The sequence below is a fragment of the Lytechinus pictus genome, chromosome 4 (genome assembly GCF_037042905.1).
Source record: "Lytechinus pictus isolate F3 Inbred chromosome 4, Lp3.0, whole genome shotgun sequence".
Classification (NCBI taxonomy): domain Eukaryota; kingdom Metazoa; phylum Echinodermata; class Echinoidea; order Temnopleuroida; family Toxopneustidae; genus Lytechinus; species Lytechinus pictus.
The window spans coordinates 23714764-23777609 of record NC_087248.1 but is presented as its reverse complement, the minus strand read 5'-3'; the positions used below and the strand labels follow the sequence as shown (position 1 = coordinate 23777609).

The following is a 62846-nucleotide window of genomic DNA, read 5'->3' as shown; positions in this document are numbered from 1 at the left end:
TCGACATGGCGAGATAAAGTATCTCGCCAAGTCAAGTCGATGGCACTTTAAAGGCTGCGTACCACACCGATATCACATAACTAATATGCAATTTTCTCGGAGAGAAAATGACAAAATTTATGACAAAAGTTATGACAGTGTTCCAGAATACCACCCCTGGATCGCAGACACAATGTGTCCAATTTATTCGTGCAGCCATCTTTAATTCCAAGATGGCTGCCTATCTAACGTATCTCGCCATGTCGACTTACTTTTTATAAGTCGACATGGCGAGATAAAGTATCTCGCCATGTCAAGTCGATGGCACTTTAAAGGCTGCGTACCACACCGATATCACATAACTAATATGCAATTGCATAACCCTTGCACGCGGTTGGCTCACAAATATATCAGACATTGTCATGATCCAGATGTTTGGTATTCTTTATCGAATCTATTATCAGTGCGTTCCTTCAAAAGTGCGGTTAAACGCTATGCGTTCACACCAAGGTATGATCGCTGAGTACGGTCGGAGAGGTACTTCAGTGACCGGTCGCGACCGATGCAAGCTTGATGTGAAAGCACAATGGGTGATTTCAAGTACAATGTTCGGTGTTGGTGTTGAGAGCGTGAAAAGGCTGCTGAACCGAGCCCCAACACCGAGCTGGTTTCAGGGGAGCGATACCGATCACGTTATCGATATCCTATGACGTCACGCCTCTCAACTTTACGCGAGAAATTCTCCACGACGAAAGTGAAATCGGGAAGAAATTGCAGTAAAATCTTATTGTACAGAATGCACAGGTTAAAATCACTGCAATAATCAGAAAGTATAAATATTATTTTTCATTAAAATGTGTAAAACTCTAATGATTTGCGCTCATCTTAACTGTAATAGATAATTTTAGGGGCGTGTTTCATCGTGTTCGCCTCCTGTTCGTGAACTACAGCTCATCAACACCAAAACCGAACTTGAAATCAAGATTTTCCCAATCCCCCGGGGGGCACTCGACCAAAAAAGTGGTAGGGGTGTGCCGCGGGCGAGACAAAAAACGGGGGCCTTGGAGCGGGCTTATTGTAAAAAGGAGGGTCCTCGGAACGGGCTTCGGAACTACAAATGTTTGTGAAAACGGGGGTCCTTGGAACGGGTCGCCTGCGTGTGCATCCAAATGGAACGAGCATACGTGCATGCAGCTAGCACGGCGCACGGGCGCCGGCTGGGCCAGCGCGCAGAGGCGATGGTCGGAAAGCGCTCTCCGGCCGCTTTTCACCAAAATTGCGGCTCATCGTAGCAGATCAATGCGACCGGAACGGCGTAACGGAAAATCTGCGAAGCTTTGGAGCGGATTTCTTTCTTCTTTTTTTCTCGATAAGAAGAAAATGCTATGCCTTGGAGCGGCTTTCTTTATTCTTTTTCTCAATAAGACAAAAGTGCTATGCATTGGAACGGAAATTTGAGTGTAAAAATGGGGGTCCCCTCCGCGGCACATACCCACTGGGTGATTTCAAGTACGGTGTTGAAATCTGGTGTTGGTGTTGTGACAACACCAACACCAGCCACAACACCGTACTTGAAATCAGGCTGGTGTTGGGATTGACCTCGGAAAATATGACGTATTTCCGGCAGTTCGTGTTGAATGCTGGTGTTGAATGTCGTCTGCTGAACCCAGCACTGCGGCTGGTGTTGACGATCTACGTGCAATTTCCCCATTCACCAACACCAACCCCCAGGGATTGGGAAAATCATGATTTCAAGTTCGGTGTTGGTGTTGGTGTTGGCAATCTCAAGCTCGTGAACGGGCGGCGAACACGATGAAACACCTCGAAAAATTAGCTTTTACAGTTAAGATGAGCACAAATCATTTGAGCTGTATATATTTTGATGAAGAATAATGTTCAGTCTTTCGAATTCTTGAATTAATTAAAACATTGGTATTCCGTACGATGAGAATTTAATGCATTTCTCACCGATTTCATTTTCGTCGTCGAGACTTCTCGCGTGAAGTTGAGATGATTTAGCAGCGCAGCGCAGAGGCGTGACGTCATGTGTTATCGATATAGCAATCGGTATCATTCCTCTGAACCCAGCTCGGTGTTGGAGCTCGGTTCAGCGGCCTGTTTACGCTCTCAACACCAACACCAACCCCGAACACCGAACTTGAAATCACCCAATATGCATTATATACTGAGTGCCCCCCCCCCCCCGGGGGTTGGTGTTGGTGAATAGGGAAATTGCACGTAGATCGTCAACACCAGCTGTAATGCTCGGTTCAGCAGACGACATTCAACACCAGAGCTCAACACAAACTGCCGGAAATACGTCATATTTTCCGAGGTCAATCCCAACACCAGCGTGATTTCAAGTCCGGTGTTGTAGCTGGTGTTGGGGTTGTCCCAACACCAACACCAGATTTCAACACCGTACTTAAAATCACCCATTGTACTCAGCGATCGATCGAAATGCCATATTCATCCATTGTGACGTCACAAGCGAGTTGGTCGCTGAGTACGGTCGCTGCGACCATTATCAGCGATCTGGGGGCGTTCCATGAAAGGACTTGTCAGACGTTTTATCCGACAGTTACTATAGAAACAGTACCTGTCAGCCAATCAACATCAGAGAAAGATGTCAGATCTGACAACTTGTCGGATGAAAATGTTGATGAAACACTCCCCGGACCTCGGGTGTGAAAGCAGTAATAAATACGTAATTCTCTCCCATAACCGTAATAGTTGTTGTACTGTATGTTTTAAGCTAAAAGATTGATATGATTTCAATTATCTGCCTCACATACATGTATTTTCTACATATTTGTAATTACAACTGTGGAACACAATGATTTGTTTGTTTGTTTTTTCTATACTGTCATTAGCTCGTGTGATTTTCTAGGCAGTTTCTTATTTGTTTTATATTTTTGAAAGTGTGACATCTTCTCAAGCCTATAGTGTCATACCGCTGCTTGTTTGTTTCTTATACCATTGATGGTAAATTATAATACGTCTTTTCATGTAAAATTGATTGCTTTTACTTTTCTGATGGCCATATACTGTGTATATTGTTATGTCATGCAGGAACGGAAAATGAATTAGATTTCGCATATTTTCCAATAAATGCATAAAGCGCATTAATACATATATTACATTGTTGAAAAAATCATGTTGAGCTTGAATCGCTGCGCTTAGTATAAGTACTTATCTATAGAATGTTAAAACATGTATCAATTCATCGCATATGGGATAACATTTTTTGCAGTAGAATTATTTGTAGTGTTCTGATTATAGTATTTGTTGTGTAGTTGCTTATATTACGTTTATAGTGTCCTATGTTATATTTCGTAATTTATAATTATGTAACTTGAACGATATTATGAAATAAAAGGTTATAGGTTATAAAACTATTTCGTCTCAAGATCCTTTTTCGGCACTTTCTGTTATATATCATTACATTGACAGAAAATGTAGATATATAGAGATCCAATACAAACCGGATAAAAATAAATTCCTGTATGCAAACCTCAGTAAGATATATTATTTAATTGCGAATACATCATGTGGCTGGTTTAGATCTTCAAAAAGCATTTGATACAATTAATCATGGCATCTTATTGAAAAAAATAAATAATGGGTTTTAACCAGGCTACTGTAATATGGTTTAAACCCACTTGTCGAATCGACATCAAGTAGTGGCTCTTCGCGATATTCGTTCCCAAATGATGCCTATAACGTGTGGAGTTCCACATGGATGTATTTTAGGCCCAATTCTATTTTCAACTTATATCAATGACATGTCTATTTGTATAAAAGCTGACTGTCAATTATTATTGTATGCAGATGATAGCGTACTACTTTGTTCATGATTTGAAAGCATTTCAACGTAATCAGTGACCGATCGAAATGCCATATTCATCCATTGTGACGTCACAAGCGAGTTGGTCGCTGCGACCATACTCAGCGATCGTACCTCGGTGTGAAAGCAGTAATAAATGCATGCATGTATGTTTCTTATACCATTGATGGTAAATTATAATACGCCTTTTCATGTAAAATTGATTACCTTTACTTTTCTGATGGTCATACTGTGTATATTGTTATGTCATGCAGGAACGGAAAAATGAATTCGATTTTTTCGCATATTTTCCAATAAATGCATAAAGCACATTAATATTCCACTGTTGAAAAATATCATGTTGAGCTTGAATCACTGCGCTTAGTATAAGTACTTATCTAGAATGTTAAAAACATGTATCGATTGATAGCATATGGGATAACATTATTTTGCAGTATAATTATTTGTAGTGTTCTGATTATAGTATTTGTTGTGTAATTGCTTATATCACGTTTATAGTGTTCTATGTTATATTTCAGCATTATAATTATGTAACTTGAACGATATTATGAAATAAAAGGTGATAGGTTATAAAACTATTTTGTCTCAAGATCCTTTTTCGGCACTTTCTGTTATATATCATTACATTGACAGAAAATGTAGATATATATAGATCCAATACAAACCGGATAAAAATTAAATTCCTGTATGCAAACCTCACTAATATATATTATTTAATTGCAAATACATCATGTGGCTGGTTTAGATCTTCAAAAAGCATTTGATAGAATTAATCATGGCATCTTATTGAAAAAAGATAAATAATGGGTTTTAACCAGGCTACTGTAGTATGGTTCAAATCCACTTGTCGAATCGACATCAAGTAGTGGCTCTTCGCGATATTCGTTCCCAAATGATGCCTATAACGTGTGGAGTTCCATAGGGATGTATTTTAGGCCCAATTCTATTTTCAACTTATATCAATGACATGTCTATTTGTATAAAAGCTGACTGTCAATTATTATTGTATGCAGATGATAGCGTACTACTTCGTTCATGATTTGAAAGCATTTCAACGTAATCAGTGACCGATCGAAATGCCATATTCATTCATTGTAACGTCACAAGCGAGTTGGTCGCTGGGTACGGTCGCTGCGACCATACTCGGCGATCGTACCTCGGTGTGAAAGCAATAATAAATGCATGCATGTATGTTTCTTATACCATTGATGGTAAATTATAATACGTCTTTCATATCAAATTGATTACCTTTACTTTTCTGATGGTCATACTGTGTATATTGTTATGTCATGCAGGAACGGAAAAATGAATTCGATTTTTTCGCATATTTTCCAATAAATGCATAAAGCACATGAATATTCCACTGTTGAAAAATATCATGTTGAGCTTGAATCGCTGCGCTTAGTATAAGTACTTATCTAGAATGTTAAAAACATGTATCGATTGATAGCAAATGGGATAACATTATTTTGCAGTATAATTATTTGTAGTGTTCTGATTATAGTATTTGTTGTGTAATTGCTTATATCACGTTTATAGTGTCCTATGTTATATTTCAGCATTATAATTATGTAACTTGAACGATATTATGAAATAAAAGGTGATAGGTTATAAAAACTATTTTGCCTCAAGTTCCTTTTTCGGTGCTCCCAGTTATCATTACATGAATAGGAAATATAGATATATGGAGATCCAATACAAACCGGATAAGAATTAAAATTCCTGTATGCAAACCTCACAAATATATATTTTTAATTGCGAATATGTGGCTGGTTTAATTGTCATGTGGTTTGTAAGACAGTAAAGATTACAAATCAGCTTCATAATAATATTTCAATATGTCGTTATATTTGAAATGTATATAAATATATGATTATAAAACAAATAGGAAATGTCCAATTAATGTAAAGGGATGACCATTGAATAAAAAGTTGCATGTTAAGCTATCTTTTGGGAATTAATGAAACTATTCACATGCAGGTCTAATTTGCCAAATGGCGTTCCCTAATGATGGGTACTCTTGGATTTTTTTTACTGTTAATCCTCTTTTCTGTCTTTCTTTATTTTTTATAGCGTTCTATTTTCTTTTATTTCATGTCAGCATGTCGACATGACGCCCAAACCCCCTTTATCGTATTTTGGAATGTACTGCAATTTTGGATTCCCCATTGGAGACAGGGCATTTCTGGTACATCAAAAAGCTGCTTCCATTTTTTTTTTACCTCTTGGACATGTCACAACAGATAGAGGAGACGTTTAATACTTCTATTAACATGTCGATTCTTTTGGAGCCCCCATTTTACTCCAGTAATTCTAACTTTTTGTTCTTTTGGAACAAATTGCAACAGAATTCATATCACTGAAGAACATTTCTTTCAGTGAAGCTAGTCCACTGAAGATCATACTAAAGGTTCCCCATTCTGAATAAGGGGAAAGTATTCTAATTTGCATAAATCTGCCGCCAAAACATGTTCGAGAGTTTAAAATAGCTTATTTGTCTAATTTGAACTTCAACGGCAGGATAAATATGGGGCATTATAAAGCTTACAGTTTTATTAAAGGTTCTTTTCGATATTAATTAGCATATTTTTAAAAAGGTCGCCAAATACTAATTTGACCGTTTTCTTTCTGGTTTTCACGCACACATTCTTTTTTTTTACTTTCAAATAGAAGGATTTTTCAATTTACTTTTTTGCAAGACCTTTGCAGTGCAATACATTACTTTCAGATCTCTATAAAACAATATGTAAAGTCCTAAAATATCAAAACTTGCGTAAGACCAAAAGCTTATTTGAATCGTTTAAAGTTCAGATCGAGTTTGGTAAATCACTGTGAGATATCATTCGGTAAAAAATAATAATACATATAATTTGGATATCGCACTTTCCAGTTTGATGCACAAGGTGCATAAAAGGTAATGATTCCAATGTAGATTGTTTGCATAGGAGATTCATTTGCATATTAATTAGCATATTTTTTAGGACAATGTTAAAGTTATAAGTTTTTGTTATATAAAACTTATTACAATGATTAACAGATGCCAGAAAGTAGATGAGCATAATTTCAAATTACCGAGTCGAGGTCAAAGGTCACTTAAGATGAATTATCTTGGTTTGAAAAGAATTGATATTTTGTTGGGTTTTTTTTTTCCTTTTGAAAATATTTATTCAGCCTAAATAAAACATTTTAGATTGTTATTTGATATCAGAATTAATATAAATGAAAAAAGGTATCTTTATCAGGGTAAAAAATCATCAACAAATTTAGTATTATTATTATTAACAAATGAATATGAATCTTCTCCCCTTGTGAATGATAATTGTTTTTAAAGACGGAACTGAGGATATATTGAATCACATTCATGATATGGAGACCAATATGCAGAAACCACTTAGCAATTAGAAAAATGCATGCTATGAGATGTGTATTTGATATTCTTAACACATAAATCCAAACGGATTTAAAGGTATATTCCGGGCTGAAGATATTCATATCTAGATGAATTGAGTAAAATTCACAGAGCAAAATGCTGATAATTTTATCAAAATCAGATAACAAATAACGAAGTTAATACATTTTAAAGTTCAGCAATAATTTGTGAAAACAGTTATATACACGTCGTCGAAAATATCCATTAGGTGTGCTGTTTATGTCACATCCCGACTTTCCTTTTCCTTATGTTATTTCTAATAACATGAAATCATAATTGTTTCATTTTTTTCATATTGTGTTAATGATGTGTCTCTATTATGATGAAATAAGTTGCAGCAATTATAACTAATTGCACTTAATATCATCAGTTGTTAATCTAATTGTTGAGTTCTTGGTAGAAATTTTTTGACTAACCCTATATAATTTCATATAATAAAATACAAAAGAACAAGTGGGATATGACATCATCAGCCTACCTAATGAATATTCATGAAGACATGCCTATTTCACCGGAATAATCCAAATCTTTAAAAATTCGGTTACACTCCGTAATTCCAAAGATTCGTAATTCCGAGGGTTCTTTATTCCGAAGGTTCGTAATTCCGAAACACGCAAATTGCCTATACCTCGATGTTCGTTAATCCGAAAACGTAAAAGGGTTCGTTAATCCGAACATTTGTGGCGTTATTCCGAAGGTTTGTTATTCCGAAGTTTCGATAATCCGAAAACGAAATACGGTTCGTTAATCCGAAAACGAACCTAGGTTCGTTGTTCCGAAGGTTCGTTATAGTCCGAAAACGAAATAAGGTTGATTAATCATTTAGTTTTCGGACTAACGAACCTTCGGAATTACGAACCTCATTTCGTTTTCGGACTAACGAACCTTCGGAATTACGAACCTTCGGAAATACGAACCTTCGGAATAACGAACCTTCGGAATATCCGAACCTTCGGAATAACGAAGCTTCGGAATTACGAATGTATGCGAAAAATTCAATGACTATTTTATTTATTATCCGATTTTGATCAAATTTTCAGGATTTTACTTTGTGAATTTTACCCTATTCCTTAGATATAAATATAATCAGCCTGGAAAATCCCTTCAAAACCATGCTGGATTAACAAGTGCAGTATTCAAAATTTATCTTTTGAATATACCACATGGTCTAATATTCTGAACCGCCTCCCTAAAAGTAAGATTATAATTAGGTAAAGGCATGCATACTTTTAACGAGTCTCCTAATTATATTTATTCCAGAGAATACACAGTGCTAAAACATTCTGCCCCCCCCCCGCTTATTCATTACTGATGAAAGGCAGATACATAAATCTGCTATCCTTCATGTTCTTCTCCTTTCTTTCCTTCTTTCTTTCATTCTGTATAGTTCTTCTTTTCTACCGTTATTTTCCCCTTCTATCCTCATTCTTCCTTTCCTTCTCCATCTTCTACTTTCTACTTTTCTTTTTCTTCCTTCCTCCTCTTCTTCTTCTTCTTCTTCCTCTTCTTCTTCCTCTTCTTCTTCCTCTTCTTCTTCCTCTTCTTCTTCCTCTTCTTCTTCCTCTTCTTCTTCCTCTTCTTCTTCCTCTTCTTCTTCCTCTTCTTCTTCCTCTTCTTCTTCCTCTTCCATGCACTATCCCAATTTATCATAGTAAATTATTTTTAAAAAAAAGTGAGTAAAAAAAACGTGACAATTTTTTATTGACAAAAACCCATTTCAAGGGAAAAAATGTCATGAACATATCATTATAGATGGCTGGAAAGAGTATCTACTCCCAATATGATACCATATTTACCTGGAATGTCGTCACGCTTGGATAATCAGTAGGTACATTCTTTGCAGTGATGTAAATTTTGACTTGCGCCGAATTAAGAGGATGACTGCAATGTATATATATACAGTGCGTCCCACAAAAAACGAAACCGAGATTTAGCGATGATTTATCATAACTTAATCATAAATAAAATAGACAAATGACCTACCAATGTAAAGCTTAGAATCTCCTCTTTCACCTGGTATTACTTAGATTATTCCTCATTCACGCATGATTGAGCAAAAACAATTCGAAGAAAGGATCCCAAAAACTCATTTGGCGGGGGGTATCTGAATTTCAAAAAGAAAATCACATGACTAAAAAGTTGAATATCTTCTCTTTTCTTTGATACCTAAATCACGGAAAATGGTCAAGTAGTAAAAAAGTTATGATCCCTCGAAACAATGCTTGTATTTCCATAATTTCATTAAATAAACGTGTTTTCACCGGTTTCCCACAGAAGCTCTCGCACGGTAACAAAAGACTTAATGCATGGCTGATCGTCAACAAAACGGAGTGTCGAGTGAGTTTGAACGCTAGCCTGTAAAACCTCTTCATTTTATGAAATTATTGAAATTCAAGCCTTATTTCAAATAACCAGAACTTTGTTATTTCTTGACCATTTTCTGTAATTGAGGTATCAAATTAAAGAGCAGATATTGAACTTTTTAAAAATATGGTTTTCTTTTTAAAACCCAGATACGGCCCGCCAAGTGACGTTTTGGTATCCCCTTTTCAAATTGTTTTTGCTCAATCATGCGTGAATGAGAAATAATCTGAGTAATTTCAGATGAAAGAAGAGATTCTAAGCTTTACAATGGTAGGTCATTTGTCTATTGTATTTGCAATTAAGTTATGATAAATCATCGATAAATCTCGGTTTCGCTTTTTGTGGGACGCACTGTATATATGAATCCAGATGCCATTGACGTCTTAATCCTACGATAGCGTGGTATCAATTTGGAATCTTAACCAAAGTTACATTTTTGAAATGCATAACTGCATGGGCGCGTCGAGGTTATGTGGTTCTGACTCTCGCCTTTCAAACAGAGGGTCGTAGGTTCGAATCCCAGCCATGGTGTGTTTTCCTTCAGCAAAAAAAAAATTCACACTTTGCTGCACTCGACCCAGGTGAGGTAAATGGGTACCGGCAGGAAGAAATTCATCCAAAAGCTGTGCGCACCAGAATCGTTAGACTAGCTTAGCCATGATAAAGTTATATAGAAGCGCCTTGAGCTCCTACCAAGGTGGATACGTGCGCTATACAAATCCTATATCGTTATTTATAACTAAAAAAGGTAGGATCTTCAGATCAATGTCATGAAACTTTGATATAAGAATAATCATTTATCATTTTGCATGAGTTTCAGGTATTATGATCAAATATCAATTAGGCTCGATAACATTTGTCCGTGCTGTATTGAAGTATTTATTGCATTGAAATAAAAAAAAAAAAGTAATTGAAGGTTGAGTTTTTTAAACATGAAAAAATACGGACTTAAATCATGAAACTTGGACAGAATCAATGATCATAGTATAAAAGGTCGTATAGGTCAATGAACTTTGACCATGCTGGGTAATTACATTGAAATCTTAAAAGGATGAGTTTTTTAAATATATCATATACCTTTATAAGTATACAGATCTATATCATGAAAGATGGACACAAGGAAATTCAGGTATCACTGATGAGCCCTGTATGTGTGTCAGGTAACGTGGTCGTGGCCAAAGGTCACCTTGGGTCAATGAACTTTGACCACCTCGTGGTATCAATATTGAAAAGTCGGCTTTACCATAATTACCAATGTTAAGTTTTTTGACTTATCATAACTTTACAAGTACTAGGCTATATTTTCCCAGCATGTTTGTCCCATTGAAGACTCCGTTAGAAAAAAAATCGCACCGAACTAAAAAAAAAATCGCCAAACATCCAAAACGCGAGTGATTATGAACGCGACGCGAACGCGAGTGTTTATAAACTGCCATATGAAACCCGGATCATAATTATGTTAGGGTAATCAAGAATTACTGATCAGAAGTCACAAGATCAAGGTCAAAGGTGTTTGTGGTCAAAAGAGTCTGACTATGCTGCGGTATCAACATTTAACTCTTAGCCGAGGTTAGGATATTCAAACATAAAAACTTAAAAGTAAAAGAAAGTATTTCATGATCGAAACTTATACATTAGTATCACTGGCCATTTGAAATGAGTTTCAGTTATCATGCTCACGGTCAAAGGTCATTAAGGCTCCCGGGCTAAGGCTCAATGAACTTTATTGTGGTATCAACATTGAAAAATCTTAATCAAGTTTAAGTTTTTGAAATATCATCATTACACAGCAAAAACTGTGGTGTTAACCGGTGTACATAGAGGACCACACCAGTTATACACCGGTGTTAAATTGGTGGTGTTAGTTTTACACCTATAGGTGTTATTACAACACCTTTGGTTGTTACATTTACACTCTTTGGTGTTATGTTCAATCTCTAGGGTGTAATTTTAACACCTCAGGGTGCGGTCCTCTATTAACACCAATTTGTGTCAGTTTTAACACCACAGTTTTTATACAAAGTATACTTTGCAATTTATTTTAGTAACGGAACGGTGTTGTTGCAGGAAAGTATGCAACGGAGGATAATATGTGTGTATAAGCTGTGGACAAATCATAATATTGCATCAATATTTTGATCAAGCACCTTAACTTTGATTTTCTCTGAGTCATTGCAGGCTGCATGAGCGAATGGATTAAGAATTTTGGGACTGTGCGTTGGTCACATGACTGAATAACCTCCAGATAAGGGGGTTTTTTAGGGTGAAGGAGTGCAATTTTTAACAGCCTCTGCTGGGCATGAAAATAGCAATGATACTAAGGATGATCATTACAAAGATGTATATAAAGAATATGAATATAAATGGCATTAGGCCTAATGATTATAGCAATGTTCATATTTCCGATAGGCACTGTGAGAAATGATTGAAACAAAAATGAGTCATCTGCTCATATACAAACTGAATATAATTGCTCTGCTGAGCAAATAATATCAGGCTTATGTATTGTTTAACATCTGGTATAATCCTGCAGTCATTTAGCATTTGACAGGTTGGAAATATTTATATCTCAATAAATAGAGTAAAATTGATAAAGAAAAATGCTGAAATTTGATCAAAATTGCATATAACTGTTTTCACAAAATATTGATAAATTTTAAAATTCAATAACTTCGTTATTTATTTCCGATTTTTATGAAATTCCAGCATTTTGCTTTGTGAATTTTACTCTATTTATTTAGATATAAATATTTTCAGCCCGGACCATCCCTTTAAGTCGTGAATACCCTTTTTAATTATGACTATAAAATGCTCTTTAACATTATCTGAATATGTAACTCAACAAATTGTCCGTTCTTATTACACATAAATCATTGAGAGGACATTGCTGGAGAAAAGAAAATGACAAACTATACATTAAACATTTAAGTCGTGAATATCCTTTCATTGTGTTCTTGAACAATAATTAATCAGAAATCACATAAAAAAGGCTTTGCTCAAGTTAATTAATACAAAACACACAGCGATTTCACGCAGAAGATATATTTCACGCACCAAAATACCAATTTTGACATATAAGTGCCCTTTTCTTTGTGCTTTGTCCCCCCCCCCCAAAAAAAAAAAAAAAAACGAAAATGCATTCCACCGCACCCCTGCTTTCCCATCCTCATTGAACAGCAAAGGTGTTTCTACCGCCCCCCCCCCCCCCACCCCTCCCCCGCGCTTGCCTAATTCTGGTTTTCCCGGCTTCGCTAGAGATTATTTCATTTTCCAGATTAACTAACCTTCGGAATAACGAACCTTATTTCATTTTCGGATTAAGGAACCTTATTTCGTTTTCGGATTAATGAATCTTCGGAATAACGCCACAAAATAATTTTCGGATCAATGGACCCGTTTTCGTTTTCGGATCACGAACACCAAGGTATATCACTCTACGTGTTTCGGAATGACGAACCTTCGGAATTAAGAAGTGTAACCGCTTGGAATACGGCTTGGAGCCCTTTTAAAACGCTTTAGCTTTCGCGCTTCGCGCTGGTTAATTATAAAGGCCTACTATTTTAATTTCTCCTTTTCGGCCTTTTTTGTGCGCTCATTACTTTTTTGTGTGTTTTAGATTAATTGTTCTTTAGGCCTGATGTTGAAAATGATCCATGACTGCCACATAGTAAACCATAATTAGATAATGTGACAATCGTGATCATATGGAATGGCCGGCAGACAACCCAAACCAAATAGAGCCATTTATGTATTTTGAGAACAAGTTTCAAATCACAATAAAGTCAACTGAATTGGAGCTAATATGGGTACTACAGACAAGAGAGACAGCTCCTTTTCATTTTAATCATGAGATATGAAACATTGAACGCTTCGCAATTAGGGAGGTGAAAAATCCCCCTCCCTGCAGCCACCCCTATGGAGCGCGCTCTACAGGCTTCGCTTGCATTTGGTAACAGCCCCCTCCAAAATGAAATTATGAAAGAATTCATCCCTTTTTCCACCTTCATTACAATCTTATGTGATAGAATTTGACATGTTATTCAGAAAATAACATTATATCTAAAACTTTCTCTCTTTTTTTTTTTTTTTCATAGAACTTTTTGGGCCAAGCCCCAAAGCCTTCCATTTGTGGGTGGGAGTCCAGGGGGCGGGGCCCCCGAAACCTAACGAGATTCCATTTTAAACCTGGAAAATGGTTATTTTCAATCAAACCGTCACTGATGTGTTTTACAGAACACACTCAACAACAACAAAAAAACATTTTGAGCCGGGGGCACAACGTTCATTGGTATTTCAGGATGAATTAGATTATCATGCTTTTCTTAGAATTTATTCTTTTCACAACCCTAAATCAAATAGGGGGAGAAAAAAGAGGGGGGGGGAAAAATGAGAGGGAAAATGGGACGAGAGCAAAGAAAGTGCTCCGCGGCGGGATCGGGTCTTATTCTTCAATTGAGAAAAACAAAGTGACATCACCCGACGTCCTCTAAAATCCACCGAATTTCTCTATGATTAACAATGCATCATATAATGTGCAAGAAGGCGCGCGTTTGAACCCTTTAATTTGACCTTTAGATCAGGCACTGATTATTAATAATTTGTCATAAACATGTTGATGTATTCATATACATGTTTTTCAAAATTTGTATTGTATTATTTATTACTAATTCTTTTTTTAGCTTTTGATTTAAAAAATCACAATTTGAAAAGATTGGTAAAACCGTGAAACTGAAACACGGATCAAATTAAAAAAAATTGAATTAGATGGAGAGCAAGGCTACAATCTGACCTTATTTTGCAATCCGTCGTGATAAAAGCAAGTTTTGACTCGACGCCGGCCGCTACAGTAGTCGAATGTGCTTACATTTTTTTAGATCTATCGTAATACAGTACAAATTAGGACTGAATTGATGATATAAACGAATGTACATCATGGCTTCAGGTCGTGTTTCTTCTTTACTGAATCGTTTCAAATTCGAACAGCGGTCAAGCAAAAAGTTAACCGCTTCAAGTTCTGGGGATCCAGCTTTAGAAAAAACATCTTCCTCCGCAAAACACAAGAGAATGAATGGGGATGCAACACAGTATTCGGCTTCTTCGCTGCAATCCCGCTCATCAACGCCAGATTCTGATGGTAATTATTTTAATGGTATCTACATGTAGGCAAGACTTCCATATGTCCCCTCCACTAAAATTGAAAACAAAAATATGGAGAAGGTTTATCAAGAATTATCTAACATAGAGGTCTATATAAGAGATTTCAGAAGGAAAAGTTGGACATGGTTGGATACAGATTACAGTACCGGTAAAAAGGCGGTAAGGCGGTATGGTAGTGTTTAGTGGATCGTATTACCGAACACTTTTCATGAATTCAATCATATCAAACACATTATTTTCATAAAATTCACCAAATTTTCGCCATAAATACACAATTACCTACAAAATATAAATATGTAACAATTTTGCCGAAATCGTTTTTCATTTTTACGATATCAGCTTCCAATCGGACCCCTCTTCGCATGTGAATTATTTTGGTCACTTGAAAAAGGTATCGTATTACCGAACGTGTGTTTTCTATGGGAAAAGTTGAGAAAACAACAAAATGACTGATGGGCTATTTTGACCATATTTTATTATTTTTAGAATATGAAGACTTTGAAAATGTGTTTTTGACCATTTTTCATCATCTTTCTATTCAAGTTCTCTTTTTTGGAAGGATGTTGCAAAATTTTGAGCGTATGAAATTAGTTTCTGATACGTATGATGCGCGCGTTCGGTAATACAAGGCCGGTTGGTAATACAATCACTCACTATACAACCCAAAGTGGGTTTATTCCATCAAAATTTCGAGTGTGTGTATTAATTCCCAATGGCATCGGTTTATTTAGTCAGAAAAATAAATACCCAATACTCTTGGAGAGTAGACTAGTAATATCGGTAGATAATCCACTACGAAACCCATGCCATGGCTTCCAAATCCAACAATTCCTGCTACTGCTACAGTGCTAGCTCAGTGAGTAAGTATAAGGCTCCCGGGGCGGGGGGGCCAATTACATTGACGAGTGGATAGTGGATACCGTCCATGCACGACCAAAAAAACATGTAAAAAGGATGTCTTTTTCAAGATGGGGCACATTACATATGTAATAATGGTGTCAAAAACACTAAAATAATGAAAAAAGGTATCTATTTTCACTAGGAAAGCTACGTGTTTAGGGTCAAATTTGCGAGGGTGTAAAAAGTTAAGACTAAAATGTTTTATAAAGGATGTAATTTTTGCCCCAAGAGTCAACACTGCGTGTTTAGATTTTGCGCGCGATGTGGGAAGTGGTGCTGTACTAAACCCAATCAGGTAAAGGTAAAACCGACGACAGTGACATAACAATAAAAATATTGCACTTGTTTAGGGGGTCAATTCAGGCAATACTTGCCAAGAGTGTTTTAGTTTCCAATACTTGTTAACCCTCAATCTCCCGGGGTATTTTGATTCTTGTCAATCCCGGGGGGGGGCCATTATGGCCCCCCCTTAAGATCTCGGCCGCCGATTGCGCGAGCGACGCAAAAATTTGCACACTGGTAGTGTGCGATGTAATCTACAAGGCTGTATGGTAAAATTTTCCAAAATAATGAGATTTTATTTTATATGAATTAATTATGCTAATTTATGCATAAATCATACTTTTTGCTATAATTCACTAAATAAAGCTCCTAGAATGCTAATTTTTGGTTAAAAAATTCTTTGTAGCAATCTTAACATTCGCAATTAAAAAAACTTCGGTTCGGAAATCAATTTCTTATGTATTTTATTGTTTTATGAATTTCTTATGTATTTCTTTGTTTTTTTACTTTTTGTTTTTTATTGTTTTTTCAATGGAAATCATTCCAGACTTAGTTCTGATCATAAACAAGGCAAAATTAATTCAGTTTAATCAGTAAAAGTAGAAATAATGATACATTTATGAATTTGGGCTAAATACACAATTTGCATTGGGTTTGTACATGAAATCACGTTTATGAGCAATTTTGGGTCTGACATGCACTTACATAATGTTGCGTAATGTCGTAACCGTGTACCCGGGCGTCACAAATTTGGTCTCAAAATTTGCGCGAGACTTGAAAGTAAAAAGTCAGTGAGCGGCGAGGTCAAAAAAATTTGCGCAGCAGATATATCGCGAAAATTGTCAAGGGGGGGGCCATTATGGCCCCCCCCCCCCCCCCGGGAGAATTAGGGTTAAGGGTAGGGTTTCACATGCCAATACTTGTAAAGGGGCCGTGCATTTGCAGAATATGGAAAATACGTGTTTAGGGTGCTTTTCGAGACCCCATGGTCGCGCATGGTATCCACTCGTCAATGGAACTGGAGATGCCTCGTTCTGCAGCGAGAGGTTCGAACCGGAAGTAAGAAGAATAAAAGAAGAAAAAAGAACGAAAGAAGGGGGTTTTGGAGAAGTATTTGTTAGCGGAGGGGACATAAGGAAGTCTTTCCACAGAGGTCTAACTTACCACTTGTTCATTGCAAGTGCAATTGTAACTACCCTGTTTGTAGCTATTTATAGGGAATGTAGATTAGCCAGGAGGCTCCTAGAGAGTAAAGTCATTCCACTGACGTGCTAAATCTGCACGGAGCCATGGACGGCATGCCATTGCACTACATGTACCATCATTTTCCCACGATTAAAGTTCCTCAAAATCACACATTTTCTTTAGGGTTTTTAGCCCAAACTTACGTAGGCTTAAATGGGCTATAATATTTCTTTAACCCTTTTGGCCAAAAATTGTCATTTTTAGAAATAAAATTACATGTTAAAATTCATTTATTTAGCTTAAATAAATGAAAATATTAAAAGTAGACATGGTAGAGGAGCATTTAGTCACAGATGTTATTGTCGCCATCTTTACCTTTACCCTAGATTCTGGAAGAGTATCTTGCCGTCTTTGTTATCGTAGCCTAGCTACAAGACTCTGAGGGCGACAGCATCTTCAGCAGTGCTAGAAAATACTTGTATCAGCCGATAAACATGAATCTTACCTCAATGCTAAATCCTGCTTCGACTGGTCTAGTGTGTGGGATATTTTAGCATCGAGGTGAGATTGATGATATTTATCAGCCGATGAGCTATCTAGCACTGCTCATGATGTTGTCGCCCTGTATACGCGTCTTGTAGCTAGGCTACGATGACAAAGACGGCAAGATGGCGACAAAAACAATTCATTCCTTAAATTGTTGGTGAACGGAGCAGCAAGCAGGAGGGCACTAGGCCCTGTCAGGATTAGCCAGGAGGCTCCTAGATATTAAAGTCATCTTGAATCTTGAATCTTGAATCTTGAAGAAGTACTCTCCCAAAAGCGTACACGCTGTCCTGGAGAGGGTTGTGCTGTGTCAGGTGCTGCCAGTGCTTCAGGTGATGTGGTGATCCTGTGGTGGTATTCTTGGTGCACTATATACAGTGTGCTAGGTGCAGTGTGCAGGTGGTGCGTGTGTGTCCCTCTTACAGCATCTTAAGGGGAGGGGGAGGCAACATTTGCTGAATGATAGGCAATGTTGCTCCCCGGAAGCCAGCTATAGAGGTAAAAGTTACAGCAGCGTTTGGGAGAGTATTCCAAATACGGATGGTTCTTGGGAACATACTGTACATGTAGCAGTTCACTCTACAAAAAGGCTGGGTGTACTTGAGCTGATGTCCAGTGTGTTGTGAACGTTGTGGACGAGAACTGCTGCTTAACTTAATCTGATGTGGCATGTTGATGTAAACATAATTGTGATGAATTTTGTAGAACATCTCACATTGGCAAAGAAGGCATCTGTGTTGGAGAGTATCTCAGTGAAGAGTTGACAACATCGATGTTACACTGGATTCTCTGCTATAGTCATGAAGGACAAACCGAGCACCCTGACGCTGAATGTTCTCAATAATGTTAACATCTTTCTGTATGTGAGGATTCCATGCACATGAAGCATACTCAAGTTGAGGTCTGACAAGTTGCTTGTACGCAATGTCTCTCACTTTCAGGTCACATTTACCCAATGCTCGACGTATGATTCCAAGAGTACGAGCAGCTTTGGAGGATATCTTCTGTGCATGGGAGTTCCAACTCAGGTTGTCTGTGATGGTCACACCGAGGTATTTACAGGAGGTTGCCGTTGGAACAGGTTGGTCACTGATGGTAAAGTTGCAAGCCAAGGGTTGTCGTTTCAATGAGATACACATGTGGGCACACTTCTTGACATTGAAGGACATATCCCACAGTTTTGCCCAATCTGATAATGTTGAATTTCATACCATGCACTCACATGCATAATCTCCACAGAGCCAGGGACGGGATGCCATTGCACTACACGCACCGTCTATTTTCCCACGAATAAACTTAGCCAAAATCATAACTTTTTTTTAGGGTTTTGAGCCCAAACTTATGTAAATGGGCTACAAGTATATTTACTCCTTGCATGCACTAATGGTGCGTGTATTTTGAAATAAAGTGTAAAAATAATGAAAAATGATGAAGAGCATGAGCGTTTCTCACATTCTGTTATTGGTGCCATCTTGTCTTCTTTTTTATGTAGCCTAGCTATCAGACGCGTATAGAGGGCGGCAAAATCATGAGCGATGCTTGATGAAAATATGAGCATTTGCCAATAAATATCTCACCTCGATGCTAAAAGTACCCCGCACGCTAGACCAGTTGAAGCGGGATTTAGTGTCGAGGTGAGATTCATGTAAGCTTGTAACCGATTTTGCAATCGGCAACCGATTCCATTCGATTTCACCACAATCGGCAATCACTTGCCGATCTTCGATCATGCCCCTTGAAGGAAAAAATCGAAAATAAAAAATCGGCGTAGATCTGGTTACAGTGCGTGATCGCTCAGAACATATTTCAAGATTGTTTTTGAGGTGCTAGCTATTTAGAGGTCGCATTATTCAGGGAGAAAGTCGCGGTATTATCTATGGCAATGTTTAAGGGGATAGATATCTTCTCTTCCAACTCATGGTGATAGCGGATGCCGCCGTGAACTTTGAAAGGTCGTATTACCGACGGAGCTCACTGCGTTACTCTCTTACATCGTTTATGATTATATACATTTTATTTTCAACCTCGTGGTGATAGCGGATGCCGTCGTGAACTTTGAAAGGTCGTATTACCGACGGAGCTCACTGCGCTACTCTCTTACCCCCTTTATAATGATATAAATCTTCTCTTCAACCTCGTGGTGATAGCGGACCCCGCCATTAACTTTTAAAGACTGTACTATTGACGGAGCTTATTGCGTTGCTCTCTTACATCGTTTATGATGATATTCATTTTATTTTCAACCTCGTGGTGATAGCGGAAGCTGCCGTGAACTTTGAAAGGTCGTATTACCGACGGAGCTCACTGCGCTACTCTCTTACATCGTTTATAATGATATAAATCTTCTCTTCAACCTCGTGGTGATAGCGGACCCCGCCAGAAAATTTTAACAACTGTACTATTGACGGAGCTTATTGCGTTACTCTCTTACATCATTTATGATGATATTCATTTTATTTTCAACCTCGTGGTGATAGCGGAAGCTGCCGTGAACTTTGAAAGGTCGTATTACCGACGGAGCTCACTGCGCTACTCTCTTACATCGTTTATAATGATATAAATCTTCTCTTCAACCTCGTGGTGATAGCGGACCCCGCCAGAAACTTTTAAAGACTGTACTATTGACGGAGCTTAATGCGTTACTCTCTTACATCGTTTATGATGATATACATTTTATTTTCAACCTCGTGGTGATAGCGGATGCCGCCGTGAACTTTGAAAGGTCGTACTATTGACGGAGCTCATTGCGTTACTCTCTTACATCGTTTATGATGATTTACATTTTATTTTCAACCTCGTGGTGATAGCGGACCCCGCCGTGAACTTTTAAAGATCGTGCTATACTGACGGAGCTCACTGCGCTACTCTCTTACCCCCTTTATGATGATAGACATCTTCTCTTCAACCTCGTGGTGATAGCGGACCCCGCCGTGAACTTCAAATTGATTTGAAAACGCTAGCTACCCAAAACATTTTAATAACATATTTCAAATCATCGTGTGTGCTTGCGTCGTCTACTTCATTTTAATTGCACTTGCGACTTTAAGATGATGCGTCGTAAGAGATCATTCCAATAATTCTAAATCGCTAGCACCTAAAAATACTTCTAAAAGATGTCCCGCCGATCGTTCATTAACCTGTGATCTATGAGAAATATTTTCATTTTATTTTCCTTTGCGCCTTTGCTCGGAAGATGCGTCTTTCGTTTATCTTTCTAATAAAAATCACTCGGTTTATTTTAAAGCAATAACACCTCAAAACCCCTGGCTTTAAAACATTCCAATGAATTCGTCTTTGTGACTTTGTCAGGAAGATGCGCGCGACCGCGAACAACATTTTGATGTATTCCTTTGTTTTTAAACATCGCCGATTCGATTTTCGATTCGATTTCTATTTTAGAAGCTTAACTGCCGATCCGATTTTCGATCTGATTTTTGATCCGATTTACAACATTAGATTCATGATATTTATCGGCAAATGCAAGCAATTTTTTATCTTGCACCGCTTATGATTTCGCCGCCCTCTGTATGCGTCTGTTAGCTAGGCTACGGTGTGTGTAGTGCAAAAGAATGGCATGCCGTTCCTGGCTCTGTGGAGATAAAATTGTTACTGTAGTTGAATGACTTTAATCTCTAGGAGCCTCCTGGCTAGTCGGGATGTGGCGATGTATTCCGTAGTGCAAAGCTTTGTAGAGGGATGTGCGTGTAGATGTACTTCTTAGTCACAAAGCCACTGGAGTAAACCTTCTCCTTCAGACTTCAAACATGTGACTCAGGCCGAGGCCGGCAATACGTGACTTTGAGACCGGCCTCGACTCCATCTCTCCTAGCTACATGTAGATGTTTGAACCATATTCATCGTGCAATTTAAGGTTTATTTGTAGGATATTTATTATATTTATAGTTTTTATATGAAAACTGTTGCTGAGCTACATGTACCACTGTGAGCTTCTTTGGACAGTGTATATATGCGTTCTATAAAATAGTGTCATTACCATTCTACTGTTATGAATTTCAACATACCAAAGTAAAATTTTGTGAATGTGCAATACTTTGTAATCGGTTTCTAATTTCTGGTTCTATTTTCAATACGACGCTGTAGCTATCTTGTGTATACCCGAGACACCGACGTCAGATTTACCAGAGTCCATAGAATCCGGGAGTCCAGTGTTCCCATCTGCCAAGAAGCGACTTGCAGAGAACAGCCAGCGGTCCCTGGTCACTTCAGCCATCTCAAGCCTCCTCTCACCTTCAACAAGTATGACACCCATAACCCTGACTGACCTGACAATCTTTAATATGACATTTCCAAGAATGTGGCCTAAAAAATAGTTGATGTAATTAATAAGAAGGGAAATGAAAGTACATTTTTAGATTTTGAAAGAATCCATCGTTTTCAGGGACATTCGCTTTTTTTTCCATACATGTACGTCTTTCTATCCCTGCAAATTTCAAAATAATATCCCCTACTTTGTTGGCTTTAAATCTTAATGAGCATCGGTTACCCCCAAAATAGAGAATACAGAATACGAAAGAGAAAGGTACACTATCTGCACATTTTGGTAAATGGAGGTCTGATTTGTTTATATTTCCATCTATAAACCTTTATGCACTGTAAAAAAATTAGTGTGTAGAGTCATAATTCTATTGATTTATGTCTAATTTCACTGATTGTGTTATATTTTTGATAAATACTTGATTATGAAATAGGGCTTGATTGTAAAATATGGAAAACAGTTCTCAGTCAATTTTTCTGACATAGAGGAAATATTGATATCAAATATTTATATCTTGTACTTTAATTTACATCATCAAAAGGTTCTGTTTTTCTCCCATATTCTAATGCTGAATAGACAATTAAAACTTTACACATCAATGGGCATTGAGAGTTTGAAATTTCAATGTCAGAATCAAGTTGCGCAAAAAAAATTGATCAATGTTTATTAGGGATATGATGATTTCGCATTATAAAGTCATGGCTCATTCTTTCTTTTTATGATTTTTGCGATTTTTCTTTCAAGTGAAACAAGAGCAGATTCAGATATGAATTAATTCGGTGATCATTTTTGTCGTGCATGATTGATTTTCATTGGTCAGAACTGTCACTGATGTATCCATCACAAATTTAGTCTAAAATTTTATTAGTGTCAAATTAGAAAAAAAATAATGTGACGATTGATTGGGATATCTATCCCTAGTAATGGATTTTCTTTTTTTCTGGGCATACTCTAAAGGTTAACAGTTCTTGCATTGCAATGCATCTTGGGAAGGAATTATATTGCATGGACATTATCAACTGATCAATCCTATGACCACCTTGTTAATCAACACATTTTTTTTTCTTGATCAGTTTAATACCAACTGTTGTTTTCATCTGATTCACCAATTAATTCTACTGTTAGGATATTTTTGCTTTACCTCTATAGATTTACAATTGATTAAAGGGGAATCCAGCCTTGGCCATAAAATGTGTTGGGAAGGAGAAAAATAAATTAAACAGAATGGTGAAAGTTTGAAAGAAATCGGACAAACAATAAGAAAGTTATAGCTGCTTTAAAATTGAGATCACTAATACTATGTAGATTTCAAATTGGCAACTGAGTAAATAAATTATGACAAGGGGCAAGGACAAATTTCCCATAGGCCATGTACTTTATTATCAGGGATTTGTGGTTTTCTCCTTAGTACCCATTCCCCTGGGGCAGTAATCTAAATATAACCCAGGTAGTACATTGTTTTATGTCCTCATGAAAGAAATATATAATTTGAAATAAAACTTTTGGGAAAAATGACATTTTAGCCATAATATGTATTGGAGTACATGGAAGAGTAGTCCTTGCCTTACATCACTATGACATCCCATATGCGGCCAATTTGAAGTCTCCATGGGTATAGTGATAACAAATATTTACAAGTTTTAAAAATTCATAACTTTCTTGTTGTTTGTCCAATATTGTTCAAACTTTCGCCTATCAGCTTGTCTGATTTTTCTTTTCCTTATAAAAACAAGTTTTTATTAGGGTTGGATTCACCCCAACAAAAAGTTAACACTGAAAATTTCATCAAAATCGGATGTAAAATAAGAAAGTTATGACATTTCAAAGTTTCGCTTAATTTCACAAAACAGTTATATTCACATCCTAGTCGGTATGCAAATGAGGAGACTGATGACATCACTCACTCACTATTTCTTTTGTATTTTATTGTATGAAATATAAAGTACCGTATTCATATTTTCTCCCTGTTGTCATGTGAAACAAAGATTAATTCCTCCCTGAACATGTGCAATTAGCATTGTTTAATTTTATATGGTTCAATCAAGTGGGTCCTGATTGTCAAATCTGTAAAAAATGAAATATTGTATAATTCAAACAATAAAAAAACAAACGAAATAGTGAGTGAGGGACATCATCGACTTTCTCATTTGCATGTCACTGGGTTGTGCATATCACTGTTTTGTGAAAAATAAGCAAAACTTTAAAATGTCTTAACTTTCTTATTTTACATCCGATTTTGATGAAATTTTCAGTGTTGTGCTTGTTTGAATTTTCTCTAATTATTCAAATCAATATATATCTGGGGTGGACTTGTCCTTGAAAGATAAGAATATGAGCAAATCGTTGGACTTATTGAAGTGGGACCATACATTAACAAACATGTTTTAATTGTTGCACTTGCGTCGCAATGTACTAAAAATGTTAGTTCCATTATGCTTTATAGCGATTAAGAATTGTGAAGGGGCATGTCTGTGGCAGTCGGCATGGCAATTGAATCTTCAAAATTATTGTTTTTGCTGCAGATTAAACCTTTAATGACTTAATGTGTCAATCAATATTTCTAATTTGTGTATGTATATATGAACATAAATATCGGGCAATTATTGAATAAAAATACTTTAATTATGTTGACAATTTTAATTAAAAAAGATGATCAAACAAGGCTTCCTCTTGTCAAGCTATAACTAGATAGAACACCAAAATAAATAAAGTAGGCAGAAGGTGAGGAAAAAATTCTACTCGTGAAAGCTATCTTCCTTGAGCTGCAGATGGAAATAAGAATATCCTTGTCTGTTTTGTTTCTCTCATATATTTGACCAAACCAATATTTTTCACTTATTCTTCAGGTGTTGCCAAGAGCCCTACCTTTGGCAAGCAAAGCCACGCAGCAAACGGGAAGCAGTCCAGTCCGTCATCCTCCTCTCGCAGCACAAAAAACAAACAGCTCCGTTTTGTTGATGAATCGGAGAGCGAATCGGACAGCGAGCCCATCTCGCATCGGGGAGAATCTAGTTCTCATTCTCCAAACAGTCGTCGGGACATGAAATCTAACGCAGGATGCGAGACAGAGTCGGACTCTACCCATATAGACACGCAGAGCAGCTTGGAGACCGTGTTGTACAGTTATGAAGAGCAGGGTTCCCTGCGGCCGGGCGGTTTGAAGCGGAAGCTGTCGGAGATGTCGAGCGGTGGAGAGGTCGGGGGTGGTGATGAGGATGAGAAGGATGATAAGATGAAGAAAGACATCATGGAACAGCTCAAGGTCTGCTTTCCACGTAAAGATCAAAAGGTGAGTAGTCTCCAACCGCAGACTCCAATCAAATTTGAACCTATACCATTAGGGACAGGGGTTTTTTTTTATAGAAAAAATGGCATGAAACCCGTTATTCTGCTTCGAGCTTGATCGATAATGAAATTTATAGTTTTTGTCATGGAAAATGTACACAGCAAATAAATGGATATCGTAAAAAGTAAAGAGCCAATGAAAATGGATTTTCATTATTTACATTTTGATTTACATGTTCATGTTAACCTCGTTTCCCACTTCAGAGTGTATATTATACAAATAATGAATGTTTATGAGTGCAATGGACAGAATACTTCATACGGTGAAAAGTGAAATGATCCATTCAATGAGGCGTAGCCGAATTAAATGGATCATTATTTCATCTTTCACCAAATAAAGTATTCTGTCCATTGCACAAATGAAGAAACATTCATTATTTGGTTTCTATGACACCTAAAATTGATTTTTTTTTTTTTTCATCTGAAATGTATGAATTTCGATGCAAAACATGCTCATGCGGTGCGAGTTTGGTCTGTTGATTGTTACGTCATTACAATATGCGCACTGCTGGTGCCTGCAGCTGCAGTCTCTGTGTGCGCGTGCAATGAACAAAATCGTATGGATCAAAAATTGCATGATGAATGGATCCAAAATTGCACGGTTGATGACGTCATTGCAAAATGGGCTGAATGAACCATATCAAGCAACCAATCAAATCACAAGGATCTATCTAGGTGTCATATGATATACACTATTTAAAAAACCAAAGGATAGGTTGTAGACGAGAAGTTGATGATGATAACTGTAACCCAACCATCACCTGTAACATGCCTTGGCAAGCAAATCCCACCAGGGTTTGAGCAAGGAATGGTGTTTCTAATTTCTTCATCTCAAAAAAAATACTCATCATTTGGTGTAGTTTCTTTGAAAATTTACCTTTGATGTTTTTTTGCAAAGAAAACAAAAATCATACCAAGTAGCTCATGTATGCATATATGTGAGTGATGGGCTCAACCACAGATTGATAACTTAAGAACCTTTCATGGGTTCAATGTCAAACATGTAATCTGACTTTGGTTTTGGATCCTAAGGTTGTATTTTAGAAGTTAGTTGTGTAGTATTTTCTTCTCCTGGCAAAAGCGAAGGTATCAATATGGATTACATTTATATTATACTGTTATTGATCTTGGTTTTCTTCTTACAGGAGCTGAAAAGGGCTTTAAAAGCCACAGATTGGAACATCAACCAGGCAGCCAATGACCTCATGCAAGTGGGGAGTCCCCCAAGGCGCAAGCATTGCACCTCTCCAACGATAGAGCCGAAAAAACCTTCTTTTATCAAGAAATCAAATGGAGAGGCGAAAGATTTCCAGGTCAGTGGGCATTGGTCATCAAAATATGAAATAGGGGGAAAAAGAGAAAAATAGATAATTATTGTAAGAATTAAGTTTGTAGATTTCTATTTCTATATTGTTTATTCTATCAGAAGGGTAGGAATATATGTTTTTTTTTAGATTATGAAGGATTATACCAGGGAGTGCATTTTTCTTGATTCTTATATTTCGATTTAGCTTAAAAGCGATAAATAAGGTGATCATTTGCGTTTAAACACATCTTAAAATTTTATGGAAAGACCTATTTTCACACAGGCACGGTGTTGGAGTCATGCAAGTCATGTTTTATTTTTTTCTTTCGTTTTTTGTTGTTGTTGATAAATTGGTGTATCCAGGATGCCTTCAGTGGCTGGCTGCAGAAACCTTCTGCAGGTCAGCCCAAGAAGAACTGGCCACAACAGAAGAAGGTTCCCAGGAAGGTCATCAGCTCCTCAGATGATGACACTGACGATGACGTCGTGGAAGTCCCGCAGAAGAGCAAGGAAAGTAACCAGAAGAAGACTTTCAAGCGGATACGAACGTTCTCTTCCGACAGCATGGAGGATGCGTCTCCTGTCAAGAAGACAGAGGGGAAGCCTTTGGACACCAGGAAGAACAGGGACAACCAGAGTGATCAAGAATCAGTATCTTCGTCCAAGAAGGGTGAGGGGGATCAGGAAATCCTTACAGACTCTGATGAGAACGAGGATGATGACAAGAAGAGCAAAGGCAATGGCCGAGCTGGAAATACCTCAGGGAAGATCGCAAATGGGTTCTACAAAAAGGGGGCACCGACGCAAAATGGTGTCGCAGGAAAGAAACCGTTCCGGAAGGTCTGGGCCGGGTTTCTTTCCAGAGATAGCACTTCTGCAGCTAAGACAACTGGCAAGAAACAAAGGACCAAAACTGGTAAGGAAGCTAAGAAACAGTTCAATCCCTTTAATACCGTGTTTATTTTTTACTAACTTGTCAAAATTGAAATTGATAGGTTACCCTTTATTTCAAACCTACCGAGATAAATCCATATTTTCTGAGACAGAATCAAGGGAAAAAAGTCTCTCTGGGCCCTGTAACACAGAGGTTAGCAATTAAATGATTGCTTGATATTTACAATTCATTGTACATTGTAGTCAATGCAATCAATCATTCAAAAAATGTTCTAGGATGATTGCTAAGCTTTGTGTAACTGGCCCCTGGTCTGTTTGGCCCGAATTCACAAAGGTGGTTTTGAAAACCCACGGTTGAGTCCACGGTTTATGCAGATTTCCTGTATAAATTACGCTTAATTTAGCGCGTACTGGGCGCGTGTCTAAAACATGTCCAATGCTGATGCGCGCATTTGTCACAGTGGGCCAAGTTGACGCCTGTTACCATGGTTAGATACGCTATTTTATTCATGAGTCCACAGTTTGAAGAGTGGACTCATGAATAAAAACAGTGGACTCATGAATAAAATAGCGTATCTAACCATGGTAACAGGCGTCAATTTGGCGCACTGTGACAAAAGCATGCATCAGCATTGGACATTTTTTATACACGCGCCAGATACGCGCTCAATTAAGCGTAATTTATACAGGAAATCTGCATAAACCATGGACTCAACCGTGGGTTTTCAAAACCACCTTTGTGAATTCGGGCCTTTATGTTTTAAACATGTTTCTTTCTAATTCATACCTCTAAAGCCAGGCGCACACTACATGATGCGTAACGATCCGATTTTAAACGAGATAGGAATATTATTTGACATGGAACATTCCAACCTGTAACATCTTAAGCACTCAAGGTTCTGAATAGAATTATGAATGCTAGAATTGAAATTCCAATCTATTTTGAGCCTCCCTGTAGGAATGAAAGCAAATTAAAACATTAAATTCCAAATTGTAACGACTTCATCATCGGCTGCGCCTTCAAGCCGACTTGGACTTTCTGAGACCACAAGGCTTGCAGTTAATGCAGAATTCTGATTTTAATGTGCTATAAATTTTGTCAAACATCTATTACGATCATTTTACTTCCTGGAACTTTCATATTTAATCAAAATGCGATTTTCTCAAAAAATGTGTGTCCAGGTCGGATTGTGTAGTGTGCAATGGGTTTAATACAATGTAGGGAGGATTAAGCTGTTTTATGACATTTTACATTTGGCTTCAGTTAAACCTGTGTTTGACCTTATATTTAAGCTTCAAAGGCACCAAGCATCAAACCTATCAAACGACCACGGTCCCCGCGATACAGCGATGAGGAGGAGGATGACCTCCGCTATGGTGACAGCGGGTCAGAGTACGAACTCGAGGAGGAGGTCAGTCCAGAGTTCCAGGCCATGGCGGTCACTTTCTTCAACGACGCAACCCTTGAAGAGCTGATCAGCGTCGAAGGATGCTCCAAAGGAAAAGCCGAGAAGATCATTTCTATCAGGCCATTTGACGACTTCTCTGATCTGGTAAGGAACATTCTAGCCCCTGTAGCACAAAGTACGACGATTGATCATAGAGCCCTTTTTGCATCCTCGATTGCATTAATGAATGCTCGAAAGGGAAAGCTGAGAAAATCATTTCTACTAGGCCGTTCCAATCTTCTCTGATCTGGTATTAAAGCAGTGTTCTAGCCCCTGTAACACAAAGTGTGACGATGGATCATAGAGCACTTTTAGCATTGATTGCATTAATGAATGCTCGAAAAGGTAAGCTGAGAAGGTCACTTACATCAGGCCATTTGATGACTTCTCTCCAACCAATGTTCCAGCCCCTGTAACACAATGTATGATGATTGATCACAGGGCATTTCTTTTCCCCCTTCTTAGTTTAATTTCATACTTTTCTTCCTGTCTTCCTTTTGTCAGTTGGAAAAGTTTGATGGGGTGAAGCAACTGAATACTAATCTTGTCTGGAATTCAGAGGCCGTGTTCAAGGAACGCAAGGTGGTTGAGGATATCATGGCTAGGTGCGTCAAGATCTCTGAGCGCATACAAAGGAAGGTGACATCGGTTATCGAGAACCCCGATTCGGCTGTCAACGGCCAGCTTACGCGGCAACCAGCCCTACTTAATAGGAGGTATTAATGAGCATGCCTACAAAGTGGAATCTTTTACGATAAACAGAAATCAGTTCGAAATTGCACTTGTCGGGACATTGATTTTCGTTTACTTGTATTGAAAATGAAAAATTCATTTGGTTCTTTGCTTCTCGTGTGAAAAATTCATAGAATTTTCCTCTGAAAGATGCCATTCATGTTTTTGCCGCCTCTGTCACTATAATCATCATCATTGAAACCATCTTCTTCATCAGCATCACCATCACCATCGTTTTTATCACCATACCAACATCACCACCACCATGGTTAACATTTTCATGATGGTACCACCATTGGATCTAATCAATCTCATGATTATCATATCACCACCACTATTATCATCCTCAGCATCATCCTCATCACCATCATCATAATCCTCACCATAATCACCATCATCATCGCCATCATCATCACCATCATTATCATCACCATCATCATCACCATCATCATTACCATCATCATCATCATAATCATCAATAACCATCATTATTACCACCACCATCACCATCATTATCAACATCATAGCCATCATCTCCACCATGAAAGGGGAATCCAGCCTTGGCCATAAAATATTGTGTTGGGAAGGAGAAAAATAAATTAAACAGAATGGTGAAAGTTTGAAAGAAATCGGACAAGTAATAAGAAAGTTATAGCTGCTTTAAACTTGAGATCACTATTACTATGTAGATTTCAAATTGGCAACTGGGTAAGTAAATTATGACAAGGGGCAAGGACAACTTTCCCATAGGCCATGTACTTTATTATCAGGGATTTGTGGTTTTCTCCCAAGTTCCCATTCCCCTGGGGCAGTAATCTAAATATAACCCAGGTAGTATATTGTTTTATGTCCTCATGAAAGAAAAATATAATTTGAAATAAAACTTTTGGGAAAAATGAAATTTTAGCCATAATATGTATTGGAGTACATGGAAGAGTAGTCCTTGCCTTACATCACTATGACATCCCATATGCGGCCAATTTGAAGTCTCCATGGGTACAGTGATTACCAATATTGACAACTTTTAAAAATTCATAACTTTTTTGTTGTTTGTCCAATATTGTTCAAACTTTCACCTATCAACTTGTCTGATTTTTCTTTTCCTTATAAAAACAAGTTTTTATTTGGGTTGGATTCCCCTTTAATCATCATCATCAACATTATAACCATCATTACCACCACCACCATCATCATCAACATTATAACCATCATTACCACCACCATCATCAATATCATAACCATCATTACCACCACCACCATCATCATCAACATTATAACCATCATTACCACCACCATCATCAACATTATAACCATCATTACCACCATCATCACCATCATCACCATTACCTCCGTCATCATCCTGACCATCGTCATGATAACCTCCGCCACCTGAATCATTTCCATCGGATCATTATCATGATTTATGGTTATCAGACAATTGTTGTCCCTGTTAGACAACATATTATTTTTAAGCCACTTTTTGTATAAGAATCACTCTATAACCTAGCCCCAAAATACTTGTCTGATTGTTTAGAAAATTTGTGTCCCAGGTAGAAGAACTAGATCATCTGAAGACCCACTTAAATTAAAATATCCAACTAAAAGAAAACAGACCGTTGATAGAACATTCACCGTTGCATCCTCAATGGAATGGAACAAACTTCCTCTCACATTAAGACAATGCCCACCAATTGAGTCATTTAAGATGTCCATTAAAAAAATTGTTCTAGGCAACTGCCTTCACTTGATATGTCATTCTGATCTTTTTGTTTGTATAAATAAGTTTAACTGAAACTGTGAGCGTTTTGGGCCATGTGGGAAAAGCTTGTTTTAGATATTGAATATTATTATTATTCTTATCATCATCATCCTTATATATTTGTTGATTATTGTTACATGGCAACTGAGACTATATCATCCTTAAAAGAGATCATAATCCTGCATGTTATCCTTCATCATTACAGTATGCAGCTGAAGCCCTATCAGTTGGTAGGCTTGAATTGGTTGAAGTTGATGCACTCGGAACAAGTCAATGGCATCTTGGCAGATGAGATGGTAAGACCCTACCAGGCAATTTTTTTTTTTTTTCGGGGGGGGGGGGACTACTTTTTACAACTTACTGCCTAAATCTGCAGCATTGGGATAAGCTTTAACTTTGCAATGAAAGTGGATTTTCCAGTGCACTCGTTTGAAATTTCAGGGCCCTTTTGAGCATTTCAGGAGCGATATCAGTCCCCGTGTATTTTGTCCCTGGACCCTACAGTTATTAAGCCCAACTTGTGCATTTTTGGTCTAGTGGTTCAGACTTTCATCTTCCAATTTGAGGGTTGTTGGTTTGAATTCTTGCCATGGTGTGTTTTTCTTCAGTGAGAAATTTACCCACATACCCACATACCCACATAATAATAATAGCAGGGCCCGCTGGGAGAACAGTTTTCGGAACTGAAGCGGCTTCCCTGGGTAAATATACCTGTATTATTATTATTATTATTATTATACATTTGTGGGTAATTGCTTCCTCCAAGTCATGGTGACGTTGGAACAATCGTAAAATTGATGATATTTCATAAAACTAAATTTAGGTAATTGCATAAATGTAATTTCAGGTAGCTATCCTAAAGATATAAGGTACATGTAATTTGTGAGTCAATATTTCATAGTACAGTGTTGAGGATACTGAATACTGAATACTCATTCACAGAGGTTGGAAGGTCTGTTGTTGAAGGTCACATTGAGAATTTTTTTTTTTTTTTTTAATATGTTTCTTTTTTTCGACTCTCTTATTTGCATGTAATTGTTTTGTGAAAAATAAGCGAAATTTTAAAATGTGATAACTTTCTTATTTTACATCTGATTTTGATGAAATTTTCAGTGTTATGCTTGTATGATTTTTCTTTATTGATTCAAAACAACGTTTTTTTTTTACTGGACTTGATCTTTAAGCATCTCTCGGGTATTTTTCACAGGGTCTTGGGAAGACCATCCAGGTCATTGCCCTACTCAGTCATCTCCTGGAAGAAGGGACCAAGGGACCGCATCTCATCGTTGCCCCATCTTCTACGGTAGACAACTGGGTGCGAGAGCTCCAGACGTGGTGTCCCGCCCTCGAGGTCGTACTGTATCACGGATCGCAAGAGGATAGGCAGGAAATTCGGGAGGACCTTCTCTATGAAGACCTTCCCTGCAACGTTATCGTGACCTCGTGAGTGGTTCTATATTGTTTTTTGTTGTTAAGGCAGTTAAAGGAAGAGACAGAGACAAGGTAAGGAAGAAAGGTATAGTAATGACAACAGAAAAGAAGGAAGATATGAAGAAAGATAATAAATAAGAAAGAAATAAAGAAAGAAGGAAGAAAGAGGAAATAAGGAAGGCAGAGAGATAAATAGAAAGAAAGAGAGAGAAAGGTTGCAAGGAAAGAAAGAAAGAAAGAACGAAAGAAGGAAAGAAAGAAAGGAAGGAAGGAAGGGATAATGAAAGAAAGTTAGACAGGAGAAAGAAATGATAAAAAAGATGAAAGAAAACATGGAATAAAGAAACAAAATAGGGAAAGAACAAGATTTTAGTTTCTAATATGTAACATGGAAAAGTGCATCTTTCTGACTTTCCTACACATTTTTTGGATCATATCACCTCAATCTCATTGATGATCATAATACATGTAATTGAGTGCAATCGAAACAGCTTTTCTTGTTGTGTGAATGGTATCGACTGTTCTAAGAAGTGTGAACTCTCCTTCCCAGATACAATATATGTGCGAGTAGTGCTGAGGATCGAGGAGTCTTCAAGAAACTACCTCTACATTACGCCATCTTTGATGAAGGGCATATGCTGAAGAACATGAAATCACAGAGGTACAATCATCTCATGAAAATTAGGGTAAGTTCTTTCCAAATATCAAAGGTCAAGACCACCCGTAGAAAAATGTTGATTTGAATTAATAGAGAAAACCATACAAGCATAGTGCTGAAAATTTCATCAAAATCGGATGTAAAATAAAAAAAGTTATTACATTTTTAACTTTCGCTTATTTTTCACAAAACAGTTATATGCACAACTCAGTGCTATGTGAATGAGAGTTGATGATGTCCCTCACTATTTCTTTTGTCTTGTACTGTTTGAATTGTGCAATATTTCAATTTTACAGATTTGGAAGTAGGGATCAGCTTGACTGAACCACAAAATGTTTGAAAAATAGTATCCTACATGTTGAGGGATATTTAGCGAAACTTTAGAATAGCATAACTGTCTTATTTTACATCCGATTTTGATGAAATTTTCAGTGTTGTGCTTGTTTTATTTTTCCCTTTTTATTCATATCAAATTTTTGTTGAGGTGGATTTGTCCTTAATTATATTGTCCCATATTACATGTATCCACATGGTCTTCAACAACGCTGCCAACTATTAAGAAAAAAGTTGTAATTTCTGTGATTTCCATGCCAAACTACGCTTGTGACCATTATTATTATTCTATCGAGAGCTAATACAACTCTAGCTATGTACACATTTAGTACACGCATAATAAATTGCGCAATTTATTACGTGTGTACTAAAGGAAAAGATTACCATAGTATAGAGACGAGGGGAAAGAAGATCAACAGAGTAGGGGATGAGGTAGATATTATTACTGTATGTTTATAATTTTATACACCCTTCTTAAATTGACGAGCTATGTTTTTCGCTCTTCAGTTTCCCCCCTTTGGTGTAAATAAGAATTATTATCTGTTGTGTATTACTGTTCTTCCCCTCTATTATGTTCTTCTTATCTTCCTCATCCCCTACTCTGTAAAATCTTCTTTTCCCCTTGTCTCTATACTCTGGTCATCTTTTCCCTAGTCTGCAGGGTTAACCACTAGGTGATTTCAAGTTCAGTGTTGACCTTTTGGTGTTGGTGTAAGGTCAATTTTACGAGATTGTAACGCCAAACATAAAATGAAGATGGTCCCGAAAAGTCACTTACTAGTTGTTGAGATGTCAATAATGTGATCTGGATCAGTTTTACAAACTCTGAAAATCACTTGAAATCACCCAATGTGTTCGTCCTTTTATTTAAAAAAAAGGGCATTTATAGTTTTTGATTGTTATATCTTTCTATCATTGAATTGTTATATTATGTTAATCCAATGCAATTCAGCCTATTTATGTGGATGATTTTATAAACCAACCATAAATTAATTCTCAGATAGTGTAATAACACATTGCCTACCCATTTTGGTCTAACACCCGTTTCTGTGTTCAGAATGTGGTTTTAATCAATGTTTTATGCATGGGTAACTAGCAACCTTTGTTATATATTAGGCTGAAAAGAGGCTACTACTGAGTGGCACCCCTCTCTAAAACAACCATCAAAAAGAGATTGAAACTAACATATATCATTCTACTTCTATATTATTTATTAAGTTTCAAAGAGACTGTTTACCGGTGCTTCTCTTGTAAACAACCACCAAAACAACTTTTTCTAAAGAGAGAATGGAACTGACATTCTTAACTAAATATTAATCTGAAAAGAGGCTACTGCCGACAGGTTTCTCCAAAACAACCTTTAAGATTGAATTAAACTTTCTCCTTCTTTATTGTATTTTAGGCTGAAAAGAGGCTACTACTGACCGGAACCCCTCTACAAAACAATCTTCAAGAGCTCATCTCGGTATTAGCCTTCACCCTGCCAAAGTTGTTCAGTGGCAAGGCAAACGATCTCACGAGAGTTTTTAGTATGAAGGTAGGTGATGTCTGTGAGTAATCTTGATAAGGGATATCGTGGTCTTGTGGTTATGACTCTCGTCTTTCAATCTGAGGGATGTAGGTCCAATTCCAAGCCATGGCCTTTTTTCCTTCAGCAAGAGATTTACCCACATTGTGCTGCACTCAACCCTGGTGAGGTAAATGGGTAACTGGTAGAAAGAAATTCCTCAAATGCTCAAGCGTCCGATCATGGTAGCCGTCATTATTTATGATGAGATGCTTTCATCTGATATGAAATGCTCATATTTCACTCTGGTTTTATTTATTTTGAAAGGAAATCAAATATGAATCTAATGGCATTCCCACTCGCAAGAAATCCCCACAACAAAACGCAAGATAACAAATGAAATTTATGCAAAAATATTATAAATTCCAAACATTGTAACTTTCAAGACGCTAAGATCGCATGCTCGATCTGTAATGAAATTCATAAATCAGAAAAACACATAAGGAGTAATGCCGAAAGTTTACGAATTATAATTTCCTCCTATTAAAGCCTCTTTATTTACTATCTATTGTCCACGGCGAACAGGATTTGCATATTAATGAGTCAGAAAGAAGAGGATTGAGGGTATTTGAATTCCAGTTCATCGTGATTTAGCCGTGAACCGGAATAGCCTGGTGGTTAAGTCGCTGCCAGGAAAGCAGTAGATGGCAGGTTCGAATCCCACTGGTTCCAATTTTTTTTCTTCTGACTTATGATTTTCATTACAGATCGAGCATGCGATCTTAAACACATAGGAGTAATGCCAAAAATTTTGTTTACATGTTATAATTTCCTCCGATTAAAGCCTCTTTGTTTACTAACTTTCAAGGCACAACAATGACAGCCTCGATAGCAACCATGCATTATCCAGCTGGGTGTGTGTTGATGTGCATGTCATAAATGCTGTACTGGGACACTCGACGAGTCAGCTTGCTCGTTACCTGTGACCGCTGGTTGGGTCACATATATAGATCAACCGTTCTGTGTTTTGTGATTATTTAGGAATCTTCATTGTTCCGAACAGTTCCATTTTTTACCCGATTAAACAATCGAATGGCCAAATGGATATTTGTCCCAGGCATCATATGTGGCATAGTTCATCTTGTTCTTTTTTAATGTTATGTATGTAAAATGTTCGAATAATTCCTGTACGCTCTTGCCCAGTTTTACTTTTTAACTAAAATGTAAGAAAAAATGATAAATCATGGTAGTATGATTTTTCATTTCATTTATTTGATCATTTAAAATAAACATAGTTCATGAACATCGATATGATACGTCAAATGTTCTTCAGCATTCTAAACAGCACATTCTGTGTTCTTTGCTGTCATGTACAAAATATGGAGCAATTGTGAAAAGGGAAAATATTAGAAAAACTCAAGTTTTTCAACAGATAAAAGCTTGGCAAAGCCATTTCTAAGCCCCGTGAACAGGTTTAATGGGTAGATTTCTCAACAGTCACGGTTATTTTTTATCAGATTTTACTTTGATTTTATTTTCACTGCATTAATTGTAACTGAATTGTAGATTTGATTGTTCCTTTTATGTTCTTGATTTACCATGTCATATTGTATATTTTGTATATAAGGGGGTCACTGTTTAGCAAGCCATAGGCTTTTGTTACGATTCCCATACACATTTTATTGTATGTATCTGATTTGCATTTTATGAATTATTAACCCTTTCCACGCGTACTTCGCACCAATGCACACTCGGTGCCATGCGAACTTCGCATTTCACACTCAACAAACAATGCATTGTTTCCCTCCCTGAAAATAATTCAGTACAGATGGGTTCATGGTCCAGTGCACAAAGAGTTAATAAATTGGATTGAATTGAATAACGGTTTTCCATGAAAATGCGTGGAATTCCTTAATTCTGTGGATGCCCAATTTCTGTAAAAAAATTTACCATTAGCCAATCAGATTGAAGGATTTCAGTAGCTTTTAACCGCTATTGCAAACCTGTTGTTATAACAAGTTATATGAAACGGGACACATACTTTGTTCTCTTGTGTTCTCCGTAGAAACAAAAGACGGGCAACCCTCACGAGCAGAGTAGCTACGAGATGGAGAGGATTGCCCACGCCAAGCAGATCATGCAGCCGTTTGTTCTACGAAGGATCAAGGCTGATGTAAGAACACCTTGCGAATGGTCTACATTCCAATTTTGGAACAAATTTTATTTTCCTTATTTTCTGAAAATGTGAATGCATAAAATATTTTTATCTGAGAATAGAATTACCTTTAAGAATACTAATACCGAAATTTTGTATGATTGTAAACCCTTATTCTGGAGTAAAGGTCAAATTTGTTTCAAGTCATAGCCTGTCGCACGATTGCTGTGACGTCATTGTGATTAGATATTTAATTTACTTTTATTCTACTAAGAACGGTGCTATTGTCATGAATCTGAACATATTGTACTGTATAATTATTTAGAAATTTGCTGAGCAAATAATTCCATATCTAGAGAATCGGCATAAATGTTACGTCGCTTTATTCCAAATTCTAGTCGCAGACCAAACATAAGGTGAGTGATGGCTTTTAGAGTCGCACTAAAATTCCTAGTTCCATGTGTTATATAAGGCATTATTTCATTTGTTTTATTTCCAATGGAAGTTATTACAAATCATTTAACAACTAAATTAAACCCTTAATTAATTACGCAGACCCAATTAGAACGAAAATTATCACCCTTTTATGAATTTCATCTCCCATAGACTTTGTACATTAAGTTAAAAATTGAGCCATTTTCGGCATGACATAGTCTCATAAAAAGTTGGGTGGCGTCATGATTCTATACCCGTATGTCGCGTATTTGGTCTTAAAAGTTACATGAGACTCCAAAGAAAAAAGTAATAAAATTTTGCGGCACTTTCCTTATGCGTTTTGGAAATATCGCGCGGAGCGTTGAGGGGGGCCATCATGGACCCCCCCCCCCCCCCAGTCCTTTTAGGGTTAATACACTGTGTGTGTATTGTGAATGAAATGTGAATTGAGTCAAAGTTGGTAGCCTGCTGTGCGTTACTCTTGTCAAACAAAGCGGGCAAAGTTCAGCATGACTCTAATTCATACTTTTTGTGAAACACTTCCAGGTACTGAGCCAGCTACCGAAGAAGAAGGAAAGCATCGAGCATGTTGAGATGACGGCCGACCAGAGGGAAGGTTACACCAAACTTGTTGCGTCCCTTTCCAAAGACCTCAAAGTCTCTGGATTCAAACGAGGCAAGATGTCGTCTGCCATGATGGAATTACGGAAGCAAGCGAACCATCCCCTGCTTCTGAGGCGTCACTATGACAACGAGAAGCTCAGGAAAATGGCCAAGCTCATGCTGGAGGTAGGTTGCCCAGGGTCTCGTTTTCATGAAGACTTGTTATGATAACAAATGCACATTTTCTTTTACAAATCTATTATCAGCCAATCGGATTGGATGATTTCATTAGCTTTTAACTGTAATTGTTAATATGTTATTATGGCAAGTTGTATGTAACTGGCCACTGTTATGTCATTTAAATTTGCTGACCCCAGACTTTGTGAAAGGCATTGGAAATGCCTGTGACAGAGACATCTTTGGAGGAAAGCAAACCAGGGGCCCGTTTCAAAAAGGACTTTCAACTGTGGTAACTTTGCCATAATGGCAACTACCATGGTAACCGGGCTCAGCAGCCAATCAAAATCAAGGTTTCCATGGGAGCTACCATAATGGCATAGTCACAACAGTTGCAAGTCCTTAATGAAACGGGCCCTTGGTGTCCCAACAAAGTGTACAGCCAAGTCTACTTAGCCCCGGGCAACTGTCAAGATGGGGAAAGTAAGATTATGACTTTGACTTTGGCATTTTCCAGTCCCATTGCATCGCAACTGCTAGTCATGAATATCGTTCTACTGTGGGTAATTTGTATTTAAATGGTGTCAAATTCCAGATGATAATCTTCCTTTAAGGAATGAAGTGTAAACTGATTTTGCAGTGTCTCTTCTCTTCATCTCTGTCTAGTATGAGACCCAGGGAGATTTTTTTTCAGCGAAAGAAGAGACATGTTCTTATTCTTGTTACTTTCCTTTTTCCTCCGTTTTCTTTCTCTCCTAGGGTGTGGATGTTAGATAATATTGAAATGACCATCTGACTTAATCTTAAAGTAATTGAGACTTAATCAAAACTTAATCCTTAATCTGAACTAAACATTGACTTAATCTTAACTTAATCTTAACTTAATGTTAGCTTAATCTTGACTTCATCTTAACTTGATCTTGACTTAATCTTGACTTAATCTATGACAGGAGCCAACCCATTATGATGCCAATGAAGAATACATCTATGAAGACATGGAGGTGATGAGTGATTACGAGCTTCATAGACTGTGCCATGAGTATGGAGCCCTGAGAGAGTACAGACTAGACCAGGAGCTGGTCCTGCAGTCTGGAAAGTTCCAGCTCCTAGATAAGATGCTCGCTGAGCTTAAAGAACAGGCAAGTCTAGGGATCATATTTATATTAAGCTTCATTAAGTGTTCTATGAGTTAGGGGTTTTGAGGGAGTACGAACTAGACTAGGAACTGTTCCTGCAGTCTGGAAAGTTCCAGCTCCTAGGAAAGATGCTCGCTGAGCTTAAAGAACAGGTAAATCAAGAAGGCATATTTATTATGAGCTTCATTGACTGTACTACAAGTTCGGGGCTTTGAGGGAGTACGAACTAGACTAGGAACTGTTCCTGCAAGCTGGAAAGTACCAGGTCATAGATAAAATGCTCGCTGAGCTTAAAGAACGGGTAAGTCTAGGGATCATATTTATGTTAAGCTTCATTAACTGTTCTACGAGTTTGGGGTTTTGAGGAAGTACGAACTAGACTAGGAACTGTTCCTGCAAGCTGGAAAGTACCAGGTCCTAGATGAGAAACTGATGGAGCTTAAAGAATAGGTAAACCAGAGATCATAGTGGTTATGATCTTCTTAGACTATGCTTTGAGTACCAACAAGACTAGGACCTGTTTCCATGGTGTGGGTAATTCCATGTCTTGGGTAAGAAGGAGGTAAGAAGAATATCTTTGGCCCTGTAACACACAACTGCTCTGCTGATTGATTCCACAGTCCCCACAGTGAGACTAATCCTGCTACGTTGCTATTAAAGATCAAGTCCAGTCAAGAAAAAACATTGATTTGAATCAATAGAGAAAAATCAAACAAGCATAACGCTGAAAAATTCCTCAAATCGGATGTAAAATACGAAAGTTATGACATTTTAAATTTTTGCTTATTTTTCACAAAACAGTGATAACTGAAAAAAGATAGTCGATGATGTCCCTCACTCACTATTTAGTGAAATAGTGAGTGGATGACGTCATCAGTCTCCTCATTTGCATACCCACTAGGATGTGCATATAACTGTTTTGTGAAATTAAGCAAAACTTTAAAATGTCATAACTTTCGTATTTTACATCCAATATCGATGAAATTTTCAATGTTATGCTTGTTTGATTTTTCTTGTCCTTTAACTACTGTTTTACATAGCATTGTGCCGTTTCATGATCTTTTACCGTTTTATTTTCCTCATTGCAAAAGGAAAATTAGACCTGCACCTCACCCCGGTGCAACCATTGTGCATGATCTTCTCTTTTATTTTTGTTTCCTTGGGGGTGTTTGTTTGTTTTGCAAATTTCACCAGTTTAAACCTTGCCGAAATGTCTTAAAAATCTGTAAATGCCTTTGTCGTAATGAAAACCTTGCAAAAATTACAAAATGAAGCCCTCACCAACAATGTCCAAGTCTATAAAACTATCTGTATATGAACTGCATGGTGTGCTTGTTTTCAATGAAGTAGCTTTGGGATATTGTTGATGTGCATGTATTAAAATCAATGAATTATTTTCTTTTTTTGCGATGATTTTCTATGTAACAGGGAAGTCGAGTTCTGTTGTTCAGCCAGTTTGTGATGGTTCTAGATATAGTAGAAGAGTATTTGAAGATCAGAGGGCATCGGTCTGTACGTATGGACGGACAGACACCGGTCCAGGACAGGTCAGAGCTCTCTTTTTATGAACGATGGATGGATGGATGGGTGGGTGGGTGGGTTGATAAATATATGTGTTGATAGATGGATGGATTGATATGGAATGGTTGATAGATAGATGGATGGATAGATAGATAAAAATATACTGATGGATGGATGGATGGATGGGTGGGTGGATGGATAAATATATGTGGTGATAGATGGATGGATTGATATGGAATGGTGGATAGATAGATAGATGTATAAATAAAAATATTCTGATGGATGGATGGGTGGGTGGGTTGATAAATATAAGTGTTGATAGATAGATAGATAGATAGATAGAGTGAAAGATATAATTGATTTATTAAAAAAAAACATGTCAAGCAAGCAGCTTGCAGGCTGAAAATGTTTAATTTCCATATATGGCTTATGCTGCAATCAAGTGCAAATTTCCAATTAATTGCAAGTCATTTGATTGCAGGCGGAGAGAGTATGTTGGTAGTGACATGTGTTGAGGAGGGCGTGGTTACGAATCTTGTCTTTCAATCAGAGGGACTTGGGTTCGAATCCAAGCCATTGTGTGTTGTCCTTCAGCAAGAAATTTACCCTGTTGCACTCGACCCAGGTGAGGGGAATGGGTACCTTGCGGGATTCATTTCTTGAATGCACAGAGCGCTGAAAGGCAGCTCAAGCTAAAGTCGGGGTAATAATGATAATAACAATGCACCTTGGAATAGATTTTGAAATAGATGGCGCTATATAAATTATTATTAATTATTATTATGATTATGTTGATCATGGTTTGAGAAGGATGCTTGATTTCAAGGTGGCTAGTCAGATGGGGCGACGGAAGAAGACACCGAAGAAGCAAGTGGTGGAGATTAGGAGGGTTAGGTCAAAGCCGATTTCTGTGAGTGCTAGGTGAACTAAACCCGATGTAAAACCTGGATTACTTCTACTGCTTCTAGCCTTATAGGCCCGAAGTTCACTAAGGTGGTTTTGAAAAACCACGGTTGAGTCCATGGTTTATGCAGATTTCCTGTACAAATTACGCTTATTTTACCGCGTATGTTAAAAAATGTCCAGTGCTGATGGGCGTTTTTGTCACAGTGCGCCAAATTGATGCCTGTTGCCGTGGTTGTCCACGCTATTTTATCCATGAGTCCACTGTTTTGAATTAATGAGTCCACTCTTCAAACAGTGGACTCATGAATAAAATAGCGTATCTAACCATGGTAACAAGCGTCAATTTGGCTCACTGTGACAAAAGCGCGCATCAGCATTGGACATTTTTTATACACGTGCCCGATACGCGCTAAATTAGGCGTAATTTGTACAGGAAATCTGCATAAACCATGGATTCAACCGTGGGTTTTCGAAACCACCTTTGTGAATTTGGGCCATAATCTTTGTTCAGTGATTGATTGGTACGTTGTCTGTTATTTGTGGCCAACAGAGCGGAGCTGATTGACAAGTTTAACGAGGACGAGTCCGTCTTCATCTTCATGCTGTCAACGAAAGCCGGTGGCGTCGGGATCAACTTGACTGCAGCCAACACCGTCATTCTTCACGACATAGACTTCAATCCCTACAATGATAAACAGGCCGAAGATCGTTGTCATAGAGTCGGACAAAGGAGGTAGGTTTGTTAGATATTTGACAATCGAATTGAACGAATAGCATAAAGGTAGTTCCAGTGAAAAGAGGCAGGAATTAAACCTCCATAACACCCTATTGGTGGTATTCAATGGAAAATTGGGGGCTTACACCTAACAATAATCTTCCTTGTTTTATTGATACCCTTTACGTTTGAAATCTTAGTGGCCCGAATTCACAATGGTGGTTTTGAAAACTCACGGTTGAATGGTTTATGCAGATTTCCTGTATAAATTGCGCTTCATTGAGCGCATATCGGACGCGTGTATAAAAAATTCCAATGCCGATGCGCGCTTTTGTCAAAGTGCCCCAAATTGACACCTGTTACCATGGTTAGATATGCTATTTTATTCATGAATCCACTGTTTGAAGAGTGGACTCGTAAATAAAAACAGTTGACTCATGAATACCGTAAGATAGCGTGGATAACCACGGCAACAGGCGTCAATTTGGCGCACTGTGACAAAAGCGCGCATCAGCATTGGAATTTTTTATACACGCGCCCGATATGCGCTAAATTAAGCGTAATTTATACAGGAAATCTACATAATCCATGGATTCAACCGCAGGTTTTCAAAACCACCTTTGTGAATTCAGGCCATTGATATGTGCAAATCTTTTATTATTTCTTGACTGTTGTAATTTTGCTTATTTGAACATTGGGTATTGATCGACTTATAACATCCTATTGAAGCTCTGTTATTTCAAAATTCAGTGTTGAATGATTTTTCCAAATCCTACATTCTTGGACATTCTAGGCGCATTCTAAATATTCTGACTGCATTCGAAACATTTTTGTCATTTCTTATGGCTGTCCCGAAGGTTTTGGTCATGTTCAAAACATTCAAGGGGTATTTTCGATTGGTGTTCGAATTAGATTTAAATGACCAACTGGCGGTCGAACAATAGTCCTTTCGTTCTGGCCAATTCTGCTTGATTCAGAATAAGTGTGATGGGGGCTTAAAGGAAAATGAAAGCTTGTGTGAAAACAAAAAAATCTAAGAAACAGATCAACGAAAGTTTGTGAAAAATCAGACAAATACTGTAAAGAAAAAGTTATGAAAAAGCATTTGAATATTGTGATTACTAATGCTATGGAGATCTTTACATAATTGGCAATATGACAAAGATGTGTGATGTCACTTGTGAACAACTCTCCCAATTACTTTAGTAGCCTATATATTTCACTTAAACTGCCTCTTTTATCACATCTATCAGTAGATCATTTGTTCTTTCTATTGGAGGGCATGTAATACAGATTTTTAAAGAATACATCATGGATAAAGAGTTTGTATCACCATAAGAAAAAGTGACATTTTGGGGGTACTCCATAGTCCATCAAAGGGAAAGTTGTTCACATGTGACATCAAACATCCTTGTCGCATTGCCAGTGGGAGGATCTCCATAGCATTACTGATTGCAATATTTAAATGCTCATAACTTTCTCACTTTATGTCTGATTTTTCTCGAACTTTCTTTGTTCTTATTCTTTGAATTTTCTGTTTCGACACAAGCCTACTTGTTCCAAAGGTTTCATTCCCCTTTAAATAAATCTTGAATGTTTGAATTGATGTTGGCAGAGAGGTTAGCGTGATACGCTTGGTGAGCAAGCAGTCTATAGAAGAAGGAATGCTATCCTGTGCTAATTACAAACTCAAGCTTGAGAAACAGATGACCAGAGGATTCTCAGGTTAGCAATCCCTTAAGATTAAACTGCTTTAGCACTGCTCATCAAATTGGCAACATTTAATAATCCATAAAATTAATCTGTTTTTATTCCTTAAATTGGCAACATTTGTTAACTTTTCATTCATCATCGTGATTTGATAGAAAAGGAATATGGATATAGCATTAGTCCAGATGAATGAAAGTAGCTAACATTTAAGAACCCATAAAATTAATGTGTTTTTATTCCTTAAATTGGCAACATTTGTTAACATTTTATTCATCATCATGATTGGATAAAAAAGAATATGGATATAGCATTAGTCCAGATGAATGAAAGTAGCTAACATTTAATAACCCATCAAATTAATGTGTTTTTATTCCTTAAATTGGCAACATTTGTTAGCATTTTATTCATCATCATGATTGGATAAAAAAGAATATGGATATAGCATTAGTCCAGATGAAGTAAAGTAGCAAACATTTAATAATCCATATAATTAATCTTTTTATTCCTTAAATTGGCAACATTTGTTAACTTTTCATTCATCATCTTGATTGGATAAAAATGAATATGGATGTAGCATTAGTTCAAATTAATTAAAATAGCTACATTTAATTACCCATAAAATTAGTCAGTTATTATTCCTTAAATTGGCAATATTTGTTAACTTTTCATTCATCATCTTGATTTGATAAAAAAGGAATATGGATATAGCATTAGTCCAGATGAATGAAAGTAGCTAACATTTAATAACCCATCAAATTAATGTGTTTTTATTCCTTAAATTGGCAACATTTGTTCACTTTTCATTCATCATCATGATTTAATAGAAAAGGAATATGGATATAGCATTAGTCCAGATGAATGAAAGTAGCTAACATTTGATACCCCATAAAATTAATGTGTTTTTATTCCTTAAATTGGCAACATTTGTTAACATTTTATTTATCATCATGATTGGATAAAAAAGAATATGGATATAGCATTAGTCCAGATGAATGAAAGTAGCTAACATTTAAGAACCCATAAAATTAATGTGTTTTTATTCCTTAAATTGGCAACATTTGTTAACATTTTATTCATCATCGTGATTGGATAAAAAAGAATATGGATATAGCATTAGTCCAGATGAATGAAAGTAGCTAACATTTAATAACCCATCAAATTAATGTGTTTTTATTCCTTAAATTGGCAACATTTGGTAACATTTTATTCATCATCATGATTGGATAAAAAAGAATATGGATATAGCATTAGTCCAGATGAATGAAAGTAGCTAACATTTAATAACCCATCAAATTAATGTGTTTTTATTCCTTAAATTGGCAACATTTGTTAACATTTTATTCATCATCGTGATTGGATAAAAAAGAATATGGATATAGCATTAGTCCAGATGAATGAAAGTAGCTAACATTTAATAACCCATCAAATTAATGTGTTTTTATTCCTTAAATTGGCAACATTTGTTAACATTTTATTCATCATCGTGATTTGATAAAAAAGAATATGGATATAGCATTAGTCCAGATGAATGAAAGTAGCTAACATTTAATAACCCATCAAATTAATGTGTTTTTATTCCTTAAATTGGCAACATTTGTTAACTTTTCATTCATCATCGTGATTGGATAAAAAAGAATATGGATATAGCATTAGTCCAGATGAATGAAAGTAGCTAACATTTAATAACCCATCAAATTAATGTGTTTTTATTCCTTAAATTGGCAACATTTGGTAACATTTTATTCATCATCGTGATTTGATAAAAAAGAATATGGATATAGCATTAGTCCAGATGAATGAAAGTAGCTAACATTTAATAACCCATAAAATTAATGTGTTTTTATTCCTTAAATTGGCAACATTTGTTAACTTTTCATTCATCATCGTGATTGGATAAAAAAGAATGTGGATATAGCATTTGTCCAGATGAATGAAAGTAGCTAACATTTAATAACCCATAAAATTAATGTGTTTTTATTCCTTAAATTGGCAACATTTGTTAACATTTTATTCATCATCATGCTTTGATAAAAATGAAATATGGAGATAGCATTAGTCCAGATGAATGAAAATAGCTAACACTTAATATCCCATAAACTTAATCTGTTTTTATTCCTTAAACATATATATGTTAATTTTTCCATTCCTTTTCATGTTTTGATAAAGATGAATATGGATACATGTACACGTATAACACAAATTAAAATTAATGAAAACATAAGTTTTAATAACCCATAAATTAATCTGTTTTTGTTCTTTAAATGAAGAGTTAACAAGTGTGAAATTAGTGTCGTAAATTTCACTTTTCCGTATTTTTAGCTATGAAAATTTGTCATTTCACTGTTTGATTTGTAGAAGCAATCTTAGGTTTATAAAATGAAGTTGTGTTAAAATTGTTTGATTTTTGTCTCACCTGCATAGCAGAGTGAGACTAAAGGCGCCGCTTTTCCGACGGCGGCGGCGGCGGCGTCAACACCAAATCTTAACCGAAGGTTAAGTTTTTGAAATGACAGCATATATGGACCTAGTTCATGAAACTTGGCCATAAGGTTAATCAAGTATTACTGAACATCCTGCCTGAGTTTCAGGTCACATGACCAAGGTCAAAGGTCATTTAGGGTCAATGAACTTAGACCATGTTGGGGGAATCAACATCAAAATCTTAACCTAAGGTTAAGTTTTTGAAATGTCATCATAACTTGAAAAATATATGGACCTAGTTCATGAAACTTAGACATAAGGTTAATCAAGTATCACTGAACATCCTGCCTGAGTTTCACGTCACATGACCAAGGTCAAAGGTCATTTAGGGTCAATGAACTTTGGCCGAATTGGGGGTATCTGTTGAATTACCATCATAATTTTTAAAGTTTATGGATCTGATTCATGAAACTTGGACATAAGAGTAATCAAGTATCACTGAACATCCTGTGCAAGTTTCAGGTCACATGATTAAGGTCAAAGGTCATATAGGGTCAATGAACTTTGGCCAAATTGGGGTATTTGTTGAATTACCATCATAACTTTGAAAGTATATTGGTCTAGTTCATAAAACTTGGACATAAGAGTAATCAAGTATCACTGAACATCCTGTGCGCATTTCAGGTCACATGACCAAGGTCAAAGGTCAATGAACTTTGGCCATGTTGGGGGTATCTGTTGAATTACCATCATAACTTTAAAAGTTTATGGATCTGACTCATGAAACTTGGACATAAGAGTAATCAAGTATCACTGAACATCCTGTGCGAGTTTTAGCTCACATGTTCAAGGTCAAAGGTCATGTTAGGTCAATGAACTTGGCCATGTTGGGGTTATTTGTTGAATTACCATCATATCTCTGTAAGTGTATTGGTCTAGTTCATAAAACGTGGACATAAGAGTAACCAAGTATCACTGAACATCTTGTACGAGTTACAGTAGTTTTCAAAGTCAGCACTGCTGCTATATTGAACCGCGTGATGCAGGTGAGACCGCCAGAGGCATTCCACTTGTTATTTTATAACTGCAAAAATGTAGATTTTTTTTTTTAATAGAAGAGGCAGCTCAAGCTAAAGCCAGGGTAATAATAATAATAATTTCGTCTGAACAAAGTTCGGCAGAGACCTCGTAATCACTATTCCTGTTGGTGTGTTACAAAAATGTTAAATTTTTTGTTCAACTTGCTGTCATTTCTACATTATTTATGTTCAAACTTGGTAGGGGAAGGCGGGGTAGGTTGAGCATAGGGGCGAGTTGAGCCACCACCCCCAGGCCAATTATAAATGAGTCAGACATTGCGGTGGTGTCATGTATTGATGACCCATTGCTTAACCCCTAACCCCACCACACTGTTTTCAACTTTGAAACAAAAAGTACTTTTTTAGAGGGAAAATACAAATTTCAGCCAAAAAAGTAAAAAGAGGGTGTGAAATAGATAAGTGCTTTTTACACACACACGTTTTTAAATAATGAAGACATAAGAACAGCATTGTTAGTCCAGGCATTCTTGTCATAGTCTTTTACATGATGGATGCATAAGAAATGTGTGGATGCAAAATTATCGCATTAAGTTCGGACTGGGGTAAGTTGAGCCAGCCAACATGGGGCAAGTTGAGCCATGGTAATTCTTATGGTAATTTATATTATAAAAAAAACAATCCTTTAAAGGCCATGGGTATGCAGGCAGAAAGGAGCAAATTTACATGACTGTTCTTTTCCGTTTAGAGGATGTTAGTATTTATAGAGAATTAGCAATTGAAAAGACTTTAAATAAAAAATTGACATGCTGGTTCTTCCCCCATACATTTTGTACATAGTTTTTGTGGCTCAACTTACACCAGAAGGTGGCTCAATTACCCCACAGATGGGGCAAGTTGAGCCATTTGACATCTCTTTTTTCAAAGGTGACAATGACTTTTAGTGTGGGGGTAGAAAGTTATATATAGGTGAAAAATATTATTAGAAAAATTAAATTTTAAGGTGAGGTTCTTATTTCTACAATATTAATTCTAACAAGCAAAAAGTGTCACATCTTACCCCACCTTCCCCCACATGTACATATGATCCTTGAGTATTACCACATGTGTGTCCATGAGGATGATGGGGTCTATTAAGGTCATCCAGGGGTCAAAAGGTCAAATGATATGAGGTCATGTCCATCCTTTCATGAAGTTTTTTTGTTCAACTTGCTTTTATTTCTGCATCAATTTTAATCACACTTTAAATAATTCAAATGATCATTGGGTAATACCACGTGTGTTGTTAAAGATGATGGGTCAAGGGTCATTAAGGGGTCACAAGATCGTGTTGCGTATGTTATTGATCGCAAAATCAGGCAAGACTTGTGGAACGTGAACCACCTTTGTATTATTATTATCATTAATTTCTTTTATAACTTTCATTGGACTGCAGGTGAAGATGGGAAGGAAGACGAGAAGGACATTGCTAGCTTGCTCAGAGACGCTCTGGATATATGACAATGTCATCACTACCTCACATTCCCATGTGTGCATTCTACTAATTATTACCTCGGTCTTTTTCACGGGTTGCATCTAAGAATTACCCATTGTTGTTCAAATGCCTTGATATGATGCTGATGAATGGTAGACATGTAAGACTGAAGCTGCCGGCAGCCATGTTTGTACTCCATGAATCGCAGAACTAACCATTGATGTTGTTAACTGCCTAGATACGATACTGTGGAATCATAGACCATTAAGACTGAAGCTACTGGCAGCCATATTTGTACTCTAGGAATCGCAGAACTAACCATTGATGTTGTTAACTGCCTAGATACGATACTGTGGAATCATGGACAATTGAGACTGAAGCTACTGGCAGCTGTTTTCGTATGCGCCAATAAATTAGGTTCAAATTTTAGATAGAACCATCGATGTTTGTTAATTGCCAGGATATGCTGGTGTGGAGTCATTTGACAATTATGACTGAAGCTGTCAGCAGCCATATTTGCATTCATTGGCCCGTATTCTGAAGTCGGGTTTAAGTTAAACTCAGGTTTAAAGTTGTGGTTTAAGTATGGGAAGCCAAAAGTAACAAATTTGTTATTAAGTTGTATGTTTCTTATGTTTACTGTGCTCTTTCCTGATTCATCGATGGTGAAGCCAATAATCTTTTGATACTTCCTAGACAATTATGAACGATTTGAGAGCCAAATGAGCTGAAGTATGATATCTTTACTGTTAGTGATTTATGTAACAATTGGCTCGCCATACTTAAACCACAACTTTAAACCTGAGTTTAAGTTAAACCCGACTTCAGAATACGGGCCCATGAATCCAAGTTGCAGGATGGTTCAACGATGCCGTTCAGTGAGTGACATGGTCCAACAATTCAGGTTCAATTTTCGAAAGAACCGTTGATGATGTTAATTGCCTGGATATGATGCTCTGGAGTCATTCGATGATCAAGTCTGAAGCTGCCAGCAGCCATATTTGTATTCCATAAAGGCAAGTCTGTGCATTGTTAAACCACTCGGCTCAATGGGTGAGATAATATAGCAGTATAGCTTGAATCTGAGAATGAACCATTGATATTGTAATCCGATGTGATATGGTACCGTATCGTCGTTCGACAATCGAGATTGAAGCTGCTGGCAGCCGTATTGCGAGTCCATGAAGAATCCACCTATCAGATCTATTGAAAGTAAAACTGCGTAGCTCAATGGATGAGATGGTCCAGTAATGTAGTTTGAAACTTGAGAATGAACCAGTGATGTTAACTGCCAGATATGATGACTTGCAGTCATTTGATAATCAAACTTCAGGCTGCCAACAGCCATACTCAGACATGCCAACCGTTCCCTTTTTAGAGTATTTGTTCCTCTTTTTTGCTATGAATACACCAATACTTTTTTTGTTTGATTTGTTACTTTTTTTTCTTAATCATAGAGTATGTATTATACGCAGAGCGTGACACTAGCGACAGTCCGAGGCCGGTAAAAATCACGGTTGGGCCAGTAACTTGTTGCATGAAAAGAACAAGTATGTATTATCAAGTTTTCAAGTACAATGTAGAGTCATTTCACATATTTTTTTCACCGATCTCACTACAACAGGCTGGTGATTGATTCGTTGAGACAGATTTTTAAAAATACTATTTTTTTGTCAAAAACACTTTTTTTCCTTCTAAGAATACTTATTATTGTTGTAGAAGGTTGGCAGGTCTGCGTACTGGACACTGGGGCACTATATCCATGACTAATAATAATAATCAGCTTTTATATACTCAAAGCACTTCACAAGTAATTACCTGGTCACTGGATTTGATGTTTTTAGCAGCCTGTTAGGCGCACACTTGCTAAACCAACTACAAAGACGGTTCTTTCCTACCGATGCCCAATTAGCACCTGGGTGAGAGTGGCATAGTGTGGATTGACGCCTTGCCAAAGGACGCTAGACCATGGTGGGATTGGAACACACGACCCTCTTTTTACAAGCCGAGAGTCAGAACCACTACACCACGGCGCTTTCATAGTGAAACCACAAATCTCATCGATGAACTCTATATGTGGTAGTGTACATCTTCTAAGCACTGACTCAGAATGGAAGTCACGATTGACCTTTTTCTTTAAAGGTTTCATCTACTTGGTCTAGTTCTCATATGTTCTTAATGCATGGGCTGAATCCGTTTGGTCTACTGGAAATTTGATCTGTGGAATGTTTAGTGCACTATCCAATGTGCTCATGTTATTTCATACATTCCATGATAATGAAAACTGCCTAAGATTATTTGGTGTAGAAATTCATTATCAGTATAATTACCTGGAGACATTCATAAACGGAAATTTTTCCTGGTATCACATCGCAATTTGCTCCACATCTTTTAAAGACTGCTACACATAAAGTCTTATGTATAGCATATTTTTACATAGGATTGTACATTACTTAGTTGAGAGCTTTTCTCTTATGACCAAAAATGCTATTCTCTGATAAATTATTCCCTGATAAATATGAATTTCACATACTGGTGCTATATCAGGGGGCCGTTTCATAAAGCTGTTCGTAAGTTAAGAACGACTGGTGATCCTTGCGCGCTATACCATCAATTCAATATACCATTTACCGCAAGAAAGGATCACCAGTCGTTCTTTAAGTCGCTCTTAACTGACGAACAGCTTTATGAAACACCCACCAGATGTCTCAGCTGCTTATATAGATTATTTATTGTAAGGGTTCCATAAATGTATTGTATAAACCTGACATTGGCAGTAATCAATATCACTTGCACCAATTTCTCGTATGTATGTTTCTTGTATGTGACCAGTAAGTTGCCAAGGGGCCATTTCATAAAGCTGTTCGTAAGTTAAGAACGACTGGTGATCCTTTCTTGTGGTAAATGATATTCACCATTTAATGTTCACTGGTGATTATAAAGCACATAAGAAAGGTTCACCAGTCGTTCTTAAAGTCGCTCTTAACTTACGAACAGCTTTCTGAAACACTCCTCAGGAATGGCTCCCTAGCTGTAAAATAAGTTTTAAGTAATAATTTGGTCTTCTAAAAGTTTAAAATTAGCCCATAAAAAAAAAAATTCTTTACACTGTCAAAATTTAAAGTTGTGAAAATAAATGAAATACAAGATAATGGGAGGATTTTTTTTACACCATTTTTTTTCTGAATCAATTGGAAGTTTCACCGAGATTGCACGTTGTGCACATCTCATGTTTGAGTGAACCCTGGCCTTCAAACCTTGTTTTTTCCTTTATTATTTGAAGCCCTTGCTTAAATTTTTCTGCATTCAATCAAGTACATTCAGTATGTGGGTTATTGTTGATAATTTTTGATAAGTTGCATACTCTTCAATTTGTTTTGGGTGACTTCTTGTTGGTTTGGGAGTGGCAGCTCGGTCACATTGGCCCGTTTTCTCAAAACCGGTTTCAATTGTACCATGGTACAAAACCATGAACTATGCAGATTTATTTCATCAACGCGCTTCATTTTAAGCGCACTTTGCTGAAAGCGCGCATTTAATTGGATTTTAACTTTGTGTACGCGATGAAACAAGTGTAATTTTTTTTTTTTTATCTGCATAGTCCATGGTTTTATACCATCATTGAAACCTCATTTGAGAATACGGGCCTTATAGTACATTCAAGTATGGGGGGTAGAGTTACAATTAATCCAATTAATTGTAAATCTATGGAAATCCATCAAAGTCATACTTTTTTCTACGAAAAATTTGCACTATGTCCTTTGTATGCAGAGAGAAGCGCTGTGAATTTTCAAGAAAGCGATGAATGCATGAATATACATCATAGTTAGAAAATATTTTGAACAAACGTGCATAATAGATGTTGACGTTGATTGGCCGTCCATAGTTGTGATTGATCGGATCAATCGCAAGTCTTTATGAGATGGGGCCCTGGAGTAGATCATTACTATGGAATGGAAGACGCTGAAGGAACAGAGACAAAGTTACTAGGCCTACTCGGTAATTATGATAAGTGACAGAGAATCCATATCACCTTTTTTCGGTATTTTACTCTCCATTCTAACTTTTAAAGGTCAAGTCCACCCCAGAAAATTGTTTATTTGAATCGATAGAGAAAAATCAAACAAACAGAACGCTGCAAATTTCATTGAAATCGGATGTAAAATAAGAAAGTTATGACATTTTTAAGTTTCACTTCTTTTTCACAAAACAGTTAAATGCACAACTCACTGATATGCAAATGCGAGAGTCGATGATGTCCATCACTCACTATTTCTTTTGTTTTTTATTGTTTGAATAATACAATATTTCAATTTTTACAGATTTGACAAGAAGGACCAACTTAACTTAACCATAAACTGTTAACACAATGGTAATTCCACATGTTCAGGGAGAAATGAAACATTGTTTCACTTGACAAGGAGGAGAAAATTAGAATATTTCATATAATAAAATACAAAAGAAATAGTGAGTGGGTGACGTCATCAGTCTGCCAATTCGCATACCGACCAGGATGTGCATATAACTGTTTTGTGAAATTAAGCGAACTTTAAAATGTCATAACTTTCTTATTTTACATCTGATTTTGATGAAATTTTCAGTGTTTTGCTTGTTGGATTTTTCTCCTTTTTTTTCAAATCAACATCTTGTTGGGGTGGACTTGTCCTTTAATTACTGCAGTTATATATAGCAGTTTTTTGAAAGGTACCTTTCTTCCAGCTCTCAGACAGTTGAATATTTTTTCATAAAATTTATGAATAACTTAATTCAGAGTTAAATTTTAGATAGATGTTGGCGTTGATGGCCATCCATAGTTGCGATTGATCGGATCAGTCGCCACTCTTTGTAAGACGGGGCCCTGATGAGCCATGTGGGCAATCTGAAATGCCACTGTTACACTAACAAACCCGACCCTGACCCGAACGACGATATGCCATTGAAAAAAAATGCAATAACTTTGATTGGTTTCGGGTCAGATCCCGGCGTTGGTGTGACGGTGGCCCCGTCTTGCAAAGACTTGCGATTGATCTGATCAACCATAACTATGGAAAACCAACAAAGACTATCTAAAATGCAGGTTTGTTCACAATATTTTCTAGATATATATATTTATACATCCATTGTTTTCTTGAAAATTCAGTATGCTTCTCTCTGTAGAGACAAAAATTATGACACTGATGGATTTCTATACAGTTGAGGTTGATCAGATCAATCTAACTCTTTGTGAGACAGGGCCTGTAACAGTATCCTGTTTATGTGATTTGTTCAACTGATAACCTATAATGTATATTCAGTTAGAGGGCGCACTCATGCTGAGTAATAAATTACCCTTCCTACCTGTAAGAAATCTCAACTACTCTCTGATGTTCGAGTCAATTAAAACCACTTAACAACCCAACCACAACATGAAACAGGGCCCAGAAGTATATTTTGTATTCATGCTGTGTGTATGTGTCCTGTAGTTTCTGGGTATTTATGCTGCTTATTTTAATTGTTTTATTTTATATGATGATTTGTTATTATAATTTTCAGACCCGAGGTATGAACCTCATTTGTAGTTGAGCTATTAAAGATGTGATTATTTCTTGTTTAACCATCCTTTGCAAGCGTGGCAATTTTTTAAAAGGACATTGTTTTAGAATATACTAATGATCAATTATCTACAAATAATGCACAGGACTGAGTGCACGAGTGAAAATGTCATGCACATGAGGTTTCTGTCGAAAGGTTCCGCTCAGTGCATGGGCCTTTCAATAGGCGAGCGCCCAGCGTGCACCTTCTCAAGAAACCACCTTTAACTTTACTGCATGTGCTTTCGCACATTACAGAGCAGGTGCATTATTTGTTTTATATTAAAGTAAAGACATGGAAGTGCAAGTCCTTGTGGGTGCTCTTCTACTCATGATAGCGCTATTCTGCTGGAGCGTGCAATGTCGATTGCAGACGTTATTGCAGTGCACTGCACACACAAAAAATTGAATGTCATTTGATGCTTTTCAACCAATCACTATCGATACACCCATTTAACAAACTTATTAACAGGCTGTATTATGTTTGTCTGGATGAAATCCAACATGGAAAGATAACTTATTACCAGCAGTTGTATATGTAACACGATATCTCTTGTCATTTTATGGTCAATGTTTTATTTTTTTAACGGAATAAAGGCATTTAAGATGAAGTTGTGACTGAAAATAAATATGGTGTGATTTTTTTTTGTTTTGTGCCTGTCTTGGTGTATTCTATCTCTTTCAGTCTCCCACTGGTCATTATGGCTTGATGGGGCATCCCGCCTCAACAGGGAGAGGTCATGGGTCTGCTCACTGGCCAGGTGATGTGGGTGTTTCTAGCCTTTTGACAAGGCTGCATGGTGTGGCTAGTAACAAGACCAGCAGTGGAAAAAGGGTTACACTTCGTAATTCCGAAACACGCAAATTGCCTATACCTCGATGTTCATTAATCCGAAAAAGTAAAAGGGTTCGTTAATCCGAACATTTGTGGCGTTATTCCGAAGGTTCGTTATTCCGAAGGTTCGATAATCCGAAAACGAAATAAGGTTCGATGTTCCGAAGGTTCGTTGATCCGAAAACGAAATAAGGTTCGTTGTTCCGAAGGTTCGTTGATCCGAAAACGAAATAAGGTTAGTTAATCATTTAGTTTTCGGACTAACGAACCTTCGGAATTACGAACCTCATTTCTTTTTCGGATTAACGAACCTTCGGAATTACGAACCTCACTTCGTTTTCGGACTAACGAACCTTCGGAATTACGAACCTCATTTCGTTTTCGGACTAACGAACCTTCGGAATTACGAACCTTCGGAAATACGAACCTTCGGAAATACGAACCTTCGGAATAACCGAACCTTCGGAATAACGAAGCTTCGGAATTACGAATGTATGCGGGAAAAAGAGAGCTGACCAAACCCGGAATGTGAGATCGAGGTGACTCGTTCATCCGGGATTGAGCTATTAGTCTTTTGTTTACTTTAGGTCGCTCAGTTTCTGAAATCCGAGTCGTATCGGACGTGGGGCCTTGTCTCAAATGCCAGATTGTTTCATATTGCTGTTTGTAGGTTACAAATTGCTTCTTGCATGATGACTAGCGACCCTTTCTTTATGCTAAATAGTGAATACCTATGTAGCTGACCTGGTTCCAGTATGCCCGGGGGGGGGGCAGTCAAATATATTGCTGGACACACGCGTGACCAAAAAAACGCGTTTACAGGGGCGTTTCTTCAGTTTTGGACGCGGGCCGCGTGCACTCGTTAAGGGTATCAAAAACACTGATTTTCAAAAAAAAGGGGTAGTTTTGAAAGACTGGTCAATGGTCAATCGCAGGGTCAAATGTATTTAGGGTATTTTGTTCCCCCGAGGTCATATTCTGGCGACAACTTGTTTAGGGGCCGAAATGTGTAAATAAAGCTCGCGAAAAACTTGTATAGGGGGTTATTTTGCACACAGAAAAACTCGTTTAGGGGGTGTTTGGAAATAATTCGGCCACGTGTGTGTACAGCAATACATTTGACTGCCCCCCCCCCCCCCCCCGCAGTTAATGCTTAACTTAATCAACGGCTTTATGAAACGCAGAAAATATAAATATTTAATTGAATATGAATATAGCGTAAGAAGGCAAACAATCTTTACACCGAAACTTAGACAATTATGATTATGAATGAAGATGATGAAATGCATCTATTGCAATAAGTCTATTTTTGTCTCGCCCACCAGAGGTAAAGGCGAGACTAAGGGATCCAAATGCGCCTGTCCGTCAGTCACAAACATTATGACATATTTTTGCAATACTAAGTCACTCAAACTTGGGTCGTAGATGTAATAGGAGACCTGCATGTTATGCTGCAGTCAGAGGTCACATGGTAAGGTCAAAGGTCATTTTGAGGTCAACGTTAAAGTTTACGTGCAAGACTCTGACACATAACTCCGCAACCATAAATCACTTTTCACCCAAACTTGGGTTAGGAGACCTGCATGTTATGCTACAGTCGGAGGTCACATGGAAAGGTCAAACGTCATTTGCAGGTCAATTACTGACAAATGTTATTCCATCCCAGGTATTTCACAATTAACTTTTGATACATGCAATTATGTTGCGTGCCATCGCAAATCGTGATATTTCTTTAATTGAATCATAAGGCTATATTGTATTAATTTAGTTAAACATCCGAAAGCTCGTCTTTGGTTTGCTCTTGTTTATTGATTATTTCTTCCTTTTCCTTCATTTTTGCTTTGTGTACTTAATAAGCCAACAGAAAAAAATGTTCAGGGTTGTGTCGTGTGTATCTCCGTAAAACCCCGATTGTAAACAAATTATATGGCATACAGACCACATCGGGCATGGACCAGGCTTGGATCAAGGAGCGGGTGGAAGGTAAAAAATATGATCAATATAAAAATTACAAGACACCGTAACATGCCTTCATTTGAAAGTGATGACCTTGTTTTGTTTTGTTGCTAGTTTAGTTTTATTTTGTTTGTTTTGTTTTTTGTCATGTTTTACTGCATGCAGACAGAATGGGCTTTCATATTTGTCTGATGAACATGTTTTAGCTTGTTACATTTTTCTAGACAAAATGCCATATCCATTTGTAAATGATGAGCTTTTCAATTCTTTCTTTGGGGGGTGGGATTGTCGAATCCCCCTTCAAAAAAGTCCTAGATCCATTTGCTTCCATGGCAGAATCAAGAACATAAAGAAAATGTACTGTCATACTCCCACTGGCGGATCCAGAGAGGCACAATTAAAATTTGTATGCCGTTAAAACATAAGTGTGCCCCCCCCCCCCCTTTGAAAGTAAAGACCTTTTTTAAATTGCTTGTCAAATTTTTTGTGAGTGGACAAAACTATATACCCTTAATATTTTGTTTAAATACTTTTTTTTGGGGCTTGTCGGGGAAAACTTGCCCCCCCCCCCCCTTGGAAAATCCTGGATCCGCCCCTGCATAAGCCCTTAATTAAAGCACAACCAAGAGTAAGTCTTTGTCGAAAATTGGCGAATCAATAACCCAACAGTTCGTATGTTAAACATTAACATACCCTGTCTACTTGTCAGCTCCGAAACAGGATGAAACTGGTGTTCCAGATAACAAATATTCGACAATGATATTCCAGCTGTTCTTTGTCATTTGACGGGCATTTCCATTAGATTTACTGTACTTAGGAAAATCAGTTTTCAAAAGGCAGTTACGAAGGTGAATTATCGGATGGTCTAATACCACATGGTCTACATATCAGTTCGTCCAACTTCACATAGTCTAAACTCATTTCGTCTACAACCAGTTCGTCTAATACCCAATTCGTCTAATTCCCACCTGGTCTAATATCCAATTCGTCTAATTTCCATTTGGGCTAATAACCAGTTGGGCTAATTTCCACTCGGTCAAATATCCAATTCGTCTAATTCCCACTTGGTCTAATATCCAGTTTGTCTAATAAGCAGTTGGGCTAAAACCATTTAGTCTAATTTCCAGTTGGTCTAACACCACTTGGTCTAATTTCCACTTCGGCTAATTCCACTTGGTCTAATTATCATTTTGTCTAATTGCCACATGGTCTAATGACCGTTTTGTCTAATTTCCACTTGGTCTAATATACAATTGGTCTAATGACCACTTGGTCTAATAGCCAAATGGTCTAATGACCACTTGGTCTAATCGCCAATTGGTCTAATGACCAGTTGGGCTAATCGTCACTTGGTCTAATTCACACTTGGTCTAATGTCCATTTATTCTAATATAGCATCAATTATTATTATTTATTTAATCTAGAATTAGCAAATATGGTGCGTATAATGGATAAATACCATGCATCAGTTAATACATATCACCAGGATCCGGAGTGGTAGAGCCGGGGTAAGGCTGGTGGGCGCAAAACCTAACCGTGAAGGACTATCGATGACGAGATCGATAGTCGCTCATCAAATGAATTATTCTAACCAAATAATTCTTATAATTAGGCCTGCATCAATTATAAGATGATGATGAAAATTATATCATACTCATAATCATTACATCACCGCATGCACATTTACAGAACACTAAGTTGGGGACCTTGTAGCTTACAATAGTCCAATGGCGGGGTTTCATCAGAATAAAATTATTATGAAGAAAGGAACGAAAATATAATGTAATTGATTGTGTGGATACGTATTTGGTAAACATGTTTATGTTTAAATCATTGTGATGCACCATTACGGACGATACTTGAACTTGATGGCCTAGTTATGCAGTTTTGGGGATTCCAAAACTACAAAGCCATTAGATCATGTAATTTTGTTATGAATATTTTGTTTTGTTATTTCAGTAGTTTGGAGGCAAATAACAGACCAGTTAGATATAGTTTGATAACACTATACAGGTCTATCGGGTTAACAACATCACTGCGACCATCTTGGTAGCAGCCACATCATTCTGACGTGTAATAACAGTATACATGTAGTCTACGCTTGCAGACCTGTATCAGTTATCACCACAGTTAGTCATTCATCTACTAGTATATATCTTCTCATTCTGTTTTTTGTTCTACTTCTTCGTCTCCTCCTTAAAATGGATTGGCAATGTTCCCACCCCATCAGAGAAATCAAGGAAATCTGGGATTTTTTAAAACGTTTCTCCAGTCAGGGATTGCCTCAAATCCGGGGAAAATGCTTCAATTGAGGGCAAAATCCGGGAATTTTGATTGGCCCAAAAGTCGAAAGCACGATAGTCAGTCACGACAGTCAGACTCTGTTATATTTTGTTATATATTAAAACATCATTCATTGAATGTATGTTATGGTGTTTTTTTATTTTTAGTGTAGCCTCTTTTACTACAATACAAGTATAGGCCTACTGGACATACATGCATAACTAAAAAAATAATAATCAATATAATTCACTGCAACAACTTAGAAAACATGAGAAACTGGGAATGGATTTAAATAATTCGGGAATTTTTTAACTTCATCAGAGAAAAATCAGGGATTTTTGTTTTCTTTAAAAGTTGGGAACCATGATTGGGTTAAGCCAGCGTTAACTATCTACAGTAGATCGTATACATAGAGTGAATTTGATTATTATTCACCGAAACCTTCAAAAATCCCCTGAAACAGACAAAAAAATCCCAAAAGTTTTTTTAATCCCCATATTTTTTTCGTCCCCACAGGCTTTCGAAAATCCCCATATTTTCAAAATTCAGTTGGGGACGAAATATACGTCACTCTAACTGTACTCCAATATCGAGGGGCGCGCGTGTGAAGATTCGAAGCTGGCGCGTGGAAAGTAACTTTAAAAATTTCACCAGAAAATTGAAAACAAGTCACCATGCAGACTTTACAAATTAGACCAAATGGCATGTAGACGAAATGAATGTTAGACTATCTGCAAATTAGACCAAGTGGAAATTGGCCGAAATGGAAATTAGACCAACTGCACATTAGACCAACTGAATAATGGACCAAGTGAGGATTAGACCAACTGCACATTAGACCAACTGCAATATAGACCAAGTGAGGATTAGACCAACTGGTATTAGACCAACTAGTTTTAAACCATCCGACTATTAGACGAACTGGTATTAGAACAAATGCAATTAGACCAAGTGACAATAAAATACATTAGACGAAATTGCAATTAGACCAAATGAAAATTAGACCAAGTGACAATGAGCCCAACTGGGCATTAGACCAAGTGGCTATTAGACCAAGTGGTCATTAAACCAAGTGGCTATTAGACCAAGTGGTCATTAGACCAAGTGGCTATTAGACCAAGTGGTCATTAGACTAATTGGCTATTAGACCAAGTGGTCATTAGACCAAAAGAGAATTGGACTAAGTGGGTTTAGCCCGAATGTTGTTAGCCCATCTGATGATTAGACCAAGTGATAATAGACCATCCGTCAGTAAACCGTTACGAATTGTGGCGAGACCAAGCGGGATTCGGGGAAATTCCCCCACCCCCTAATTCGCGACTCCAAAGGGGGATTCCCGAGTCCGCACTGTACGTCACACGCAAGCGCTTTAATAGCTATATAGGCTAACCAAAGACCTTATAATATATTACTAGACCGAAAGCTGCGTGCGCGTTCAGCACAAAACAAATGAGATTAGGCTCCGCCTACCGCGATCATTTGAAGACAAAAATAAGCCCTCATTGACATTCATGAGCATGAAGATATTCATAATCCGGCCTTTTCATTGGCTAAGAGCGTCATTAATACGCAATTTCCCCGATTCTTTGTCATCGATACTAGTGGTATCGTGTTACAGAATTAATTATTCATTTGACCTCATTACGTCATCTAATTTATTCATTCTGAAACTTTTCTTTCCACACAAAAATGGACCTACGAACACTCCGGTGAGTACGTATAAATTAATATAACCACATTAATTCAGTGGACTATTTACACATTTCGCACTGTATTTTGTGATCTTAGGTTATTTCTTTAATTAATTAGACAACTTGCTATCATTCTTCTGTTAAAGAAAAGCAGAATTTGGTCTTTGAAATTGAAGTTAGATTGTCATCGTCGCCCGGCCCAGTGCAGCCTGTATGTTGCTTTTCAGTGGTTATGCCGCTGTGTCAACCACATGTATTTTGTACGGGCTCCTAGCCGGCTGGGCATCGAGAGAAAATCGGGCCGGGAGCCCACGATTGATTAAAACAAGAAGAATGAAGCTTCTTTTTGTACACTGTAATCTGTATAACGTTAGATCTGGAGGGAGATCTGCATCTATCTTCAGTAGATTGAGACTCAGTCAGGAATAAACTGTGAAGCGGAGTGTGGAAGAAGATATGCCTGTCATCATTGTGTCAATCCTCACTAGATTCTCGTCAGTTTCAGATATCAAATTTATTTTGCATAACTTCAGGCTTCTTCTGCATTTAGCCCCCACCCATTTTAATTCTTATTGTTATTTATATAGTTAGACTCGGTATTAGAAATAACATGCTGCTCTGCATGTTTGTCTTACTCTTATTATCAATAGATCAAGATCTAATTTCTAACATGGTTAACAGAGCCTAGTCTTGCTTCTTAATTTTACTTTATCAGTTTTGGTATGTTACTTTACTAAAAAAAAGTTTATCCATCGATGCTTGTACGTACGTAGATCTAGGCCTACATAATTCAAATCTAGTCATCTAACTTTCCCAACCCTCGCCACGTACCCCCAGGGCTT

At 37.2% G+C, this 62846-nt stretch overlaps 1 protein-coding gene and 1 long non-coding RNA gene across 2 annotated transcripts in view; both read left to right on the top strand.

Annotated features, from left to right (window-relative positions):
- Positions 1 to 14414: 14414 nt before the first annotated feature.
- Positions 14415 to 51780, top strand: LOC129258794 (SWI/SNF-related matrix-associated actin-dependent regulator of chromatin subfamily A containing DEAD/H box 1A-like). The gene is made up of 18 exons (XM_064098679.1): positions 14415 to 14754; positions 21792 to 21947; positions 24813 to 25255; positions 26457 to 26624; positions 26981 to 27533; positions 28805 to 29064; positions 29464 to 29675; positions 31656 to 31746; positions 32658 to 32893; positions 33432 to 33567; positions 35275 to 35409; positions 37445 to 37552; positions 38516 to 38758; positions 39700 to 39888; positions 41314 to 41432; positions 42863 to 43045; positions 44643 to 44752; positions 49631 to 51780. Exons 1-18 carry the CDS (start codon positions 14544 to 14546, stop codon positions 49693 to 49695), a joined length of 3618 nt encoding a protein of 1205 aa, XP_063954749.1. The 5' UTR covers positions 14415 to 14543; the 3' UTR covers positions 49696 to 51780.
- A 9957-nt stretch (positions 51781 to 61737) lies between these two features.
- Positions 61738 to 62846, top strand: part of LOC135153987 (uncharacterized) — a 4225-nt gene continuing 3116 nt past the window's right edge. The window contains exon 1 of the long non-coding RNA XR_010293454.1: positions 61738 to 62022. This is a non-coding gene — a long non-coding RNA (uncharacterized LOC135153987). The remainder of the gene's footprint in view (positions 62023 to 62846) is intronic.

Coding starts and splice junctions, on each gene's coding strand:
- LOC129258794 (XM_064098679.1), top strand. CDS start 14,544: ATGTACATCATGGCTTCAGGTCGTGTTTCTTCTTTACTGAATCGTTTC. Junction 27,534..28,804: donor GAAACAAAGGACCAAAACTG/GTAAGGAAGCTA, acceptor CTTATATTTAAG/CTTCAAAGGCACCAAGCATC. Junction 38,759..39,699: donor TGGCCAAGCTCATGCTGGAG/GTAGGTTGCCCA, acceptor AATCTATGACAG/GAGCCAACCCATTATGATGC.